This window comes from Pelobates fuscus, chromosome 1, assembly GCF_036172605.1.
Source record: "Pelobates fuscus isolate aPelFus1 chromosome 1, aPelFus1.pri, whole genome shotgun sequence".
In the NCBI taxonomy this organism is placed as follows: domain Eukaryota; kingdom Metazoa; phylum Chordata; class Amphibia; order Anura; family Pelobatidae; genus Pelobates; species Pelobates fuscus.
Window position 1 is genome coordinate 436,948,658 of NC_086317.1, and position 72,089 is coordinate 437,020,746.

Here is a 72,089-nt window from a genome sequence, read left to right on the forward strand (position 1 = left end):
TTGTCCAGGGATGGTAAGATAGATTTTAACCGTAATGCGATCAGTTTATCGAACAGCTTTGCATCTGTGTAAGTAACAGGGAGATGGGATGGAAATTTTGGCACTGCGTAAGTGGTTTCCCTGATTTGGGTAGGGTAATGTAGGGGAAAAAAAACACTGTTAACACTAGTGTAAATATGCAGGAGCTAGAAACCTAATACATGATAAATAGAATGCAAATAAAAGTAATGAAAAAGTATCAAATATTTGTTCAGCAAGTCCAATTGAACCTCTAAAAGTTCGAAAATACACTGCTCAAAAAAATAAAGGGAACACAAAAATAACGCATCCTAGATCTGAATTAATTAAATAGTCTTCTGAAATACTTTGTTCTTTACATAGTTGAATGTGCTGACAACAAAATCACACAAAAATAAAAAAAATGGAAATCAAATTTTTGAGGTCTGGATTTGGAGTCACACTCAAAATTAAAGTGGAAAAACACACTACAGGCTGATCCAACTTTGATGTAATGTCCTTAAAACAAGTCAAAATGAGGCTCAGTAGAGTGTGTGGCCTCCACGTGCCTGTATGACCTCCCTACAACGCCTGTGCATGCTCCTGATGAGGTTGCGGATGGTCTCCTGATGGATCTCCTCCCAGACCTGGACTAAAGCATCTGCCAACTCCTGGACAGTCTGTGGTGCAACGTGACGTTGGTGGATGGAGCGAGACATGATGTCCCAGATGTGCTCAATTGGATTCAGGTCTGGGGAATGGGCAGGCCAGTCCATAGCATCAATGCCTTTGTCTTGCAGGAACTGCTGACACACTCCAGCCACATGAGGTCTAGCATTGTCTTGCATTAGGAGGAATCCAGTGCCAACCGCACCAGCATATGGTCTCACAAGGGGTCTGAGGATTTCATCTCGGTACCTAATGGCAGTCAGGCTACCTCTGGCGAGCACATGGAGGGCTGTGCGGCCCCCCAAAGAAATGCCACCCCACACCATTACTGACCCACTGCCAAACCGGAAATGCTGGAGGATGTTGCAGGCAGCAAAACGTTCTCCATGGCGTCTCCAGACGCTGTCACGTCTGTCACATGTGCTCAGTGTGAACCTGCTTTCATCTGTGAAGAGCACAGGGCGCCAGTGGCGAATTTGCCAATCTTGGTGTTCTCTGGTAAATGCCAAATGTCCTGCACGGTGTTGGGCTGTAAGCACAACCCCCACCTGTGGATGTTGGGCCCTCATACCACCCTCATTGAGTCTGTTTCAGACCGTTTGAGCAGACACATGCACATTTGTGGCCTGCTGGAGGTCATTTTGCAGGGCTCTGGCAGTGCTCCTCCTGTTCCTCCTTGCAGAAAGCTGGAGGTAGCGGTCCTGCTGCTGGGTTGTTGCCCTCCTACAGCCTCCTCCACGTCTCCTGATATACTGGCCTGTCTCCTGGTAGCGCCTCCATGCTCTGGACACCATGCTGACAGACACAGCAAATCTTCTTGCCACAGCTCGCATTGATGTGCTATCCTGGATGAGCTGCACTACCCAAGCCCGTCGCTACCGGGCAGGCAAACCAAGCAATTGCTTGGGGCCCCGAGCTGGCCTGGGGCCACAAGCAGAGCCAGTGCTTCCTATAAGGCTGCAGCTGCCTGAGCGCTCTATAGAGAGCCTTAGGTGGCTGCAGTACTCCTCTCTCGTCACCTCCGTCCTCCCCTTCCCTGTAGCGTGGCCGAGCTCCTCTTCCTCCTGGCTGTCAGTCCGGCCAGGTACTGCGCGATACAGGAGATTGAGTTTCCTGTTCCCGGCCGGACTGACAGGAAGTGCACACTGAGTGCTCACTTCCTTTAAGTCCGGACGGGTACTGCGCGATAACAGGAGATTCCCGGACTGACAGCCTGGAGGAAGAGGAGCTTGGCCATGCTACAGGGAAGGGGAGGTGAGAACTAAGAAGAACATAGGGAGGGGGAGTAAAAAGAACAGAGGGAGGGAGGGAGGGTGGGAGTAAAAAAAAAACATAGGGAGGGGGAGGTGGGGAAGTGTTCCCTTTATTTTTTTGAGCAGTGTATATATCATAGGTATCCCTAATCCTGCTTGCAAAAACAACTCAGGGCTGGTGGTACCAATGACAGATAGTATACTTTTATATCAAATATAAATAGAACAAAGCAAGTTAGTATACGGAACTGGTTGCTAAATAACATATGAAGTATGAAGAGTGCGCTTATTAAAAAATAACAGCTTAAAAATATAAATCCAAATGGTATATTTATTAAAAACCCTTCAAATAATATAAAATATAAAAATAAAAGTGAAAATCGAGGTAGTTAAGTAGCCAGTCTATAGGTAATGGATAAAGCAAAGTAACCTTAAGTCCAGACCCTGTTGGGTCACGGGTGGCGGTGCAGAGACCGGGACCCTTGAGTGCCTGAGGATGATGGGAGTCTCAGCGTTGAAATGGACCATCAGGGATTGGTGCAGGGTAACCACATGCCCCCTGGTGTTGAGCACCAGCGTTTGTGCAGCCACATACCACGGCCCTGATGCAGTTACTGCGGATCCCAAGAGCTAGGAGCTAGATGATATGCAGACCTCCCAGGAACTGGATCATAAGGAGGCAACACAGGGGTGTAGTGTTGGTACTGATTCCCCCTGTTTCTGGAAAACTTGGGATCTTCTGGGACGTGGTGCAGGCTTTGGCACAGCAGTCTTGCTAGAGGTCTTGCACTGTGAGTCCATAGCGGTCATAAAGCATTCCCAACTGTCAAGGACAGGACTTTAATACTGCAGCATTTGGTGTGGCCATGTTTTAATCTTTCCAGACAGCAGGTTGATAGCTGCTCGGACCCTTACGAAGTCATTAGCATAGGTCCGAGGTTTCAGGGCAAATAATAATTCACAATCTACCTTAAAGTACAGGAAGGATGTACGGCTACCATCAAATTTCTCAGGCATAACAACGTAAGGCTCAAAATATGCAGGTTCCGGGGCTGGGCGTACTGTGCCTTTAAGAATCCGAACATCTCGCTGCAGCTCCGAAACAGTCTGGGCCAGGCTGGATACTTGTTGGGTAAGCAATGTGAATATCTCTGTGGACTCCATGATGGTTAGTTCATTCTGTCACGGGTTACCTTAGTTGGGAGTCCGGTAGGCAGAGATATATGCTCACCCTTGCAATTCAACACAGGCCAAGGTGGTCAGGTAAGAATTCACCTGGCCTGTGAGTCTGTGCACAAGGGCAGTGTCAGTTCATTGACTCTTGTTCCTGTGTTTGTATTCGTGATCCAGTGTTCTCCAGTTGGCTCTTGACCTTGGCTTTTGTATCGTGTATCCTGACTTCTGGCATCCTCTCACTTTGGCCTACCTTAGTTTATCCTGACTTCTGGCACCCTCTGACTTTTGGTTTACCCTCTACGATTCTCCTGTTTGTGTCCTTACCTGTACTGCGACTTGGAGCAATATACTGCACAGGCCCCCGTGCACAGACTCACAGGCGAATTCTGACCACCTTGGCCTGTGTTTATTTGCAAGGGTGAGCATATATCTCTGCCTACTGGACTCCCAACTAAGGTAAGTCATGACACAAGGATTGTAGGAGTAGAGTTATTATCTGTTTCCTAACCACCGAATGGGACAGCGTGCGTGTCACAGTGCATTCCACCTCAGACCTCACATCGAGGTGTTCACTCTGGTCTCATGGGGTGATGTTCCAAGTAGGTCCTGTTGTGTAATCTCCTCTTGATTTTCTTTTTCTTCTTCTATGTCTTTTAGTGTTCTTTTCTTCCATGTATTTGGTGATCTGAAGTCTTCCATCGTGAACTTTCTAGGGGGTATTCTCCCCCCTTTCTCTAAAAAATCGTTCTCTATGTTTCCCCTAGGGATATGTGGGTGGGGTATCTTAGAAGGTATGATCGGATCCTGTTCCGAATGATTTCTTCTTCTATTTGATGATGAAGTAGCTGAGGTAGATGGCTGATGACTATGATGTCTAGAGTCATTTGATTGTTCCCAAACTGGAACATGACTCGAATGGAGAGCTAGTTCTGGGTGGTTGGTAAGTCTTCTTTAATGTGTGTTCCTGAAGTACTCTTGAGTTCTATGTTTAGGAACACCTCGTTGATGGTTTTGATCATATATAACTGAGTTTTTATCTCTCTTGTAGTATGCTTGTCTATCTGCAGTTTCCTTATAGTATCGATTAGGTTGAAAATATTTGTTTGGAGATTTATGGGTCATGAGAGCATCTCTATATGATTTGTGGGGTTTTGATGTTTACTGATCCCTGTATTGGAAGGAAGAGTTATGACGGAATCTATTATCTTTCTTCCAATTTCTGTGTTGTTGTGATTTGTAGTCTGCCTGATCTCTCAATATTTTCTTTCTTTTCATTTCCCTAATTTTCTCTTTTAGATCTTTTATTCTTCTTTCCATATTTTCTAAGAGTTCCGTGAATTCCCTACTTTCCACTAGGGGATGAATAGATGCTTTTAGTTCCAGAATTTCATGATCTAATTGTTCAAAATCCTTCTTTTTTGATTAATAAGAAATACCATCAATAATAGTGAACCTTTGTCTAATAGTTGGTCCCATTTTTTAAGCATGAGAGGATCGTTACGTTTGTACGCCAACCTTTTGAAAAGCCTTAAACCTCTAGGTATGATGTTATTATTAACATAAAAAATCCAGGGCAGCTATATCCCACCACACATAGACTTCTCTTTCCATGATCTTACTTAATGAATAAATCATAGTTCTGACATCATTAGATTGCTTATGTGGGTGTGTAAATGGTACTTCCTTTAAATGATCATCCCCCTTGGAGGACCAGGTGTCTAAAAATGATTTCCTGCCTAGTCTAATGGAATCGATATTTCTACTTAATGCCATAGTCTTACTCTTAAACCTCTATTGGTGATAGAGATAAATATAAAATACAGATAGTCTGGTATTCAAAAGAATATCCAGACTAAAGAGAGGGAATAAGATGAGTAAGGATAGATAGCTCTTATACTGGAAAAAGGGAATCACCAAACCTTAAAGAAACATAGGGAAAAAAAAACACTGGCGAAGATACATCGACAACTGTTTTTTTTAATATGGCGAGGCGATATAGAATCATTGGAACAATACAAAATCTACCTCAATCACAACCCTTACAACTTGAAATTCACCTTTTCACATTCAAAAAGCCAAATTGAATTTTTAGATCTGGGTATCTATATTAAAGAAGGAAAACTACAAACCAAAACTTTCAAGAGGAGTGTAGAATGCATAAGTTTTATCCCTTTCAACAGCCACCACAAACAGACGTGGCTAAAGAATATCCCCTATAGCCAATTCAGGAGAATCAGAAGAAATTGTTCACAACTAGATATCTGTCAAGAACAAATGGAAGAAATTAAACAAAGGTTTGTCGAAAAAGGATATCCATCAATGCTCCTGGAAGAAGCAATGAAAAAAGCATTAACTATCCCACTCTATGTAATAAAATCCAAGAGCGTGGAGTTTGTTGGAGGCTTCAATGTAAGTAGTGAGTCCGGGGGGAAACCCAGTTGCCCCAGGATTCCATCTGCCTCCTGCATGTTGCGTACGGTATGCCTGGCGTACGCATGGCGACTTCTCGCTTCAGTAGTTAGGACACGCCCCCCTAGCCCGCCAGCTTTTACCATACAAGCTGGTGGAGTCTGAGGCGTTCCAAAAATTTTTAGCTATTGGGACACCGCAGTGGAAGGTACCCGGCCGAAATTTATTTTCAAAAAAGGCAATCCCCAACCTGTACTCGATTGTGCAAAAGGAAGTAATAGCATGTCTGGCACACAGTGTTGGGGCAAGGGTCCATCTGACCACTGATACCTGGTCTGCAAAGCATGGTCAGGGCAGGTATATCACCTACACTGCTCATTGGGTAAACCTGCTGACGGCTGCCAAGCATGGAATGCGTGGCTCTGCAGAGGAGTTGGTGACACCGCCACGACTTGCAGGCAGGCCTGCTGCCACCTCCTCTACTCCTCCTACTCCATCCTCTTCCATAACCTCCTCGGCTGAGTCCTCTTCTACTGCTGCGTCTTGCTCCACATCAACGGCACCCCCCCAGCTCCCCAGGTGCTATTCCACATCCCTATTCAGTGTGTATCATGGTCTCTGAGGACAGGTGTGAATCCATATCTGCCAAGTGACCCTATGTAGGGGTAACAGTCTCTATTCTGCTCTGTGTCAGTGTGTATCATGGTCTCTGAGGACAGGTGTCAATCCATATCTGCCAAGTGACCCTATGTAGGGGGAACTGTCCCTATTCTGCTCTGTGTCAGTGTTTATCATGGTCTCTGAGGACGGGGAACAGTCTCTATTCTGCTCTGTGTCAGTGTGTATCAGGGGCTTTGAGGACAGGTGTCAATCCATACCTGCCAAGTGACCCTATGTAGGGGGAACAGTCTCTATTCTGCTCTTTGTCAGTGTGTATCAGGGGCTTTGAGGACAGGTGTCAATCCATAGCTGCCAAGTGACCCTATGTAGGGGGAACAGTCCCTATTCTGCTCTGTGTCAGTGTGTATCAGGGGCTTTGAGGACAGGTGTCAATCCATATCTGCCAAGTTACCCTATGTCGGGGGAACAGTCCCTATTCTGCTCTGTGTCAGTGTGTATCAGGGGCTTTGAGGACAGGTGTCAATCCATACCTGCCAAGTGACCCTATGTAGGGGGAACAGTCTCTATTCTGCTCTTTGTCAGTGTGTATCAGGGGCTTTGAGGACAGGTGTCAATCCATAGCTGCCAAGTGACCCTATGTAGGGGGAACAGTCCCTATTCTGCTCTGTGTCAGTGTGTATCAGGGGCTTTGAGGACAGGTGTCAATCCATATCTGCCAAGTTACCCTATGTCGGGGGAACAGTCCCTATTCTGCTCTGTGTCAGTGTGTATCAGGGGCTTTGAGGACAGGTGTCAATCCATCTCTGCCAAGTGACCCTATGTAGGGGGAACAGTCCCTATTCTGCTCTGTGTCAGTGTGTATCATGGTCTCTGAGGACGGGGAACAGTCTCTATTCTGCTCTTTGTCAGTGTGTATCAGGGGCTTTGAGGACAGGTGTCAATCCATATCTGCCAAGTGACCCTATGTAGGGGGAACAGTCTCTATTCTGCTCTTTGTCAGTGTGTATCAGGGGCTTTGAGGACAGGTGTCAATCCATATCTGCCAAGTGACCCAATGCAGGGGGAACAGTCCCTATTCTGCTCTGTGTCAGTGTGTATCAGGGGCTTTGAGGACAGGTGTCAATCCATATCTGCCAAGTGACCCTATGTAGGGGGAACAGTCCCTATTCTGCTCTGTGTCAGTGTGTATCAAGGTCTCTGAGGACGGGGAACAGTCTCTAGTCTGCTCTTTGTCAGTGTGTATCAGGGGCTTTGAGGACAGGTGTCAATCCATACCTGCCAAGTGACCCATATGTAGGGGGAACAGTCTCTATTCTGCTCTTTGTCAGTGTGTATCAGGGGCTTTGAGGACAGGTGTCAATCCATATCTGCGAAGTGACCCTATGTAGGGTGAACAGTCCCTATTCTGCTCTGTGTCAGTGTGTATCAGGGGCTTTGAGGACAGGTGTCAATCCATACCTGCCAAGTGACCCATATGTAGGGGGAACAGTCTCTATTCTGCTCTTTGTCAGTGTGTATCAGGGGCTTTGAGGACAGGTGTCAATCCATATCTGCGAAGTGACCCTATGTAGGGTGAACAGTCCCTATTCTGCTCTGTGTCAGTGTGTATCAGGGGCTTTGAGGACGGGTGTAAATCCATATCTGCCAAGTGATCCTATGTAGGGGGAACAGTCCCTATTCTGCTCTGTGTCAGTGTGTATCATGGTCTCTGAGGACGGGGAACAGTCTCTATTCTGCTATTTGTCAGTGTATCAGGGGCTTTGAGGACAGGTGTCAATCTATATCTGCCAAGTGACCCTATGTAGGGGGAACAATCCCTATTCTGCTCTGTGTCAGTGTGTATCACGGTCTCATAGTCAGTGTATATCAGGGGCTTTGAGGACAGGTGTCAATCCATACCTGCCAAGTGGCCCTATGTAGGAGGAACAGTCCCTATTCTGCTCTGTGTCAGTGTGTATCAGGGGCTTTGAGGACAGGTGTCAATCCATATCTGCCAAGTGACCCTATGTAGGGGGAACAGTCCCTATTCTGCTCTGTGTGAGGAGGAGGAACGGGAAATGAGTAGCTTGGCATCCAACCTTGTGCAAATGGGGTCTTTAATGCTGTCGTGCCTGTTGAGGGACCCTTGTATAAAAAGGCTGAAGGAGAACCACCTGTGCTGGGTGTCCATGCTACTAGACCCCTGGTATAAGCAGACAGTGGCGGAAATGTTACTGAATTACAAGTCGGAAAGGATGCAGCATTTGCAAAATAAATTAAAAAGTATGCTTTACACAGCGTATAAGAGTGATGTCACAGCACAACGGGAATCTAACAGGGGAAGAGGTGAAAGTCATCCTCCTCCTCCCACGACCACGCCATATCTGCCAAGTGACCCTATGTAGGGGTAACAGTCTCTATTCTGCTCTGTGTCAGTGTGTATCATGGTCTCTGAGGACGGGGAACAGTCTCTATTATGCTCTGTGTCAGTGTGTATCATGGTCTCTGAGGACAGGTGTCAATCCATACCTGCCAAGTGACCCTATGTAGGGGGAACAGTCTCTATTCTGCTCTGTGTCAGTGTGTATCATGGTCTCTGAGGACGGGGAACAGTCTCTATTCTGCTCTGTGTCAGTGTGTATCAGGGGCTTTAAGGACAGGTGTCAATCCATATCTGCCAAGTGACCCTATGTAGGGGGAACAGTCTCTATTCTGCTCTGTGTCAGTGTGTATCATGGGCTCTGAGGACGGGGAACAGTCTTTATTCTGCTCTGTGTCAGTGTGTATCATGGGCTTTGAGGACAGGTGTCAATCCATACCTGCTAAGTGACCCTATGTAGGGGGAACAGTCTCTATTTTGCTCTGTGTCAGTGTGTATCATGGTCTCTGAGGATGGGGAACAGTCTCTATTCTGCTCTGTGTCAGTGTGTATCAGGGGCTATGAGGACAGGTGTCAATCCATACCTGCCAAGTGACCCTATGTAAGGGGAACAGTCCCTATTCTGCTCTGTGTCAGTGTGTATCAGGGTCTCTGAGGACAGGTGTCAATCCATATGTCAAGGTGTCAATCCATATGTCAAGGTGTCAATATGTCATATGCCAGGTGTCAATCAATATCCATTGCGATTTAGGAATGTTAGGTGATTTATGCCCTTTATGGATTAAAACCAGACTCTGCATCAACTGTGTAATTTTCCATTGGAGTTTTGCCATGGATCCCCCTCCGGCATGCCACAGTCAAGGTGTTAGTCCTCTTGAAACAACTTTTCCATCACTTTTGTGGCCAGAAACAGTCCCTGTGGGTTTTAAAATGCACCTGCCCATTGAAGTCAATGGCGTTTTGCCCAGTTCGCGAACGTTTGCGGAAGTTCCCGTTCTCCGTTCGCGAACCGAAAATTTCGTGTTCGCGACATCACTACTACTCAATGACCTACAAACGACACTGAAAAAGGACATCACAGCAGTGCGGGGAGACCTGAAGGGCCTGACGACCCGCATGGGCGCCCTCAAAAAGACATCCACAACCAACACCAGGAATATTGGGGAACTTCAGCGGGCTGTAAGCGACCTGCAAACAAAACAGCGCAGCCAAGAACTCCGCTTTGCGAATATGAGGACGCTAGGCGGAGAACCAACATGAAGGTACGAGAGTCTCGGAAGCAATACTCGATGCAGAGCTCCCACAGCTAGTTGAGCAATTGTTCGCTAACATATTGGCACCTTCACACGTCCACAGCATTAGACCTGAATGCATCTTCAGGATCCCCAAGCCACCTAGAGCGCCGACCACGGCCACCAGAGACTTAATTATTACCTTTCGCAACACCCAGGACAAAACGACAATCCTCAAAGCCCTTAGGGGTAAAACACCCCTTCAATTCAACAACATGACACTAAACTTCTTCACTGACCTCTCGAACGAGACCCTGGCATGGCGACGCTCCTTCCGGCCGCTCACCGCAGTACTCCACAGACATGACCTTCAATATCGTTGGCGGCCTTCCCACACGCTCGCAGTACAGCAGGAAACGGAAACCCACAAGATACAGGACCCAGCCGACTCGGCGCAGCTACTACAGGCCTTGGGCCTACCTCCGGACTCCCTCAACCAGATAGCCCAACAAGGCATCAACTCGCCACCACACTCCTGGGACCCGACGAGAACAGTCCCATTCATACCTCAGGGACTAACACCCGACCCATACGTAGCGGTCACTACATAAACGGAGACCGGCGACTATAAAACCAGGCGCACATGTAAGAATTGGATACCTGATGCCGGTACAAAACCAGAGGTCCTCATATTACCCTTAGTTTATCCCAACCCGGCAGGAAAGCCCCCACTAGCCACCGTCTCACTATGATTTCATGTGGTATTAATGCCTTCAAATGTTTTAACTCGTTTTAAGACGTTTCAGTTCCCGAAGGGAGACCTCGTTTTTCTTCACCATGGAGAATGACCTCACAGAGACATTTACAACTTGCATATACTGCCGATCCTCTAGTGTTATATCGTAATTTGCTTTCTGTAAATTTTCGCTCAGCCTGAACACATAGAGTTTTGCCTTACAAGTCATATAGCGTAGTAGCGGCTAAACCAAAAGTAAGCCTAATCTACCACTCATGCCAATCTCGTTTCCTCTGTGCACAGTATACTCATATCCCCTATCGCAATTTGTACGACCTACTACCATAGCATGGTATGCTTACCTATAAATCAGATAGCGTGGACGATACCCACTCTTGCATAATAGCTAAAAATAACATATGTCCACCAGACATCTTTTCAAAGTCCCATATTGCTTTAGACTGTGTACTAATATTACCCCATTTTATAGGCAAGACATAGCATTGTTGACTACCTTTTACTGCATCATAACCTATATGAGATTAGCGCACCCGGTCTACACATCACATGCGAACCAACCTTTGTTTTAACCACTGTTAACTGTAACCCGTGCTTGGAGCTAGACATGAATGTCCCTACCTAAGCTGAGACCAGATACCTAGGTTAATGGCATTACACATAGCTGAAAAGTCTCACCTCACTAGTCTAGCTATTACCTTTGATAGAATGATGCAATGATAACCAGTAATACGCTATGGGATCGCAGCAACCTAGGGTGAATGTTTCACTAGTTAACACTCAATTTATTTCTTGTAAAGGTTCAGTGTATATTCCACCTCCCAGCCTCTGTACCCCGAGGTACATTTAAGCACCTCAGCATGTCATTTAAAACCGCTAACAACACGCTAATTGCCTTTTCTGACCAACCCCTGATTTAGCGATTGAACGGTCTCATTGGCGAAGTTTAAGCCCTATATACAAATCGGTATACCTAACATAAATGCCGTTATACTCAACGACAAGCATTAATTAATATGTTTTTAGTTTTACATCTTGTTCTACTTTACGTTACTTAACAATTTTTTGACAACGCAACCGTTTCGTTAAGCATGATATACGTTATATAATATAACAAATGTGCAATTTTTATGCCACTGCATAATTACTGTAACCTTGAAAAACGCTGTTGTGGCGTCCGTTAATAATCTGTAACCACCTGCACAACCAAAATAAGAATTTAATTTTTTTTTTTTTTTTTTAAATATGAAAGATTAGCATATTCCTAGAGATTAAAGAAGAAGTTAATTTGGGAGAAGTTAATTTGGCTGCTACTTGGTATGTATATAAATTTGTAACCAGGGGTCGCCTTATTAAGTTGAAAGCACATCTAAATAAAGATAAAAAAATAATAAACTCTCTGATATATATATCCAATTATACAACCTAAAAAGATCTGCTGTGAGACCTTTGGACTTTTCAACTCTCGATGAGTTAGAGAAACTAAAAAAAAAAAGCTCACAGAACAACAAAAAAATTAAGCAAATGACATACTGAAGAAAATTAAACAAGATGGTGCTATATAGGTAATAGGGCAGATAAACTAATATCAAATCAGCTTAAAAAACATAATTTAAAATAAAGAATCTTTAAATTTACCTGTAACAATAAATATTGCATCAGCTCAATGAAGAAAAAAAAAATAACAAAAAAAAAACACTTTATAATATTCAGACGAGTAATAGAGATGTCTTCAAGAAATATTTGGACAATCTAGAGCTTAATAGACTAACGTCAGTTCAAGTGGAATAGTTAGAAAAACCATTTACTAATAATGAAACGTATGATACCATCAAGAGAATACAATCAAATAAATCTACAGAACCAGATGGTTTTTCTGATTGGTTTTACAAAACCAATCAGACAGATGTATTCAATGAAATTAGAGAATGTAAAAAAATTCCAGCAGAAATGCTAAAAGCTTTAATAGTACCTATACCTAAATCAGAAACAAAAATTGACTTTGGTTAGAAATTATAAGTCAATGTTGCTCATTAATGTTGCTCCCAAGATCTACTTTGCTATTTTAGCAGAGTGCATTGAAATTGTTATCCCCTATCTTATTAACTCTGATCATGACAGGCATTCAGGCAAATAGTAACTCCAGAAAAATAATTGAGCTAATTGAATATTGAAATTTCCATCAAATTACAATGTTAGTTCTTTCTTTAATGCCAAGAAGGCCCTTGACAGTTAGTTAGACATATTTAGAAGAGACCATAAATGCATTTGGTTTTCGGTAAAAAAAAATAACTGACACTATCATGGTCAATTAAGGTTTTCTTACTACTAAAATCATGGGACAAGGTTTGGAATTTGAATGGTTTGATTTAAACAATGGAACTAGGCAGGGATGCCCTTTAGTTTCACTGCTCTATATTGTGACTCTTGAACCATTAGTTGAGATAATATACCTAGGAATAAATTGATAAAAGGTGTTCTGGAGAGCAAATTGTTTTTTTATGGAGATGATTTATTGATAACTATGTGTGAACCTGAAATATATTTGAAAGAAACATTGTGCCTTATAGATGAATATAGTTCAATTTAAATGATAAATTCAACAAAACTCAAGCAATGGGAATCTCTATATTTGGATGCAGATATGCAGAAATAATAACAATTCATTTCCTTCTCAATGGATGACTGAAGGCCTTAGTTATTTGGGTTTCATAATTCCTAACGAAATTGAACTGTTATTTTTTTTCATATTTGAATTTTTATTTTGCTTTTCAAAGTTACAAAGAAATTTAACAAAAAACCCCCACAAAATTTGTTGTAGTAATCATTTCTTCTATGTATGTAAATTTCCAATTTAATTCATGACATTCCCAACCAAACGTCTATATTAATCATCTTCCGCTACTAGGATCTCTATCAATTTGAAAGGCTTATATCGTTTTGTTTTGTTCCACCTCCTTTAGTTTATATTAGCTTTCTATATTTATCAATATGTCTGTTTTATTAATTTCCTGTCATTTCCTCCAGATTCCCCTCATTTCCACCTCACCCAGATTTTATCAAAGAAGTCTTGTTTGCCTTTTATCCTATGTGCCATCTCCTCATAGGTTTGTTCTCTGGGTATATTCGTGCCAGTCTTTGAGTTGTCATGTACCAACGTAGCCATATTTTATATGTTGCTTCTATGTGTTGTATGTTGTGTGTGGCTACCTTGGTCGATCTCATAGCCCTTTACCACTGTGAAGGCTCCCATTCTTTATTAAGTGGTCTTGCATAGCAAGACCACTTAATGTTATCTCACATATATATTATTATTATTCTTATTATAGCCAAATTTACCACCCTAACTCCTCCCACAGTTTTTACACTACATAGACAGTAATATACTGAAATGTGCGGATTGTTCCCGATTGGATTGCTATTACTTTGTGGAACGTTTCGCCGAATGGTTCACGGAATATCGTCGTTCTTGTGGCGAAATTGGTCCCATAGGAATGAATGGCAAAATGTTCAAAACTAGAGTGGGAAATGACAAAAGCTGAAAAATCAGGAAATGATTTCTAAACTGCCACCACTCCCTCATTTTCAAGCCCACCTACACAAATCTTATATGAAAACGTTCAGCTATCCCTGCTGCCACTAAACATATCCACGGATAAGCCATAGTCCTGATAGTTTTCACAATATGACCATTTGTTTGCAACTCTCGTCGTCCATTGACATTCATTGAAACTCCACTCTAGCCAGCTCAAATTTGAAGGGCAATTTCTAAACTGCGACTGTACCTTCATTTTTAATAGTTCAGATACATACTGCATCAAAATGTAGCTCTGGGTCTTGTGATTCTCACAATATAAAGCTCTTCGCTGTAGGATTTATAGTTTGTAAAATACGACCGTTTGAAGATGGCAACCGCCAAAATACTCTGACCTGTGCCAAGCTGGAGCAGCAAGTGATGTCATAGACAGGGCCTTTTGTACACCATCTAATGTTTTTATAAATGTATGTTTTAATGTAACTGTGAAGCACTTTGGGCAACAACGTAAATGTGCTATATAAATAAATAAAAGTTGAAATGCATTTCTCACTCTATCAATATCGGCAATATCGGTATCTTTAGTGGCCGATACCGATATTGCCAAAAATGCCGAATATTGGCCGATAATATCGGTAAAACCGATAATCGCTCGATCCCTAGTTGTAGACTACTGGTGGAGGCAAGAACACTTCACACAATTTCCCCAGAAATTGTAGCTTTTATAGTTTAGTTCCTTCTCCCATTTTAACATAAAGGGAAGATTCTCGGGTTTTGCTGAGTTTAATATTCCTCTGTAGCTTATTGAAAGAGGCTTAACTTGGGGTCATCTCTCCAAGCATAGCTTCCCAAAATCGTTCACTTTAGAATTTTCCACCTCTTTCACTTGAAGTTTCATTAAAATATATTTCACTGTAATATTTTAGAATATGCGGTACTCCCATCCCACCCTCTGTCATTTTGCAGCTCATTGTGTTCAATGATATCCTTGGGGGTTTACGTTTCCATATATGAGCATTTATTGTTGTCTGAAAATTTGTTATAATTGATTTAGGAATTATTATTGGAATGGATCTAAAAGGAAATAAGATCTGTGGTACTATGCACATTTTAACAAAATTAATCCGTCCCGCCCATGATGTGGTGCTCTTATCCCGTTACCTTGGGTTATTTGAATGGCTTGGAAGGCTAAGAAGCTTTTCAGGATACCAATCTTTTTTTTTTTTGGTAGTTTTTCTGCCTTGTTTGCCGATACGGGGTGGATATCTACATGCAGCGTCTACATGCCTGCAGCAGCCACACACGTCCACTCCGTGGCGCCGGAAGTCCCGTCCCCCTGAAATTGAACTGTTAAATAGAAATTATGTAATCTTGTTAAAAGATCTAGTTAAGAAACTTGTGAATAGAAAACTATTTATATTATATATAAAATATATTAAAATAAAATCTTATATTTTTCCAAAATGGTTACGAATGCTTCCTTTAAAAGTTCCAAAGACTATAGTCAAGAAGTTTCGAACGTTGATTTAAATCTTTATATGGCAAAATAAAATAGCCGAGAGTTTCTAGAATGTTGATCTATTCAGTTTGAGCACAAAGAGGGTTAAAAAGCTCCTAACTTGGGGGGACGTGGCCTGGACACCGAAGAGAGCAGATGCATGGCGGCTGAGCTCCCGCTGTATATCCCACAGAAATAGGCAGAGAGGCATTTATTACTCCAACATCGGCGACCGCCGACCCCAACAACTCCACCCGAGATGGGGAAAAAAGCTAAAAAACTGAAAACCCTGAACGGGGAAGGCTCCCGCAACATTGGAGACCTCCTGCAGCAGAGGCCTAAACCTAAGATGGCGGCGCCACTCGACTCTCCCTACATCTCCTCCTCCGAGGAAGGCATGGATGCCCTGGATAAAATTCCACACACAACAGGCCACATATCCACATCACTAGCGGGGGACCTGTCGGCTCCAGCTACAAAAGGAGACATACAGACCCTCCTGAATAACATACAGGCCTTCTTCAACACGGACCTCGACATTATCCGCGAGGACATCGCTGCGGTCACGGCCCGAGTAGGGGCAACAGAAGAACACCTCTCCACAGTAACTCACCAACAAGACAACAACAATGAGAAAATTTGCACTCTACAAGCTGCCCACAGGGCCCTACAGATTAAACTGGACAACATGGAGGACGCTCGAAGACGCAACAACCTCAAAATAAGAAGTATTCCTGAAACGGTCGATGACCAAGAGCTGCCACACTTCCTAAGGCGCCTCTTCACCTCCCTTATGCCACAACGTTCAGCGAAAAATCTACAACTGGACGGCTGTTTTTCGCTTAGCACAGTCCAACAGGGCTCCGGCTGGAGCTTCCCGCGATGTCCTAGTGCGCTTCGTACTGACCCGAGACAGAGCGGCGGTCCAAGAGGCAGTAAGAAACAAGACGCCTTATGGCTTCGAGGACATGCAACTAATATTTCTGCAGGATTTATGCCGCTCAACACTACAATGGAGGGGATCCTTCAAAGAAGTCTCACAGACCCTGCGCACTACGGGCATCGCCTATAAATGGGGCCCCTCTCGAACTCTCCAAGCTACCAAAGACGGCCGCACCTACCCACTCACCTCTGCGGACAACACCGAGGAGTTTCTCAAGAAACTGGGCATACCCCCATCCACAGGAAGCGGGCCACGTAGCACATGGGACATTGCCAAGGTGGTACCCTTCACCCCAAGAGCCGCTGCTGACACCGGCTGAGGGCGGACAGAAATCCCAGACGTGGGCTCTGATCGGGCCGTAAATAACACTCCAGCTACCTGTTTAATTTTTATTGTGTATGATATGTTGGTCTACCTATAACATATAGAGCAAAGTAAAGACACTATTTAAGTGTCTACCCCCCCTCCCCCAGGGCATTACACAATATTGTTAGAGACCCACTGCCCCTCATATCTGATCAACAACCGGATTGTGAAGAAAAGAGACTTATTTTCTCCTTTAATTCACGGCTTTCTGCTATATTTAGTTTATTTTGGATTTATCGGTTCGGTAGATTAAATTACCCAACACCCTCATTATCTTCATAGGGAACCGTCTACTAAGCGCTCTCTGGGCGGCCGCCGTTCGTATAGTCGAATGCCACATGGAAGAGAAAATGGCGGCCATCTTGTTTGTACGAAAGGAGGCAGCAGGACTTGGTCGGCGAGTGTCTGGAACTAAAATCGGACACTCGATTTCCCGAACACCGCTGAAACATATGAACGCCTGCTTCCTTTTGTTGCCGAGCAGCTAGGAGAGCGCCGCTCGGTAGTTTGATTCATACGAACACGGGGAACAATCGCTCCTATGAGCCAGGGGGCTTCATTCGTGATTTTATTCACTTTTATGCTGTTTTCTGAATTGACCGACCACACACACTGAATTCATGGAACTGTTTTGGGCAGGAGCCTTGTGTGCGGTCGGTGAACTAAGACTTCCACACTTTTTGTAGGGAAACCTTGTGTATAAAGGGGTGTTCCAAGTTTTGGGGAAATTGTGTGCCCTTTGCCTTGAGATAATTGGGTTATTCCTTAACTTATCTCATTATCTCCCAGGCAGAAGAAGGCAGGGTTTTACTGGAAATCTGTATTATGATTGGTTGTTCCTTTTGCTTATTGTGGTCCTCTTGCAGGAGGAATTCTATAAAAGCCAGTGTGGCATCAATAAAACAGTATTCCTGTTGTCCGCTTCATGAAGTCTAGGCTCATGCTTGGGTAACCTTTCATTTGCTGGGGAGAATAGTCTTGGAAGCTGCATTCATCTACACTATTCCTCTACACCCTAAATGTAACTATAATCACTTATGCTCAGCGATTAAGAAAGGAATAGAAGAACTCAGTACCATAACCATTGAGGTTCTTAACACGGATTAAAACCACTGACTTGCTAGACGGGGGTCACTTCTTCCCCATTACAGTCTCTCAAATATAGTCAGCTGGCCAGCTACATCTGCACACTACCTAAATGCCTGGTGCTCACCTTTTTCGAAAACACATGGCGAGAAAAACACGTGAGAAAGGGGCCCACGTCTGGATTGACCTTTAATCTTGAGTGGAAAAAAAGTAGCAAGTGAGGTGAGAACAGACCCCACCTCAATTAGCCTGCCCTTCGGTGGGTCCCCGCTCAGATCTCAAGCTGGTTTTGCTCATTTAGTGCCATTACAGAGAGAACATATCTGAAGCATATGAGACTAGTCCCAACCGTACGGGCAGTCCAGATCCGAAATGCCAGCAACCCCAGACGATCGGTTCAACCTTGTAAGGTATCAGTGAAGTATAGCCAATCCTCTAGACACCGTGAGCATCTTTGCTGGTGATGAGGGAATGGGACAGGCACAATATACCACATATAGAGGGAGTGCAGATTCATCCAGTCCTTTTGGGACGGGATACACAAAATGTTGGAGATGTTTTCTGACGTCTCTCCTCCCTTCGAGCAGGCTCTGATGCGCTTACATTACAATAAAACCCCAAGAGCTAGATCGATAGATACAAGAAGTCACTCTCCATACGCATTCTGAATGCAAAACAGGTGACTCCCCCTTAAGAACTTGGTTCTCACAATTGGAAGATCTTCAGGCAGTGGAAGAGTTAAAAACATGAGCGTTGCAAACACCATGCATATGTACACTGAGAGTTAGTCTCACTGGCTACTGATCCAAACTTTAAAGCCCGGTTGGGGTAGTCTTTTTGACTGACTACCCTCTCCATGACTGTTACCTTCTCATCCCCTTTATTTTTCCCCATTCCCAAACAAGCCAAAAATGAGTATCCCACCTTTCAAACCAAGCCTCACTACACCATGGGGATATGGTATAAACCCCTGACTACTATTGGATAAATGGCCCTCTAAACAGCAGACACGCTGGAGATAGAACCACATATATGACCACATGGGTTGGGGAGATACAATATATACTGTGGGTGTCACCTAACGGTTTTTAACCTTTGAGCAACACTTAAGATATGTCCTGCACGTCCCAATCGGGCTGGGTAGGAAAGGAACATTTGTCCAGGTTTCTATACAGTATTAATCCATTGTACTTCTTATTTTTATTGTATTAAAATCTTACTTGTGATCCAGTCTGCTGTTGCTTGGCTATCATCAGAAGTGTTCTCATAGGAAAGCATTGGATTGGCTGAGTTTATCAAAGAGGCAGAGCCAGCACAAGCTAACCACAGCCCTGGCCAATGAGCATCTCCTCATAGATCAATTCATCTCTAGGAGGAAAGTTCAGTGTCTCCATGAAGAGGGTTAAGGCACTGAATGACAGTCACACTGTGCAGCACTACCCCAGAAAGCACCTCTAGTAGCCATCTGAGGAGTGGAGGTATCCCTAGGCTGTAATAAAAACACTGCATTTTCTCTAAAAAGACAGGGTTTACTTTTTAAAAAACCCTGAAGGGAATAAATCACCATAACAAATACAATAAGCTGTAGTTGTTCTGGTGACTATAATGTCCCTTTAATATCAAGTATGAAATGACATTTAATAGAAAATTAAAATATACTTCAGATTTGTGGACAAGGTATGGCTATACTTTACGGGGTCTTGGCCTTTTGTGACGGCAATATGACATGGCAATGGAGGTTTGTGTCGGTGATTTGATTATTATAATGTATGTCTTTATCTGTATAATTCTGTACTGATATAATACGGATTTAAAGTATCTCTGGTCTGATTTGAAGTTCTAGTCTCATTAAACAGAAGCGGTCACCCATAATTGAAATTATAAAATATAGCGGTTTTGAAAAGTTTTGTGATAAAACAATTAAAGTGTTCATACATTCCTTGTTAATTACCTAGAGGCACTACTTACTACATGATAAATGATATACTCAAAATAAAAAATACACGCCTTGCAATATTGTTCCTACAATATCCAAAAATATATTTTAAATCCTAGCCATGTGGCATAAAGCATTTTAACAATTTGGACTAATAGGTTAATCTATTTGATTTATTCTTATTTAAGTGGTGGTAGAAATTATTACAAGCAAAAAATTATTTTTTTTCCCTTTCACTCACCCACTCCCTCCCTCCCTCCATTTCATATTGTATGCATACTTAATGCTGTGTTATATACATATGGAGTATACGATAAAAGTTCCATCTGACCTCCAAAAACACATGGCAAAGTAACAAAAAGGCCTTTGCCACAAATGCACGGATCTCTAAAAACATGCTTTTGGTCATAAATGAAACTACATAGTTAACACTAGTTATATGTTGTTACCAATGTTTTATTCAATTAAGTAATTTCCATAGAAGTGGCGGTTCCATTTTGAAGTATTGAACAGCTGTCCACGAAAGGGTTTACACTGCCACTTACTGGATGTATCTTGAATAGTTAACCCTGCACACACCTGTGTTACAAGTGGAAGAGACCAAGGCAGATTTGCAATCTCAGTTTAAACCCCAAATGGCTAATGCTGGAGCAATAAACCCTGAAACAGTTAACAAATAACAGTATTCCTTATAAATGCATACTGCTGCTCTTCTGAGTGCAACATAGAAGTAGTCACCAATAGCCTTAATAAAATTCCTTTTAATCCACACCTGAATTAATCCATCTGGGATTTACCTGTGGAGTCTCATGCGGTGCATAAAACAGCACAGGTAAATCAGAGATGGATAGATTCGTTCAGGTGTGGATTAAAAAGCATCGCTCCAAACTAATTTTTGCACAAGTCTAATCATCAATGCAGGTTCTCTGTGTGTTGTTACTTACAAATAATTAGAAACCATATAGAGAAGAAAAAGAAAACCTTTCAACACTCCAATCGCATTATACAACATCTATCAATTAAACTTCGAAATAACTTTCTAAATGAGACTCAAACTGTGATTATACTACAAAGGAGAAATAACCAAAGTTGTTGTTCAATAAGGTGTGGGAACAGGTAGTAACCGTTTCACTTCCAAATATTTGAAACCCATTGGAAAAGAATGGGTGCAAGTAATCCTGGAAGAGAAACACTAAAGAAATTCAACAGTCAGAGCCAAGGGGGAAAAAAAATAAAAAAAATATCAACTTATTACTGATAAAATGTTTTTGTATTGGTAGCATTCTACATATTCCAAACAGTACATTTAACAGTTCGTGCCTATTACACAGAGTATCCAAGGCTATCTTGAATTTGGGTCACTGTGGTCTTTATGCTCATTTCTCTTCCTGTGCTCAGAAGAAGAGTGGCTTTTATCCCTCTGCGACTGACCACTTCTTTCATAGGGATGTGTTTTGTGTGTTCTTGAATGTCTCTTCTCCTTTCTGTCGTCCTCTGTTTCATCTTGGTCTCTTTTGCTTCTCTGATCTTCATCCTTTGATGGTGGTAATGCATTCTTGATAGTATTGATTAGAAATCGTTTATTGGTGCTTGCAAGTGGACATTTCATCCTGAAATAAGTTGACAGAGGCGGGAAACAATTACAATTGGAAACAGATTACAATAAGAAAAAACTCCCAAGACTTCTTATTGAGTTTTCCTTGCATGCCACCTAGTGTATAATCAGAGAAAAGTATTTCCAAGACGAAACATCAAATAAAGCTGCAATTTGAAGTTCCTAAAGTTACTAAAATGAGCAAAGCCGGGACAATGAGAGGAAAAAGGATAATAAGTAATGGAAGGTGGCAGGGAAAAGATGGCAGGGAGACATACAGGAATGGGACAGAAAAAGTAAAGGGGACGGGGACAATGCAAGGAAATGGGAAAATGACAAATAGATAAAGTGGGCAATGAAATGTTATGGACATCATTCCATCAGATGTAATTTTCTATGCTGGATGGGTACCAGTGACATGAGAAGAGAGTGTAAATGCACTACACACTTGCACATTCATGCACTTACACTGATCCTTCATTCACATCTGCACGACACTTACATATATACCCATTTTTACACACTTTCCTTCCACACAAAAAACATACCTGAAATCATGCACACATAAAAGTGACAGTATAAGCATTAAAACAATTTTAGCTTAAGTGATTTTTTTTTGGTGTATAGATCATGCACCTGCAGTCTCACGTATGAAGTACAAAAGATACCTACAACACATGCATAGGCACAGTAATATCAAACAATGAGAAATACATATGTGGCATAAGAAACAATAGCACAATTTTTTAATTATAGTAATCAGGCTAAGTATGCCCAGATAGGGAGGGAAATATATGCTTGCTAGCAAATGAAACTTCTAGACAGTCTAGATTCAAGAACATAGTTAGGTAAGAACGCAAAGCATGGTATAGGGTAGGTCTAAAAGTAAGTTTAATTAGAAAGATTATGGTAGGATATGCTATTAACAGATTGGCTGTAATGCCACTGGGTACTGGTCACTAATCAAAGAAAAGCAAAGACAGATTTAGGAATCTCTTTGCTGTGCATATGCAGAGTCTCTGCCACCTGAAACCACATGCATGCCATTCGGAGTACCGGTACAGAACAAGTAACTAACTCACACCTATAAAGCACTGAACAACTCTAGCCCCTCTTATATCTCCTCACAGATCCATAGGCATGTCCCTTCTCAGTCTCTCCGCTCTGCCAGTGACCACCTCCTGTCCGTTGTCCGCACCCGTACGGCCAACTCGCGCTTGCAGGACTTCTCGCGGGCGGCTCCCTTCCTATGGAATAGCCTGCCTACCACCATCAGACTCTCCCCTAGTCTTGCATCTTTTAAGAAGTGCCTTAAAACCCATCTCTTTAGGAAAGCTTATGGCCTCCAAGACTAACCCCTACCTCACATACCTGTCTCTTGCCCTCTCCTAAAGGGCAGCCCACCTTATTTGATGGCAAATTCCTGTCCTAATGTGTTTTACACCCCACCTCCTATAGAATGTAAGCGCGATTGAGCAGGGCCCTCTTCAACCTATTGTTCCTGTAAGTTTATTTGTAATTGTCCTATTTATAGTTAAATCCCCTCTCATAATATTGTAAAGCGCTACGGAATCGGTTGGCGCTATATAAATGGCAATAATAATAATAATAATAATAATAATAATAAGTATCCTTGTGTTCCTGATTAGTTCAAGGCAGTGCACAAGTCAAGATGCGCTGTGTCCAATGCGGTTTTAAGCAGTAAAAGCTTGATTTGTGCTCAGGTGTGTCAGACCTTTTAAGGAACATGTCTGACCATCATGCCTGTTAGGCCCAGTCTCACGGCTCAATTCTCTGCCATTTCAGAGTTAAATCACTTATGTTTCTGCATCGCTAGCCACACCTACCCTGGCTGTGACATGAACAGCCTGCATGAGCAAAATGGTTTCATTCTGCTCTATAAACTGAACTTTAAGCACACACAGGAGACTCTTGCAGGCAGTAGCGGATTATTAACAGAGCAGGAGACAAGAAAGAAAATTCTAGTTTAAACATTAGATGCCTCTTCACATTATTTGTTTAAGAGGGCTGTGCAGGTCACATACAGGTAGGTGTGACTAGAGCTGCATAAACAAAGTGATTAGTAATTAATATTGAGCAGCAAGACTGAAGGGAATGATCTATACACCAAAGCTGCTCTATTAAGCTGAAGTTGTTGTTTTTTGCCTATGGTGTCCCTTTAAAGTGATACTCCAATGTTATAAAATAAATACATCCACGCCCCTTCTTCAATAAAAAGGTTAACTTGCCTCTTACACATACCAATAATCTTCCAGCTAATTGAAGCATTTTGGGGGCTGTATGAGAAGCCCACTCGGGTATATCTTTCAAGGGAGGCAAGCCACCTAAATAGTGGTTTTAACACTATAGGGTCAGGAATACACATTTGTGTTACTCTCTCTATATTGTTGGCTTAACTGAGATCATGAAGACTGATGATCAAGGCCATGGAGGTGGAATCAGCCACAGTGAAACTGGTACAGTTTGGGGAAAAAAGGTGAGAAAAAAAAATAAATCCTCTCATCGGAGCGATCGGAGGGGATCCAGTCACCTAAACAAAAAAAAAATTCTCACACAGTCACAAGTTGCTATTTATTTTAAATTGATATCCACCCAGCCTGCCTACCTTTGGTAGAGTGGATCCTTTCCCTGGGGTCCAGTGTGGCTGCTCTCTAATCATCCTGCAGTTCCTCTCTGCATCTCATGCGCGCTCTCTGTAGTGATGCTGGAGCCACAGTGATGTCATATTCTGGCTTTCAGCTTCACTAAAAAGCATGTGCCGGAGCAGAGAGGAACTGCAGGAATATTACTGCTCCATCGCTTGCCGTCTCAGCCGGCCGCCTTTGCTAAAATGCTGTCAAATCCAGGTACGAGGACAAAAGACGCCATGGCATCTGGAATTTGTTGACCCATGTCTTAAATGAACACTCCAAGCACCAAAATCACTACAGCGCACTGAAGAAGGGAATGGGTGGGTTATGAGTATCATTTCACTTTTAAACTCCTGCCCACTCATCCCTAACTCCCCCTACCCACTCTAATGCTACTGATCTTAAACAAACACTCCAAGCACCAAAATCAATAGAGAACACTGTAGTGGTTATGAGGCCAGGAGTGCTCAGCTACCCCCCTTTGTAAGAAGTCAAACCATTTTAGAACTTGACTTCTCACTTTGGTTCCACTGGGCTACACACCCTGCTTTCACAGCAACCTACATGGGAGCCAGAAGCCAAGAGCTTCAGTTTGTTATCCTGATAAGAATATTAGTGCAGTGCCAGCTCATTGGCTGAGTGTATCAACTGATTGCTCTCAGAAAATGAGCAGAGCTTTGCACCATTTGGCTTAGCCTGAGAGATGGAGGCAAGAAGAAGTGCCCAGCGGACCACAGGTTAGAAGTCAAACCACACTAAAACGGTTTGACTAGAAACATAGAATATGACGGCAGATAAGAACTATTCGGCCCATCTAGTCTGCCCAATTTTCTAAATACTTTCATTAGTCATTGGCCTTATCTTACAGTTAGGATAGGCTTATGCCTATCCCACGCATGCTTAAACTCCTTTACAGTGTTAATCTCTACCACTTCAGCTGGAAGGCTACTCCATGCATCCACTACCCTCTCAGTAAAGTAATACTTCCTGATATTTTTAAACCTTTGCCCCTCTAATTTAATGTCCTCTTGTGGTAGTTTTTCTTCTTTTAAATATATAGTCTCCTCTTTTACGGTGTTTATTCCCTTTTTGTATTTAAAGGGAATCTTTAGTGCCAGGAAAACAATCCGTTTTCCTGGCACTGGAGGTTCCCTCTCCCTCCCACCCCCCAATCCCCGGTTACTGAAAGGGTGAAAAGCCCTTCAGTCACTTACCTGAGGCAGCGACGATGTCCCTCGTCGCTGCCTCCTCCTCCACGCCGCTCCTCCTACTGGCTCCGTCAGCCGGTTGGCGAGACTGATCTCGCCCACCGGCCGAGGAGACCTACTGCGCATGCAATCTGTGCTATAGAGCCGGAAGTTCCCTCTAGTGGCTGTCTAGTAGACAGCCACTAGAGGTGGAGTTAACCCTGCAAGGTAATTATTGCAGTTTATAAAAAACTGCAATAATTACACTTGCAGGGTTAAGAGTAGTGGGAGTTGGCACCCAGACCACTCCAATGGGCAGAAGTGGTCTGGGTGCCTGAAGTGTCCCTTTAAATGTTTCTATCACATTCCCCTGCCTCATCTTTCCTCAAAGCTATACATGTTAAGACCCTTTAATCTTTCCTTGTAAGTTTTAACCTGCAATCCATGAACCAGTTTAGTAGCCCTTCTCTGAACTCTCTAAAGTATCAATATCCTTCTGGAGATATGGTCTCCAGTACTGTGTACAATACTCCAAGTGAGGTCTCACCAGTGTTCTGTACAATGGCATGAGTAGTGCACTTTTCTCTTTCTACTGCTAATACCTCTCCTATACAACCAAGAAATGCTCCATAGGGGATAAGCTAATACCTGTCCCTATAGAGCATTTCCTGCTGCTCTTTATTACATTGTCTGCCTACCTTTAAATCATCTGAAATATTCACCCCGAAATCCCTTTCTTCAGATGTTGAGGTTAGGACTATCAAATATTCTGTGCTCTGCCCATGGATTTTTACGTCCAATATGCATTATCTTGCACTTATCCACATAAAATGTCAGTTGCCACAACTCATTTTTCTAGTTTACCCAAATCATTTGCCATTTGGCTTACATCTCCTGGAACATCAACCCTGTTACATATCTTAGTATCATCAGCAAACAAGACATACCTTATCATCAAGACTTTCTGCAAGATCACTTATAAAAAATATTAAAGAGAATGGGTCCAAGTACAGATGCCCGAGCTACCCCACTGGTGACAAGCCAATGCTTCAAACATACTCCATTGACTACAACCCTCTGTTGCCTGTCGCTCAGCCACTGCCTTACCCATTCAACAATATTGGAATCCAAACTTAAAGATTGCAGTTTATTGATAAGTGCAACTATGTGCACCTTCTATGCGCAACAGTGTCAAAAGCCTTACTGAAATTTAGGTAAGCAATGTCTACTGCACCACCCTGATCTATTATTTTAGTTACCCAATCAAAAAAAAAAATCAATAAGATTAGTTTGGCATGATCTCCCTAAAGTAAACCCATGTTGCCTCTGATCTTGAAATCCATGTGATTTTAGATGTTCAACAATTCTATCCTTTAACATGGTTTCCATCACTTTCCCCACTACTGAAGTAAGGCTTACTGGCATATAGATGCCCGACTCCTCCCTACTACCTTTCTTGTGACATTCGCTAACTTCCAATCTTCTGGGACTACTCCTGTTAACAATGATTGGTTAAATAAATCAGTTAATCGTTCTGCTTGTACACCACTAAGACTACTTAAATGTGGGAGTGCCAGGGCCCTTCTGGCACAGACCGAGAATTAGACATATTTTAATGTTATTTCCCCTACTCTCAAGCAATGTACAGCATGCTGCTGATGCTCTCCCGGGTCTCAAAAAAAAAACAGCAGGAAACAAGCAAATGCTGCATAGCCAGGTATTCTATAAAATCCTGCCATAAAACCCACCTAATTGAGGGGTGTGCAGTAATGTTCTGGCCCCAGCACCCAATTCCTGAGAGTCAACTGGAGAATATCATCAAGCCCCCCTAGGTAGCCTGGTATGGCACTATACTACTAACTACTACAATGAAATATAAAATAAAAAACATCAATATCCGCCATCCCCATCCAATAACCGTGGAGATCCAGGACTAAAGATACCAACGTTGGGAATAAAATATTTCAGAAAGTATGGTTTTAGAGAAGTATGGTTTAATTTGTGTGCTTTTCCACCCATTGCTAATCCTATAATTTAAGGTTACTTATAAATAAAATGAATAAGAAGTGTTATGCTAACAGATGCAATGTGGCTTACCCTCTCTCCTGTGTGCGTCTTCTGGAGTTTAGAGAATATTTCTGATTACGGAAGTGTGCAACAGTCATAACGGCTCGAAGCATTCGCCACTAGAGAAAGCTTCATCGAGCATATGACCGTTTTACAAATGGACTAGCACTGAATTAAATATTATTGTATTAAGAGTATATCCTCCGAGGAGGTACTGTAATATACAGGATGAAGCCAAGTCAGCTAAAACTCAGTGATGGGCTACAGAACTTACCCAATCATGCAATGAAAAGTATTTTGGAGAATGGATCCATAACCACTAAAAGATCTACTTCACACAGCTATATTACACAGCAGGATCACACACTTTTAATTCCTTAAGGGGAAAGTGATTTGGCATATTCCTTTAAACCGATTCAGCATGTTTTGAAAAATTCTGAGGAAAGAACTAAAAATGGAGGAATCAGCAGAAAAAAAAAAAAAAATTACTTTCCATGGAAATAAAAAACAAAGGAAGTTAGCTTACTAAGCATTTATATATACTAGCATTAAAATACTGTAAATCAGCATACTTGTGCATAAATGAGGACGTTGGCTCACTGAAACAAAATATTTTCAAGATATTTAAAAGAAAATTGCACAACCTACAAACTACCCTGCTTTTTGCTGTCAGTCCTGATATTTACCCTAAACAAGACAGGAGACAGGATAAATGATAGCGTGTCCTGCAGAGTGGTAGTTGCCTCGTTATAGAGGGGTGACCTTAGGATAGGTTGGGCTTGGGGAGATCACAAAAGAGGAAAGATAATTAAAACTTCACTTTTAATGTAAAAATAGCTTGTGGGTTATTAAGCCAGTTCCTGCAGAATCTACCAGGCAACATTTTGCTGTTTGCACCTCCTAGTTACCATACTGTAGATACTCCTGCCAGCACATACCTCTACGTGTTATTTCTCACGGTCTTTAACACAGGACCGTGTCATCATTTCTAGAGCTTTCTATCAGCATCGGCTCAGCCGTTACCCAGCAGCACCTGAAGCAGCATACAAAGTCTAGGCATTTCCAGCCCACTTCTTTCATTGTAGCAGTTTTGGTGGGTAATTTTCTATTTGTATTTCCATAGGAGATTGTAGGCTTTTGGCTTAGGGGGGTGCCCTCGAAGGCACAAGTATTTAGGGACCACAAGCATAGGAGGATTCCTAGTGTTTTTGTAGTTAACCGCTCTGTACCCATAGCTTGTTGGTTATTAAGCCGGTTCCTGCAGAATATACCAGGCAACATCTTTGCAGTTTGCACCTCCTAGTTACCATACTGAAGATACTCCCACCAGCACATACCGCTACGTGTTGACACTACTAATTTGTAGCTGTTGTTCCCACAGTGGCATTTCACTCTGTTAACAGGCAGTGTAACTATCAATTGAGGATTTCTTACAACAGTCATTTGAATGAAGTGTAACTATCACTGGAGGATTTCTTACAATAGTTATTTGAACTAAAATTTGTTTGTAAACCCCCCTTTTAACTATTTACATTAAAAGTGAAGTTTTAATTGTGATCTCCCCGAGCCCAACCTATCCTAAGGTCACCCCTCTAGAACGAGGCAACTACCACTCTGCAGGACACTATCATTTATCCTGTTCCTTGTCCTGTCTCCCTTCCTTATTGTTTAGTTTTATAGTGCATTTCATTACACTGGGGGTTAACTCCCGCTCAGGAGTAAGATTATTGTACTATCTTCCTTCTCCATGTTTTCTGATATTTACCCTATTTCATCACCGAGTTTTGGTTCTCAGGGGACCCCAGAAAGTGCAGCAGAAATGTGTTTAATGACATGCTTATAATGTGCTATACTAACTCAAAATATTTCCCTTGCAAGAGCACTTCATCAGCATTCTGTGAATAGGCAGCTGTGGGTGGCACTTGCTAGCAAATACGATCAGATATGCATTGGACTGGCACTGCCCAGTCCACTTCTAATCGTGTCAACTCTTGTTCTTTCACTTTTTAAGTTTATTTTAATAAAAAATTAAAAATGTTTGCTGGGATGAGAAGGAAGTTTCCAAACTACCTGATTTTAAAGCTGCTCTATCACTGTATAATGTCTTAATTAATGCATAATTTGCAAAGATCCCCGGGCCTGTGACTGCTCTGCTGGTAGTGAGGTGGCCAAGTGGTACAGGAAATAAGTTATACTAACCTAAACCTGTCCCTCGCAGTCAACTTTTTCCTGACAGTCCTATTCAGCTGCCAGGAGCCGACATCAGCATTTTACTTTCGCGCATGCACTAGAGTACAGCACTGATGTCTATGGTGGATCCTGCAGGACGGTCTATAGACCGAGCCTTTTTTCCCCCACTCAGCCGTCATCAGTGAGCTTGTGCCTTTTATCAAGCATAGGAAAAATACTAAGACAAAATATCAAAGTGTCTTAATATAACTTTTGACTGTGGTGGAATTTCAGTGAAATTCAAAGAGTTAATGCCAGTATTTCATAAGATTTCATTTTTATGAATCATTGTGGATGGGAGCGGGTTGACAGGTCAGAGGATTTATTGGACACGTACGTGAGGTCCCTAGATGAAGTTTGACTTATCACAGTGATACTGCAGTTGCCATCAGTCTATGCACAGCTTTATTTACACTAAAAGGGACCACGGCTGTCAGCATCGATACAATAGGCTGCCAACAGTACATGTGTGCTCTTTTAATATCATACAATACAGACTTTAGTAAATAACCCTATAAGTATTTTATACAGGACTCTGTTTTGGAGCCAGGAAAATGAAACAGTTATTGAAAGTACAAAATAAAACTGGAGCATCAATGGGTTTTAATTACTAGAAGAATTGTAAGCCACTACTCAGAATATTTTTATTGTTGATATGATTTACTCATTATTTCTCCTTTACCTTATTGTTGTCTATACTCTTCAGAAATTAAATATCACTAAGTACCATCACAGCTTTGCACAATTGCAGTGGTGACAGATATCAAAATTTGTTCAGCTTGTTTGTTGCTCATTCCATTAAAGAAATCCAAGTAAGCTACCTGTCACAGCTCTGCTGAATGGTGAACATACCAGAGTTCACTAAGCAATCTGGTATGGTTGCCATCAATTTACAGAACAGTTTTAGTCATCAGAAGTGATGAGCAGAACTGCTCTTGAGGGGTAAGCCACTTATCCGATAAGCTTCTGCTGGACAGGAGTTTATAGGATAAAAAAAAAAAAAAAAAAAAAAGACACGCTCTTGATTCTACTCGAGTCTACCTGCAGTGAACTTTAAAAGGTATATTTTTTTTTTAGTCAAGAGGAACACTACAGCATTACGCCGCTTTAGTGTTCAACTAAATATTTAAGTAAACCCAAACCCCATTAGTAAAAAGAGACTTTCCTCTTATCCCCGCTACTGGTATCATCAATAATGATTATCTCAGCCAATCCAATAGGGAAGCACTGGGAGGCTAGTGCGCGTACACAGCGTTCAGCATTTCCACGCTGAGGGAAAAAAACAACAACAGATTGCAGGACCTCGTCCAGAAAATTCATCTAGCTGATGTCCAAGAATAAATCACTAAAGGTAGTTCTCAGAAAATGTAGCGTTTACACTGTTGGCCCTGCAGAGACTGGCTATATGTCCCAAAACCACTAGAGATGTAGTGGTTCTAGTGACTATAGAACCACAGGTTTGCTTACTATGATCTACTCTAGTTTTCACGTAAAGTTTATCTTACTGGAGAAAACTGTTTTGTAAAACACTAAACATTACACATATAGTATTTGAATGTTTCCACAAAATTATGATGCTTAAAGGGACTTTCCAATGCCAGGAAAACAAAACGTTTTCCTGGCACTGCAGGTCCCCTCTCCCTCCCACCCCCCATCCCAAGTTGCTGAAGGAGTTCAAACCCCTTCAGTGACTTACCTGTATCCAGCGCCGATGTCCCTCGGTGCTGGTTTAGGGTCCGCCCACACTTCTCCCCCACCGGGGAAGACCCAATGCGTATTAAACCACTCCAATGGGCAGAAGTGGTCTGGGTGCCTGTTTCCAGTGTGTACCCCTTTTACCGTTTTGTAATTATAAGAAGTTAAAAGCACTAGTTAACCTATTAAAAAAGTGTTATTGTCTTACTAACAATGGTATTTGTCCTGAACGCTCAATGTTTGTTTCAGTTTCACAAGGATATTGAGGTCAATATGTAATTACTGTTTTGCTGTCCAAAAGTATAAAAACATGTCTACATACCATCCCATTGCTCCCATAGTCTCAGATCGAATCTTTCCACGTTTTGCTTCCTTAAGAAGCTCATCTACAGCTTCCCTGTGACAAAAGAAAAACAATGTTCAAATATAATGCTCCTACAGAGACAACTTAAGAGTCAGTAAAATCTTAATGAAACATATTTTAAAGTGAACCTATAGTCCTGAAAATTATTGCTCTTTTCAGGAGTATAGGTTTACTTCTATAACTGGGCCAACTGAATACCACCTTTGCTGGTACAAAGTAGAGTTGGGAATAAAATAACTTACCTTGCTTCCAGTGCCGAGACTCTTTTACTATAGCTGCCCGCTCTGCCACCGTCAGCATGCCTGCTGGCAAGATATGCATGCACGGCAAAATCATATGCTTCTCCAACCAAATGATGCAATGACCGGCATTTGGTATAAGGAACAAGTATGAGTTGGTACTGGAATTGGGTGGAGTGAGAGGGGCTTCTAGTGGCTGTCAGGAAGACAGCCACTAGAAGTATCCTTAACTCTTCAATATAAACATTACGGTTTCTACAAAACAGAAATGTTTTACATCAAATGGTTAAACAGGACAACTACACCCAGACCACTTTATAGAGATAAGGTAGCCTTGGGGACTTTAGTGGTAGTTTAAATAAAATACATGCACCCAAATTATGCACATATGGTCCATGGTATCTGCTCATACAGTTGCAAAGGTCCATCTTCTTAGCAAAAGCTGGCACCAAAGTTCACAGGGAAGAATGGAAAAAAAAAAAAAAAAAAACATTGGCTCATTTTAAATCAAAAATTCATTTTTTTTATGTGGTGTTTTAAGCCTTTCAAAATTCATATAGAGATTAAAGAAATGCTACCAGGCAAAACATAAATAAAAAAAATATATGACAATGGCAGTCAAATTTCCACAACAGGGAAAGAGGAGGCTATGCAGTGGGAGCCTTGGAGACCCCGTTTTTTTGTCAAACCAATTGAAAAATGTGATACATAACTTGTGGGTCGGCTATACAGCTCTTTTAAAATCAGGAAGAATGGCTTTTATCAACATTTTGTTGGCCACAAGAGCGTTCAGTGTACAACTAATCCTAAAATAATCAAGCTAACCAAAATTCCAACGAAACATCGTAACTTCACCCTGCCCTAAATCTAAAATACACTAAAATGGTCATTAATACTTGAAGGAAGATTTTTACAAACGAATGCATAGGCCTATGGTAGCAAAATGACTGCAATCAGCAGCTGGAGCTCCCACTACACTCAGGCAGCCAGCAGCTGGAGCTCCCACTACACTCAGGCAGCCAACAGCTGTCCAGCACTCCTGTATGAGGAGATAATGAGTGGCTACATGTGTTGTAATAGCATTATGTGGCAGGCACACGGCACTGATAAGGCCAATGGCTGCATAGGCCCAGGGTGGAGGGACGGGGGGGTGATGTTCGGTCCTGGCTGTGACTCGGTAACCCCTGCCCTGGCTGCTTGGACTGTATGAACATCCATTCAAATAATAAATGAGGTTAAACTGCGACATGCGAACTCATTACCGCTCCAGGTCGTCCTCCTTCATGGTACCGCTCGGTTCGTCAGTAAACCCGGAAGAAGCAGCGGACATGCCAGCCATATGCAAACTGCGCACTGCCAGCCAATGCGAAGACCACTTCCGGCGACGCACGTGCGTGTGACGTCACTCGCGAGCCCTTGCCTGGTATTTGTGGATGAACATTTGTTGTTGTTGTTGTTGTTGTTGTTGTTGTTGTTGTTGTTATTAAAGTTTTTTATGTTGAGCATTGATTGAGGAACTGGGTGTAACTGCCCCTGATGTGTAAAGTGTTCTATTCCTTGATTTTTATTGCCTCTGTGAGTGAGTGAGTGAGTGAGTGAGTGTACACTATATCTGCCTGAAAATCCTAGTTAAATGGACACTTAAAGGAACACTCCAGCTAACAGGCACTGTAGTGGTTATGGTGGCATGGCTGCCCTCTCTCAGAGTAAGCAGTCTAACCATTTGAAAATGGTTTGAGGACTTAAAGTATTATGTTAAAAAACATATATATAAATATTTTCATAGATAGTTCACCCTGCAACTTAATCTTCCTTCTCTGACGCCATTCCTCCTCGCTTGAGGGATGTCAGGGAAAAGGTGGGCAGAGTTAGTTGGGGGGGCGTGCCGCCATTGGTTGTCTGGTGCTAAATTTGCAAATAATTCACATTAGCCAACCCAGAACTTTTAAAGGGACACCCCAGGCACCCAGACCACTTCTGCCCATTGGAGTGGTCTGGGTGCCAACTCCCACTACTCTTAACCCTGCAAGTGTATTTTATAAAATATCTATCTTTTCTCTGCATAGAAGCTGGGAAGACCATAGAGAACAACTGTTGGTTTTCAAACACTGACTGACCCAAGGTGTATGTATATGGATGAAGGACCCTTTCATACTAAGGGTAAGGATTAGTTTTTTTTTCCTGTGTTTTTTTTACATGTACTGTACAGAAAAATATATTCTGAAATATATCTGTACTGAAATATAATTATTATATTAAAAAAAACTGTTGTTTTCAATAATAGATTTTGATTACACATTAAAGGGAAACTATAATGCTAGGAATACAAATTTATTTCCCTTTTATCACTTACCTGAATCCAACTCCCGACGTCAGGGACCTAATGCGCATTTGCGACGATGGCATTAGGACAACCCTAGAAGAAAGCATTGAATCAATTCTTTCCTATAGGGTTTTAGCTGATGCTGGATACATAGTATGAGGACGTCCACCATCAGTTAGGCAAAAAAATGTTGCCTAACAACCCGGAAGCACCTCTTGTGACTGTCTGGTAGAGGTGGAGTTAACCCTGCAATGTAATTATTGTAGTTTCTCGAATAACTGCAATAATTACAATTGCAGAGTTAAACTGACAGGGACAGTGCACCCAGACCAATTCAAGAGCTGAAGTGGTCTGGGTGCCTATAGTGCCCTTTTAGTGGACTCATCTAAGACTTGCTTTGACCTGCTAACCTCAAGGCAAACCTCTCAGATGAGTCCTAGACTAACAATTCACCTTGCTGCTTTCAGCTTACAGGTAAAACATGTAATGAGACAGAAGAAGGTATTTTTTTATGAATTCACTACAATCCCTTACAGGGTTCCCATGGGATGAGTCGGGGGAAGTGTAACAAGGCTGTGTGATACAAACGCATTATAAAAACACAAAACATAGATCTGTGCACAAACTTCCATTACTCTTGGGCAGCAGCAATGGATATAACGTAGTAATCTAGGAAAAAAGAATAAAGTTGATCAAGTTCAACCTTGAAAAGTTTTCATCTGCCAAAATCTATAAACTAAACCAATGCCTATTTTTCTTCCATGTCACTTCTCTTCTTTAATTAGTTACTTGCCATTAAACTACTTCCACTTACCAAGTCATTGTCATTTACCCTCCCCATTCTACTTCCTCTCCCTGTCAAAATGGTAAAAATGCGTACTTTAACCCCTTAACACCGCAGCCAAATGTACAAGTTGTGAACGAAACAAAATGTAAACAAAACCTGGCATTTGCGCTATATGTCTGTCAAACCGTAATTCACCTCTTTCATATTAAATGCACCCCCCTTATTATATATCATTTTATTCAGGGGAAACAGGGCTTTCATTTAATATCAAATATTTAGCTATGAAACATAATTTAATATGAAAAAAATGGGAGAAAATACGATTTTTTTTTTATTTTTTTCGTTCTACATGACATTTTAACTGTCAATGTCATAATACTGTTTGATTTTACTGCAATAAAATACACATATTTGTATTCAGCAAAGTCTCACGTGTAAAACAGTACCCCCTATGTACAGGTTTTATGGTGTTTTGGGAAGTTACAGGGTCAAATATAGCATGTTACATTTCAAATTGAAATTCGCCAGATTGGTTACGTTGCCTTTGACACTGTATAGTAGCCCAGGAAATAAATTTACACTCATAATGGCATGCCATTTGCAATAGTAGACGACCCAAGGTATTGCAAATAAGCGATGTCCAGTCTTTTTTTAGTAGCCATTTGGTCACAAACACTGGCCAAAGTTAGCGTTCGTATTTGTTTGTGTGTGAAAAATGCAAAAAACGCCAATTTTGGCCAGTGTTTGTGACTAAGTGGCTACTAAAAAAGACTGGACATACCCCATTTGCAATACCTTTGGTTGTCTACTATTGCAAATGGTATGCCATCATAGGGGTAATTTTCATTCTTGGGCTACCATAGGGTCATAAAGGCAACGTAAGCAATCTGGCGAATTTTAATGTGAAAAAAATTAAACACAAGCCTTATATTTGACGCTGTAATTTTTGAAAACACCATAAAACCTGTACATGAGGGGTACTGTTGTACTCAGGAGACTTCGCTGAACACAAATATTTGTGTTTCAAAACAGTAAAAAGTATTGCAGCAATAATATCGTCCCTGTAAGTGCTGTTTGTGCGTGAAAAATGCAAAAAACGTCACTTTTACTGGCGATATCATCGTTGTAATACATTTTACTGTTTTGAAACACTAATATTTGTGTTCAGCGAAGTCTCCCGAGTAAAACAGTACCCCCCATGTACAGGTTTTATGGTGTCTTGGAAAGTTATAGGGTTAAATATAGTGCTAGCAAATTAAATTCCCTATACTTTCGGCATGGGTGGTCAGGCAGGTCCCGCTAATTGTAATTAATTAGGATACCTAATTATGTAAAATTATTACATAAATATATATGTAGAATTAATATATGTATATATATACATATGTGTATATATACGTATATATATATATATATTTTTTTTTAATATTTGTATTTATATATAGGTATATATATAGTGATATATACGTATATATTTATGTATATAGATATATATATTATTTCGTTCTACGTGTATTTTGATATAAATATATATATATTAATATCACAATACAGTTAGAACGAAATAAAACACATCTATATATTTTTTAATATTTTATTTTTAATTATTTTTTTATTTTATTTTTTTACGTATTTACATATTTTTTTTTTATATTATTTATAAATATATATATAACAATAATTATATATATATTTAATCAGTATCAGTCTACGTGTAATTTGATATTAATATATATATATAATTATATATATATTAATATTAAAATACACCTAGACGGTGTATGTGTGTGTATGTTTATGTGTATATATATACTTAGATCATATATATATAATATATATATATATGATCTAAGTATAAAAAAAATTTTTTACACTTATTTAACATTATTTTATTTTATTTTCAGCCAGCAGGGGGACTAACTGTCATTACAGTTGGTCCCCCTGCTGGCAATACAGAAGCCAGCTATACCGGCCATGTGATTGTGAGGTCCTCGCAAGGACCTCACTCTCACATGACCGGGAGGGACCGGAGGAGGCAGATCTGCCTCGGGGGGGCTCCCTGGGAGTCCCCCCAACCGCGATCGCCGGCGTGGGACCACCGACGACCGGGTAAGTTAAAAAAAAACGGCGGGCGTATATTTACGTCCTGCGGCGTTTAGAGCCGCTTTTAAAAGGACGTAAATATACGTCCGCCGGACTTAAGGGGTTAAATGAATATCATTTTTAACAAAAATAAATAAAACATAAAAATAAATAACTTAGAATTGTTTATTATACAGTATTAACATATATAACATTGTGACAAAGAAGTAAGTAGAAGTATAGATCAGGATGTTGCAGTGGATGTGATCTACTTGGATTTTGCCAAGGCATTTGTTACGGTTATTCACGATAGGTTAGTCTTCAAACTAAAAGAAATTGGTCTAGATGATTATTCTTGTTCTTGGGTAGAACATTAGCATAAGGATAGAGTACATTGAGTTTTCATTAATGGTAAATTTTCAGGCTGGACAAAAGTGGTAAGTGGTGTCCATCAAAGTTCTGTTTTAGGACCGCTTCTATTTAACATATTTATAAATTATCTTGAAATAGGCATTGAAAGCCATGTTTCAGTGTTTCCACATGACACAAAACTTTGTAAAGTAATAAAATGTGAGCAGTATATTGCTTTGCTGCAGATGGATATAGATAGATTGGGGGATTGGGCACTAAAAATGCAGATGAAATTTAATGTAGAGAAATGCAAAGTCGTGCACTTTGGGGTCAAGAATGCACAAGCAACTTACACCCTAAATGGTAGTGAATTAGGGATAACCACACACAAGAAGGATTTGGGAATTGTTATAGACAACAAATTAGGCAGCAATATGCAATGTCAATCTGCAGTTGCTAAGCCCAGTAAGGTTTTGTCATGTATAAATAGGGGCATATATTCTCGGGATGAAAATATAATTTTGCCTCTTTATAAATCGCTAGTAAGACCACACCTTGATTATGCTGTGCAATGTTGCCCACCTGTTCTAAAGAAGGATATCAGTGCAGAGACGAGCTACAAAATTTATAAAAGGATTGGAGCATTTTAGTTACGAAGAAAGGTTAAAAAATTTAAATCTCACCTGACTAGTAGTATAACATGCAAGTAGAGAGGCGGATAGCCTGGAATTCCGGAGGTGGATAATCTGTAGGAATGATATATAATTGGAGCTCTGGAAGAGGTTATTTATTATTGTATACTACTGCACGGGATCTATAATAACGCTATTTTTAGATATGCCTCTCCTATATATTAATAAGGAACTTAACTGATGTTACTATAAAAACGAAAAACCCTCGAAGGGGGGCAAGTGATACAGAATGCATAACGTGAATTGCTGTATTTGCTAGAGAAGTTATATTTGTATTTAAATGTATGTTCCTGTATATTTTGGCTTCTGCGCAAGCCTACAAGTTTGTGTTACTCTTGCCTTCCCTATCGAGTGCAAAAATAAAGAATTTAAAAAAAAAAAAAAAATTTAAATCTCTTTATTTTGGAAAAATGGCACCTCAGAGGGAATATGATAACATTATACAAATATATTCGGGGCCATTACAAACCATTATCTGGAAATCTATTCATAAACAGGGCTATACATAGGACACAAGGTCATGCATTTAGGCTGGAAGAAACAAGATTTCATCAAAGGCAAAGAAAAGTTTTTTTTACAGTAAGAGCAATAAGGATATGGAATTATCTGCGTGAAGAGGTGGTGTAGCGGAGAGCCGATCTTTCGCAGCTATTCTCCACTAGAGATCCCAGTGAGGCTCAGGAACAAGGTGATGATAAGTCCACAGGCAAGGTTTCTAGCAGGTAGAGTAATACAGCAATATCCCCATCGCAATCCCAATAACTGGACGACACACAGTTTCAGGAGTAGAACTGACAAGCTTTATTCCACGGTTCCTTATAAAGCCCTCTCCCATGCAAGGGAGGAGGTTCTATCACTTAAGACATTATCCAATCTGTGAACAGTAACCTCCCACACATCTCCTCCCCTCCTCTAGCATCATAATCCCCTTATCATGTACATAGTTTTACCCAAGTTTTGGATGTACCCTAAATACTTGGGGTACATCCACAAATCCAATATCTCCAGATAGCCCTAGTCTGGAGGAACAACATATTTTAAAATCAGCCCATTCGGATAAAGCGTTCGGGAGTTATGGGACTTTAAAGTATTGACCGACCGCAGGGGTAAAGTATCCGAAAACAGTTCCATGCATTTTGGCCCTGCGGTCGGTCACAAACAGGCGAATACAAACGGGTGAAGTATTGCTGTTAAGTGGCCTGACGGGGATTCGGATGAATCCCCTAGTTCGTGGGGTTCTTTCTACCGAACGGCGGGCCGTTCGGTAGTTTCCCCACGAAGTATTAGGAGTCTGGAGGTCTCAGCGGTGGTTGCCTAGTCAAGTGTCCGATTTCGGTTCCAGACACTCGACGGCAAAACACCGCTGTTCGGCAGTTTAAGATGGCCGCCGCCACGTGTTCGTATCCCGAATGGCGGCCACCCAGAGGACAAAGACCACACTGCACGAATAGGTAATTACCCGTTTGCAACATTGTTGCAAACGGTAATTGAAGGCACACTTTACACAGGGTGGTCTGGTTGTTCGGTAGTTTCATTCCCTTGTTTCATTCGAATGATTCTACCGAAAAACCAGAGGAATACAGTACTTTACACACATTCAACTGCCACTATAACCGGATACAATGATTTATATGCATGTTCACACACATTAAACTAGCAATATGACCAAATACAATTATTCCCATACATGTTGTAGGACAGCCCGATACCAATCCGCTACAGGTGGTTTTACCAGAGTCCATACAGATGTTTAAACTGCAATTGGATAAATACTTGCAAAAACGTAACATACAGGGATATCATTTCTAATTAGTGGGGTAATAGCTGTTTGATCCAAGGAGACATTTGACTGCTATTTTGGGGTCACAAAGGAATTTTTCCCCTAGTTTGTTGCAAAATCGGAAGCGCTAAAGACTAGGTTATTTTGCCTTCTTTTGGATCAACAGCAATAACATATGTGAGAAAGGCTGAACTTGATTATTATAATTTTTTTATTTATATAGGGCCATCAGATCCCGTAGCGCTGTACAAAGGGTAGACTAACAGACATTTAATTGTAACCAGACAACTCAACGTACAGGAACAGAGAGGTGGCGGGCCCTGCTCAATGAGCTTACATTCTAGAGAGAGTGGGGTATAGTGACACAAAGGGTAAAAGTGGGGGGGCAAAGAAGTTGTTAGAAAAGTATTCATTGAGGGCTTAGTAGGTGAGGTGTCATGGAGGGTGGGGGATAAAAACCTGCTAACAGTTTAATTGGTATGCTTTCTTGAAAAAGTGAGTTTTCAATGATTTTTTGAATGAGTGGAGACTGGGTGTAATTCTTATGGAGATGGTAAGGGAGTTCCACAGAAGAGGTGCAGCCCTGGAAAAGTCTTGGAGGCGAGCGTTAGAGGTGGGAGTACGAACAGAGGATATACGTAGGTCTTTGACAGAGCGTAGGGGCCTCGACGGGACATACTTGTGTATTAGGGAGGATAGGAAGGTTGGAGCAGCATTATGTAGGAACTTGTAAGCAAGCACCAAAATTTTGTTTTGTTTTTCATCCGCATAGAAATGATAGTGGAAGCCAAGCGAGTTGATGAGTTTACCAAGGGAGGGAGTGTAGATAGAGAACAGTAGGGTCCAAGGACAGAACCTTGGGGGACGCCGACAGAGAGTGGTTGGGGGGAATAGGCAGAGTCAGAGAAAGAAACACTGAAAGAGCGCTGGGAGAGGTAGGAGGAGCACCAGGAGAGCAGATCAAAATTACGGAGAATGCAAACAAGCTGATCAACAGTGTCAAAGGCAGCAGAAAGATCAAGGAGAATTAGGAAAGAGTAATGACCATAAGATTTAGCAGCAATTAAATCGTTGGTCACAGCCTTTTCGACAGAATGACCAGCGCGGAATCCAGATTGAAGGGGGTCAAGCAGAGAGTTGGTTTCGAGAAAGTCAGTCAGTCTGGTGTACACAACTCTCTCGAGGATCTTGCAGGCAAATGGCAGTAGCAAAATAGGGCGGTAGTTGGATGGGGAGTTGGGGTCAAGGCTGGGCTTTTTCAGAATTGGGGTTACAGTTGCATGTTTGAAGGGTGAGGGAAATGTGCCAGAGGAAAGGGAGACATTTAAAATTGTAGTGAAGGGAAGAGCAAGAGAGGGAGACATAGTGCGGATGAGATATGAAGGAATAGGATCGAGGGAACAGGTGGTGGGGCGGGAGGACCGGAGCAGAGAAGAAACCTCTTCTGCTGTAGCAGGTGCAAATGAGTGTAGAGTGGTGGAGGGAGTGGGGTTGGGTGATGTAATGGTAGGGGAAGGAGAGAAATTAGCGATCTCTTCTCTGATTGTAGAGATCTTCACAGTGAAGTGAGAAGCAAAGTTTGTGGCGGACAAGTTGGTAGAAAGAGGGGGAGTAAAAGGGCAAAGAAGAGCATCAAAAGTGTGAAATAGGTGTTTGGGTTGATGGGACAGTGTACTTATGAGGGTATTAAAGTAGTGTACTTTTGCAGCGGAAAGAGCCAAGCTGTAGGAGCGCAGCATGAATTTATAGTGGAGGAAGTCAGATGCAAAGTGAGACTTTCTCCAGCAGCGTTCAGCAGTTCTACAACATTTTTGGAGGTAACGGGTCAACTTTGTGTGCCAAGGTTGTAATTGGGGGCGCTTGCTGAATTTAATTGTAGGAGGTGCCATGATGTCGAGTTGAGAGGAGAGAGTTGAGTTGCCGATTTAGGGCAAGTTAGAATTAAGATGGGTAAAAGGAGAGTTTTGAGTTTGGTGAAGAAAAGTCGGAGATCAAGGCAGTTGAGGTTTCTGCGAGATTGGAGAGTTGAGGGTGGTGAAATCTTGGTACGGGGTATGCTGATGTCAAATGTTAGTAGATGGTGGTCAGACAAAGGAAATTGAACAGTGGAGAGATTAGAGGTGGTACAGAGATTGGTGAAAATGAGGTCAAGAGTGTTTCCTGCCGTATGAGTTGCTGAAGTAGACAACTGCGTGAGGCCAAAGGAGGAGGTTACAGAGAGCAGACGGGAGGCATCAGGGCAGTTGAGGTTGTTGATTGGGATGTTAAAATCCCCAAGTATGAGGGAGGGAGTGCTAGAGGAGAGAAAGTTGGGTAGCCATGAAGAAAAGTGTTTGATGAATAGCCTAGGATGACTGGGGGGGGGGGGGGGGGGCGATAGATAATGGCAATTCTTAAAGGAGTGGGCTTAAAAAGGCAGATAGTGTGAACTTCAAAGGAATTAAAGTAGAGGGCAGGGAGTCTCTAAAAAAGTCTCTAGCTGGTATCCAACGCGTTTCGTCTTGCAGACTTCTTCAGGGATATGCCATAACGTTCAAAAAATCCTTTCCTTATATAGGGCTCAACTCGTTGGATACCAGCTAGAGACTTTTTATGTTTTTGGCTTTTTCCTGTTCTTATTGTTCATTTTACCACAGAGGGACTCCATGGTCCTGGGTACCACTTGTTAGTGGAGACAAGCTGTTTTAACCTTTCATTGATGTAAGTGCATTTTGTATCAATACATTCTCTTTTTGCTACAATACTGCTCTATATATCTCTTTCCTTTTGAGGATTGGATGTCCTAATATATGCTGCTGCACCACATCGCATATCTACTCTGAAGGAGACGTTTCTCTACATATATATACCCTTTGGAAGGGAGATAGGCGCAGATCTCCAGTATTATCTTGTAAGTTCTCTACCTCCGGGATTGAATCACTCATCCCTGTACATACTTCACTATTGTGTGATTTCTTTATATATTTTAGATTTCCTGAAGAAATTGTGTTATTTTATACACAGGTTGTATTTTATATATTTTTTAATATTTTCATGATATTTGCTTTGCTACCCCTTTAATCTGTACTGTCACTTGTTGGTGTAGTACCGATTTCCCCCTGTTGCCTACTACCATGTTTCACATGAGCACGATAAAATAAAGAATATATATAAAAAATAAAATAAAAAAAAAGCAGTATTGTCCTTATACCCACCACCATATGCCTGTGCAGGATACGAATCAAATTGTAAAATCAGGCAAATATTAAAACCATGCTTACAAAGCTTATATTGTAGGTACTGGCTGAAAATGGAATACACATAATAGTGCAGCACTGCATCTAAATATAAACATATCATATGTACAAATGTGGTTATCACTAAAGCTAAAATGTTAAAGTGCTAAACCTGCGCTTAAAAAGTGCTATAGCAATTGCTAATAAGTGCTAATAGCAATTTATAAAGTGCAAATATTTTCTTAAAGTGGTACTAATGTGCATTCTAAAGTGAATAGACCTTTTAAAATGTAAAGTGCTATATCTTTTATAAGGTGCTTCACATTATAAAGTGATACTAGAGTATAATAAATGTGATAGAAAAATAAGAAAAGGGTCAGCGCTAATAAAATTGAAGTAAGGTAGGCAGCGGCCCAACAGAAGGTAACCCTCTAAGGATAGAACATGTAACACAAAAAAATACAGGAAAAGGGCTGCGCCAATAGTTAAAAGGTACAATAGTTTGTCTGAATAGGTAGGGCAATATAACGTAGTTGATCTCACTGATATGGTGGGACTAAAGTTCTAATGGAGTTACTGACGGTAAAGTCCGATAATATTGAGGTCTAACTCAGAAGTAAGTATCTTTATAAGGTGCCTGTTTTGGGTGTAGAGTCCTCAATGTTCCTAGTGGTCCAACCGTCCCACTTATATGCAAGACAAAAACGAGGAGACCCAGTATATAAACGAGGAGTCCAGTATATAAAAGCCAATGTAGGTAAAATAAACAAATATGTGCAATCAACTCACATTTAAAAGAGCGATAGCCAGCTCTGGTGTGAAGGGCGTGCAGCGGTATAATCCCTGCTTTAAAGGATATGTGATGGGAGTGCTCCAGAGGGATGGTATCCAACACTCAAGAGAAGGATATATAAAAGACAGCCAATAGTGCTCTCAGTAGAATAAAATATGCAGTAAACATGAATAAAAATGTACTCACAAGTGAAGTGCAGGAAAACTGCACTTTGATGTCAGCGTTGCTGGTATGATCCCCACCTCGGATATGCTTGGAGTCACACAAAGATAAAAGGAGGCTTAAAAATTCCAAATAAAAAAGTGTATTAAAAATATGATTGGCACAAAAATTGTAACCAAAAAGCCTTTTATTTTAAAAAATACACAATCAAAATACTCTCACCTCTAGGGCTTTATCAAATGGGTTAGAGAGTATAATAAAAGTGCTAGAGTAGGAAGTAAAGTGCTGATATATTTAAAAGGTGCTGAAACAGTGATAAATAAAGTGAAACTCGTGCCGCTGAATTAATGCTTGTGATATAAGTATTAATGTTGTAACCTATTAAGACATTTAGCCAGTACTCCTAAATAGGCTTATTCAGAATCTTTAAAAACACAATATAAATTGCTGAGGGGTCGTAGTTTCTTTACAGGAATGAATGGTAGGAGATCATCTCATTGAGTCCTTTAGGAGCAATAGTATTTAGTTGGAAGATCCAAAAAGTCACTCTATTAAGTAGCAGTTTACCCCGATCACCTCCTCGTCTAGGTTCAGGGATGTGGTCTATAGCAATGAATTTGAGAGACGTAAGAGGATGTTTCAAATTCAAGAAATGTTGTGCCACAGGTTGTTCTGAGTGACCATCTCGGTATGTCACCCGTATTGCCGCTCTGTGACCACGTATCCTTTCACATAGGGGGGTTTCAGTTTTACCCACATAAAATAATCCACATGAGCATATTTATTTGTAAACTACAAAAGATGTTTTGCATGTGATGGTATGTTGAATTTTGTAGATTTTATTTTTATGAGGGTGTTGGAAGGTACGAGCCGATGTCATATGACTACACGTCACACATCCTAAGCAACGGACACTGCCTCGGTGCTGAATTCCTGGATTTTTATTGTAGCTATGCACTGGGTCTGTATGGACCAGGATGTCCTTCAATGTTCTATTTCTTTTGAAGCTAATTAAAGGCTTTTCCTTGAACACCTTAGGCAGAGTGTCATCACTCGCCAACATTTTCCAATTTTGTCTAATGATTTTGGCAATCTTTGGAGAGGTGTCATTATAGGCCATTGGAAACACTATTTCTGGTGTTTTTCTGGCCACCTTGTTGGCGTTGGCATTCTTTGCATCCTGTTGCGCTCTCAACAGGTCCTGACGTTTGTAGCCTCTTTGGAGAAATTTCTCTGTCATCTCCTCAATTTGTTGCTCCATTCTCAATTCATCAGAATTGTTGCGTGCCACCCTAAGAAATTGTGCTTTAGGTAGTGATCTCTTTAACATTTTTGGGTGTGCACTGTTGCTGTGTAACAAGGTGTTGCGATCTGTGTCTTTTTTATATAGTCAATTGTATTGCTGAAGCACTGATGTGTGATGAGAAACGGATTGGTGTATCCAGATTATTTAGATACCGGACTATTTCTGCCGATTCTAGTTCATTGCCCATCCAGAAGATCAACAGATCGTTGATATAACGAAAGTAAGACATTATTTGATGTTGAAATTTGGAAAAGATGTAATTTTTTTCATAGATGTGCATGTAGAAGTAGGCATACATGGGGGCCATGGCCACTCCTATGGACGTAACTGCGATCTGTAGGAACAAGTCCTCCTCAAATCTAAAGTAATTATGTTTCAACGTAAGTGACAGTAACTCCAACACATATTCAATTGACCAACCACCAAAAGTGATGGCAGACCAAAGGGTTTCTCTCATAGCTTCAATCCCTTGCTCATGTGGGATTACTGTTTAGAGATTCCTCACATCCATCGTAATCAAGATCACTGGGTCACTGCCGAGATTTAAATGATTTATTTTAGAGATGAGTGTTGGTGTATCTTTAATGCAGGTTTCAATTTCTGCTATGGGCACTTGAAAGAGGGGAGAATTTTAAACAGCTGGAGTATCATGCTATATATTTAGGGGGAAACTGGGTGGGCGGGTGGGAAGTGGTGAGGGTTGTTGGATTTGCTGCAGGATGTTAAATGCAGAGCTCCACTGAGTATGAGTGTGAGATGACGCCTGAAGGACAGAGATAAAACAGTTATATGAAGGTATTTACATTTGGGAGGAGAATAGGAAAAAGGGGCAGACGGGAGGGTGGAGTGTAGAGTAGCCATGTGTTATATACTATTGAAAAGTTTAGCAACCATATTCTAACACCCAAAATATTAATAACTGTCTACATGAAATATTGGTCAGAAACATTAAATGACAATAATACAAACTGCATGCACATAAAATTACAGTGGCAAACTACAGGTATAAATGGTAACAATTCTACAGTAACACACGATAATATGGTAGCAATGCAAGAATAAATGAGGTGGAGTATCTTCCAAGCTTCAGTCAATACTTGAGGGTTGTTGGATTTGCTGCAGGATGTTGCTATAAAGCTGTATATATGGCATGGGAGGAAAAAGGCACACAATGGGCCCAAGTGGAACACAAAATAGGCTTAGGGGAGAGAGACATACAAAGGGGCTGGGGGAAGAAAGTGACACACAAAGGGGCTTGGGGAAAGAAAGAGATACACAAGGGGGTGTAAGACACACTAAAGGGGGTACAAAAATAGTAAATACACTAGAGGGGGTAAGAAATTCAAAAGGAGTTACAAGATACACAGTTGAAGATGCATTTTTATTATTTTTGGTGGGGTGGGGGAGCTGTCAAAATGCACTGTCGCCTGTGTGGCCTTGCACCAGCCTGAACCAGGATATATTTTATCATTACAATACATTGTCCTTCACTCACCCCATATATACTTCACATTGAACACTCACTTTTTCCAACATTTCTAAATGTATTCATCTCAATAAAATGCAGATTTTAGTTGTAAAAAATGCAATAAATAATATTTTCCAAAGATCTACAAGTTAAGTAAATATATTTAAGATTTCCTAGGATTTTCATCCATATTTGGTTTTTATGTCCTATGTTGTTCACGGAAACGTTCTAATGTCTTGTTTTGCTGGGTCTACGTTTGACAACTATTCTGGTCATATTTTTTTTTTGCTGGATGTACCGTATATACTCGAGTATAAGACAAGTTTTTCAGCACATTTTTTGTGCTGAAAAACCCCCACTCGTCTTATACTCGAGTCAGTTGTCTGTATTATGGCAATTTTCATTGCCATAATACAGACATGGACCGGGGGCTGTCAGGAAGCTGTAACTTACCTTCACAGCAGCTCCTGTCAGCTCCCTTCTCTCTTCTCCGGTGCGTGCAGCTCCCAGGTCAGCTCCCTCTGCAAGTCTCGCGAGAGCCGCGGGGTCAGAGCGTTGCCACGGGTTACCGTGGCAACGCTCCGCGCGGCCGCGAGAGTTGCAGAGGGAGCTGACCTGGGAGCTGCACGCACCGGAGGAGAGAGAAGGGAGCTGACAGGAGCTGCTGTGAAGGTAAGTTACAGCTTCCTGACAGCCCCCCTCCTACAGCCCATCCACTGGACCACCAGGGAGTGAGAGCCCCCCTCCCTGGCCAGCTAACAAGCAGGGAGGGGGACGAAAAAATAAAAATATTAATAATAAAACAAATAATAAGAAGAAAAAAATATTAAAATAATAACATAAAAAAAAATACAATTAATAATAAGAGAAAAAAAAATAGTTACCTAAAAAAAATAATAACATTAAAAAAAATATTAAAATAATAATTAATAACACTCTTAGCATTCTTACACACACACACTGCATTCATACACACACACTACACACACTGCATTCATACACACACACACAATGCACTCACACACTGCACTCACACACACTGCGCTCACACACACTGCACTCATACACACACACTGCACTCATACACACACACTGCACTCATACACACACACTGCACTCATACACACACTGCACTGCATTCATTATATACACACTGCATTCATACTCACACACACTGCACTCACACACACTGCACTCACACACACACTGCACTCACACACACACTGCACTCATACACACACTGCACTGCATTCATTATACACACACTGCACTCATACACACACACTGCACTCATACACACACTGCATACACACACACACTGCATACACACACACTGCATTCATATACACACTGCATTCATTATATACACACACTGTAAATAAATATTCAGTTAATATAATTTTTTTAGGATCTAATTTTATTTAGAAATGTACCAGTAGCTGCTGCATTTCCCACCCTAGTCTTATACTCGAGTCAATAAGTTTTCCCAGTTTTTTGGGGTAAAATTAGGGGCCTCGGCTTATATTCGGGTCGGCTTATACTCGAGTATATACGGTATGTACCATTTGGCATCATTTGAAACTGGTATATCATGCAACCGTTGTTAAGAACCATTTGGGTTTTCTACTCTTATGTTTATTAAAAATATATTTTTGGCCCTAATCCTCTCTCTATGTTATAGTGTTACCATAAAAAATGACCACTAATATTATTCAGGCAATGACAACGTCGATTTGTTTCTAATGCTAATTTTACATATTTTTTTAGATTTGTGCTATATATGTGTACAATGGTTTAGATTTGTTGACTTTTTTCTCACTTCCCTCTTTAGTTTTTTTTTATTTACTTTTTACTATGTAACACCATTGTTCTGTCTTTATAATATTTTGTTTACCCTCAATACAAAATAGTTGAAACAAAAGTTTTCTTTATAAACTGTCAGTTTTTTTTTTATATCATTAGGGGAGCGTAGGACAGAGACTAGATCACCTGTTAGATACTTTTTGTCTTACTCCTTAGCTCCTTAGATACGTCCCTGTAGTTCACCCACTATCTCTGTTTTTAATTAGATGCTGCTCTCCACTGCACAGAAACACAGCATGATGTAGCATGGCCAAGCTGCTGACCGGGGTAGAGGAGCTCCTGTAACCTCTCCCTGGTCTGAAAGGAAGTTCTCACTGAGAGCACAGAACTGCTTCCTGTCAGACCAGGGAGAGGTTACAGGAGCTCCTCTACCCCTGTCCTTGACTCAACCACGCTACAATAGAGAGGTTAGCACAGAGGGGCTGGTGGGGGAGGGGGAGACAGACAGGCACAGAGGGGATTGGGGGGGGGCATAAACCTATATGGAGGGCATGGGGGGGGGGGCATAAGCAGGTACAGGGGGTCTGTGGGGGGCATAAACAGATACAGAGGGGCTAGGGGACATAACAGACACAGATGGGCTGGGGTCAAACCGACAGGCACAGAAGGGCTTGGGGGAACATAAACAGATGCAGTGGGGCCTGAGGAGACATAAACCAATACAGAGGGGCTTGAAGGGACATAAACAGATACAGAGGGGCATGGGGGGACATAAACAGATACAGAGGGGCTGTAGAGCAGGCAGGCACATAGGGACTTGGGCTAACATAAACAGATGCAGAGGAGCATGGGGAGACATAAATAAATAAAGAGAGGCTTGGGGAACATAAACAGATGCAGAGGGGCATTTGGGGGACATAAATAGATAAAGAGAGGCTTCGGGAACATAAACAGATACAGAGAGGCATGGGGAAACAGGCACAGAGGGGCTGGGGAAGGGGCAAAAGATACAGACAGGGTCTTGGGATAAACAAAGAGACACAGAGGGGTTAGGGAAGGGGCAGAAGAGACAGACAGGGACTAGGAAAGGGGCAAAAGAGACAGACAGGGGCTGAGGGGGATGCCCAGAGGGTCTGGAGAGACACAGAGAGGCTAAGGGAGAAAAAGACAAGATGCAGTGGGGAAGAGACACACAGAGGGGCTCAGGAGGGAAGAGAGACTCACTAAAGGGGCTGATGGGAGAAAGGGGCTGTGGGGCAAAGACACAGAGGGGTCGGGGAAGGGGGAAAAGAGATCGATAGGGGCTATAGAAGGGTCAAACGAGACACAATGGCTAAAGAGGAGACACCCGGAGGGGCTGTGGGGAAGAGGAAGACAAAGAGACACAGAGGGGCAGAGGGGAGAAAGGGACAATGGGAAGGGGCAGAGGAGACACAGGGGCTAGGTGTCAGGATCGGGACAGGGATCCAACACGCAGAGTACGAACAGGAGAGATGCACGTATACCGGACCTTAGAATGGCCGGACTAACGTAAGGAGAAAGCAGAGAATAGTCAGAGACAAGCCGGGGTCGAGGGAACGAGAGGACAGGTAAGCGAGAGACAAGCCGAGGTCAAAGGACACGAGAGGTAAACAGGAACGATAGTACAAGCCGAGTCAAAACCAGATAGAACGATAAACATAAGAGCACTGAGGGACCAGACAAGCTAGAACCACGACAGGGCAATGAACCATTACCCACATCCCTCTTTTATACCCTGGTTCTCTAAATCATGGCTCCGCCCTTGCCGAGCCCTGATTCGTTGTTCCGAACCAGATTGACAGGTCGGGATGTGATTGCCGTCATGACGTCGGCTCCTGAGCGTCGTGTCATAAAAGGGAGTGGGGTTCTCGCGGCCGGCGTGGGAATGACTATGAGAGCTGTGAGGATTAGATGAATCAGCCCCGCTGAGAGAACGGACGTCGGAAAGTCTAACCTCCTCCGAGGTAGAGACTTCAGGTACCCTGACAGTACCCCCCCTTCAGAAACGCCCACCGGGCGGAAGGAACCGGGGCGAGACGGAAAGCGAGCATGAAAAGCCCTGAGAAGGCGAGGAGCATGCACATCCTCCTGGGCCACCCAAGACCTCTCTTCAGGACCATATCCTTTCCAGTCCACAAGATATTGCACCTTCCCCCGAGAAATCCGAGAATTGAGAATGGAATTGATCTCATACTCCTCCTGGCCCTCAACCTGGACAGGACGAGGGGACGGCACAGTGGAGGAAAATCTGTTACATACCAAAGGCTTCAATAAAGAAACATGAAAGGAGTTCGGGATGCGTAAAGCAGGCGGAAGAGCCAGACGATATGCAACAGGATTTATCCGAGACAGAACCCTGTAAGGGCCTATGAAACGAGGAGCAAATTTCATGGAAGGAACTTTCAAGCGGATGTTTCTGGTACTCAACCATACCCTATCGCCCGGAGAGAATACAGGAGCCACCCTTCTGCGTTTGTCAGCGTGTTGTTTGGACAACATGGAATTATGAACAAGGATTTGTCGAGTCTGATCCCACAACTTTCTCAGATTGGCAACATGAATATCAACCGACGGTATCCCCTGGGAGGGGGAGGCCGACGGAAGAACGGAAGGATGGAAGCCATAATTCATGAAAAAGGGGCTAGAACGAGTAGAATCGCAAACACTGTTGTTGTGCGCAAACTCCGCCCAAGGAATCAGACCGACCCAATCGTCCTGGTGTTCAGAAACAAAACAACGCAAGAACTGTTCAACCTTTTGGTTGGTGCGCTCGGCAGCCCCATTGGACTGGGGATGATAGGCAGAGGAAAAATTTAATTTGATACCAAGCTGGGAACAGAAGGATCTCCAAAACCGGGAAACAAATTGGGAACCTCTATCAGAAACGATTTCAGAAGGAATCCCATGTAAACGAAAAATCTCCCTCGCGAAAATTTCAGCCAATTCGGGAGAAGAGGGCAATTTGAGCAGAGGTACAAAATGAGCCATTTTGGTAAACCTGTCAATTACTGTGAGGATAACCGTATGTCTTTTAGAAACCGGTAAATCAACGATGAAGTCCATAGCCAGACAGGACCATGGTTTCACAGGAATTTCTAGGGGTTGCAAAAGTCCTTTAACAAATGTTCCACCTGTGAGGAAGGTCCAGACGAATATGGACCAATTCACTGGTGGAGGAGCACCTATTGGGACACTCCAGGGGTGTCCTGGGGCTTAACCCCTATAGCTTAGAATAGTCAAAAAAACCTCAACTGCTGGAGTGAACCAGACTAGTTAAGTGTACAACTGGATATGATGAACGAAATAATATTGGTAATGTGACAAATACCGTCTAGTGAAACACCAATAAATAGTAGTGAGAATCTAGCCAAAATGGCTTACCTCTATGTACAAAAAATAATAATAATAATAAATAAAAGAATGATGCCTATGGACCTACAAGGCTCCCAAATAGCTAACTGGCTGGAGACTTTAATCAGTACAAAGAAATGGTCAAACCCAGAGCTAGGGGCCCATACAGTAGGTATGAGTCAAATGACAAGCATAGGTATCAGGGGTGCTGTCACGTTCAGCTAAACACGGTGCTTGGATCGTGCAGCTTTAAGAGGGGCTATGAACTTGGTAACCAGTGTAGTATAAAATCTGATCGGCGGTATACCAAGCAATAGTCCCACTGAAAAGGGGGGTGTCAAAGATGAGTTAATAAATACTTCTCATAGATGACATAGGGAAGAGGCATATAGATAGGACCTCCCCCTCTATAACTCGATAGCTGTAACACTAAACAGATAATGGTTACAGTATATAACCGAGAAGCCCCAGTTAGTACTACTGAGGTATACTTCAGCAGATACAAAACGTGACCCAAACCCTAGTACAAATAGGAGGTAAAAAACACACAAAAGGGTGACTACATGTGCATAACCATACTTAGTATGTTGGTTGCCTACACATGGTGATAGAGATCCCTAAGTGAAAAAACGTGAGTAGAACAGAGAGCCCTTAGAGCCCGACGCGCGTTTCGGTGCTCGCTCTGGATGCACCTTCGTCAGGGGCTAATTTGAGACTGGTCAAAAGTCTCCTTTTAAATGTATTCAAGTCCCAGCCACTTGCTAATTGTCCAATGAAACCGCCGGAATTCAGCGCCAAGCCAACCACGTGGGCGTATGTAAATGCCCTGGGTGGATGGACCAATCACTAATCTTCTCGTCAGACGTCATCTGACGTTTTCTTTCGTATGCACTTTTTCTTATTAACACCAGTTTGTTAACCCAATGTGTGCCAAGTGGATTTTGTCCTTGTGGCTACTATCATACCGATACATGTGTAGAGTTGTAGCATTTTGCTACATAGCCGTGTTATTAATCTAATCTTTAGATATTGTTACGGGTTTCAGATACACTTAGATCGAGAGTTCGTCTAAAGTGTTAACATAAAGTATTTTGCTTAGCTCTTCCAGCCTCGGAAAAAACTGAACACTTCCCCATCGTTTTGTCCGATTTGTCCCTTTGGGGACTAAGATCGGATGGAGTGGCTACTGACTTGTAGCGATTGCTGAGAGCCTCCACTGTATTTGGAGTGCCAGTCTTGTGCTGACAGCTAGAATAGCATGATAGAGAGATCCTTTCGTCTTAGGACTAGATTAAATTAATAAGATTAATAACACGGCTATGTAGCAAAATGCTACAACTCTACACATGTATCGGTATGATAGTAGCCACAAGGACAAAATCCACTTGGCACACATTGGGTTAACAAACTGGTGTTAATAAGAAAAAGTGCATACGAAAGAAAACGTCAGATGACGTCTGACGAGAAGATTAGTGATTGGTCCATCCACCCAGGGCATTTACATACGCCCACGTGGTTGGCTTGGCGCTGAATTCCGGCGGTTTCATTGGACAATTAGCAAGTGGCTGGGACTTGAATACATTTAAAAGGAGACTTTTGACCAGTCTCAAATTAGCCCCTGACGAAGGTGCATCCAGAGCGAGCACCGAAACGCGCGTCGGGCTCTAAGGGCTCTCTGTTCTACTCACGTTTTTTCACTTAGGGATCTCTATCACCATGTGTAGGCAACCAACATACTAAGTATGGTTATGCACATGTAGTCACCCTTTTGTGTGTTTTTTACCTCCTATTTGTACTAGGGTTTGGGTCACGTTTTGTATCTGCTGAAGTATACCTCAGTAGTACTAACTGGGGCTTCTCGGTTATATACTGTAACCATTATCTGTTTAGTGTTACAGCTATCGAGTTATAGAGGGGGAGGTCCTATCTATATGCCTCTTCCCTATGTCATCTATGAGAAGTATTTATTAACTCATCTTTGACACCCCCCTTTTCAGTGGGACTATTGCTTGGTATACCGCCGATCAGATTTTATACTACACTGGTTACCAAGTTCATAGCCCCTCTTAAAGCTGCACGATCCAAGCACCGTGTTTAGCTGAACGTGACAGCACCCCTGATACCTATGCTTGTCATTTGACTCATACCTACTGTATGGGCCCCTAGCTCTGGGTTTGACCATTTCTTTGTACTGATTAAAGTCTCCAGCCAGTTAGCTATTTGGGAGCCTTGTAGGTCCATAGGCATCATTCTTTTATTTATTATTATTATTATTTTTTGTACATAGAGGTAAGCCATTTTGGCTAGATTCTCACTACTATTTATTGGTGTTTCACTAGACGGTATTTGTCACATTACCAATATTATTTCGTTCATCATATCCAGTTGTACACTTAACTAGTCTGGTTCACTCCAGCAGTTGAGGTTTTTTTGACTGTTGCAAAAGTCCACATGGAAGCGTATGAGGTTGTTTGGTCCTCATACAGACATCACATGCCCCGACGAATTCCTTAAGATCCTTACGTAATGAAGGCCACCAGAAATCTTTAGAAATCAGAGAACATGACTTGCGTATGCCAGGATGTCCGGCAAATTTACTGTTATGAAAACACTGCATAAGTTCCAGTTGGAGTTTAGGAGGCACGAAGTAACGGTCCCCCGGAATAGGTCCAAGTGCCAGATGTTGTAACTTCTTGATCTCCTCCAGCAACGGAGAGTGAATCTTAATGCTAGTGCAGGCAATAATATTACGCTTAGGAACTATAGAAGAAAAAAACATTTCAGGCATAGTAGAAGGTTCATGTTGGCGGGACAATGCATCGGCCTTAGAATTCTTAGAACCAGGTCTATAAGTGAGAACATAGTTGAAATGAGTAAGGAACAAAGACCAACGAGCCTGCCTGGCAGATAATCGCTTGGCTTCCCCTATATATGACAAATTCTTGTGATCCGTCAAAATAGTAACCGGGAGTAAAGTCCCTTCCAACAAGTGTCTCCACTCCTTTAAAGCCAAAATTACCGCTAACAGTTCCCTGTCACCAATATCATACCTGCTCTCAGGCCCAGACAATTTCCTAGAAAAAAAACCACATGGATGCAGTGGTTTATTCAAACTTAACCTTTGGGACAGAATAGCGCCTACACCTGTCTCTGAGGCGTCTACCTCGAGTAAGAAAGGCAAAGATGTGTCTGGATGAACTAATATCGGTGCTGAGGCAAACTGTTCCTTGAGAGTACTGAAAGCAACAAGCGCTTCTGGAGACCATGTCTTAGTATCAGCACCTTGTTTAGTCATGTTAGTAATAGGAGAGATAATAGACGAGTATCCCTTAATGAAGCGCCTATAGTAATTCGAGAAACCGATGAATCTCTGAATGGCTTTGAGTCCCTTGGGCAATGGCCAATCCAAGATAGATTGGAGTTTAACAGGGTCCATCTTAAAGCCCTCTCCAGAAATAACGTAACCAAGAAAATTTACCTGAGATTGGTCAAAGCTACACTTCTCCAATTTGCAGTACAACCCATGCTGTAGAAGTTTATGTAATACCCTTCTGACTTGTTTGTGATGAGTTTCAGGCTCTTTAGAATGTATTAGTATATCATCCAAATAAACTATAACACATTCCTGTTGAAATTCCCTAAGAACCTCATTAATCAAGTCCTGGAATACAGCAGGAGCATTGCAAAGCCCAAAGGGCATTACCGTGTATTCATAGTGGCCATACCGGGTATTGAAAGCCGTTTTCCATTCATCACCCTGCTGAATTCTCACCAAGTTATAAGCTCCCCTCAGGTCTAACTTGGTAAAAATCTTAGAACCTTTCAGGCGATCAAATAGCTCAGTAATCAGGGGAATCGGATAAGCATTTCTGATTGTTATCTTGTTCAAGCCCCGATAATCGATGCAAGGCCGCAGTGTGCCGTCTTTTTTATCTACGAAAAAGAAACCGGCTCCGGCTGGAGAAGAGGACCTCCTAATAAAGCCTTTGTCTAGATTCTCCTGAATGTACTCCTCTAAGACTAAGTTCTCCTTAGCGGATAGAGGATATACATTACCCCTCGGGGGCATAGTACCAGGCAGGAGATTAATCTTACAATCAAAGGACCTGTGTGGAGGTAAAGTATCAGCCTTCCTCTTATCAAAGACTGCCTTTAAATCCTGATACTGGGAAGGTATCTGTAAATCTGTGGGCTTGTTTGAGTTGCTAGGTGTGTCCACTAGGCACAACGGTGAGACTTTCTGTACACAACCTTTCTGGCAACCCTGACCCCAAGAGACTATTTCACCTTGTTCCCAATCAATAGTAGGGTTATGCTTTTTAAGCCAGGGATACCCCAAAACTGTAGGAACTGAAGGGGATGAGATAAGCATGAAAGAAATCTCCTCCTCGTGTAAAATACCAATGGTTAGTTTAACTGGTAAAGTTTCACGAGAAATAACTGGATCTAACAATGGTCTACCATCTATGGCCTCAACGGCCAGGGGAGTCTCCTTTAACTGAGATGGGATAGCATGTTTCTTGACAAAAGTTTGATCAATAAAGCTTTCAGCTGCTCCGGAATCTATTAATGCCATAGCTTTAAGTGCTCCCTTTTCCCAAGTTAAAGAAACCTGTACTAGTAGCCTATGATCCCTGTAATCATATGTAGAGGACAAAATAGAAACACCCAAGGCCTGTCCTCTGGAGAAACTTAGGTGCGAGCGTTTCCCGGACGGTTAGGGCAATTAAGGCTTAGGTGACCTCCTACTCCACAATACATACACCGACCCTCCCTTTTCCTATTTTGTCTTTCATTCTCTGAAAGGTGAGTGTTACCAATCTGCATAGGTTCTGGGAGAGCTAGAATAGTAGATTCAGAATTCTGAAATGTGGGAGTTAGTCTTAAGGAAGGTCTATACCCAAAATCACGAGTGTGCTGCCTCTGTCTCATGCGTTCATCTATACGAGAAATAAATGAAATTAATTCCTCTAAATTTTCAGGAAGATCCCTAGTGGCAACCTCGTCTAGGATCGCATTTGACAATCCGTTCAGAAATACGTCCATATAGGCTTGTTCATTCCACTTGACCTCTGCCGCCAAGGATCTGAACTCTAGCGCATAATCCACAAGGGTTAGACTATGCTGTCTAAGACGTAATAGTGATCTAGCAGCACTGGCCTTTCTCCCTGGAGGATCAAAAGTCCTCCTAAACGTAGTAAGGAACGCATTATAGTTATAGACTACTGGATTATCATTTTCCCACAGAGGGTTAGCCCATCTAAGAGCTTTGTCAATGAGTAGCGATATTATGAATCCAACCTTCGCCCTGTCAGTAGGATAGGCGCGGGGTTGTAATTCAAAATGAATTCCTATCTGGTTTAGGAAACCACGACAAGTATCTGGAGCACCGCCATACCGTAAAGGGGAAGTAACACGGGAAGAAATTCCCCCTGTGTCTACCTCTAGGCCTGTGTTAGCAAGAGAGATAGGTGGAGTACGAATCTCCTCTGCTTGATTACTCGGATGGGATAGTAATGCTTGCAGCGCCAGAGCCATTTGGTCCATTCTATGGTCCATGGCTTCAAACCTTGAGTCAGGTGAACCAAACTGAGCGTTAGTACCTGCAGGATCCATGGCCCTGTCGTAATGTCAGGATCGGGACAGGGATCCAACACGCAGAGTACGAACAGGAGAGATGCACGTATACCGGACCTTAGAATGGCCGGACTAACGTAAGGAGAAAGCAGAGAATAGTCAGAGACAAGCCGGGGTCGAGGGAACGAGAGGACAGGTAAGCGAGAGACAAGCCGAGGTCAAAGGACACGAGAGGTAAACAGGAACGATAGTACAAGCCGAGTCAAAACCAGATAGAACGATAAACATAAGAGCACTGAGGGACCAGACAAGCTAGAACCACGACAGGGCAATGAACCATTACCCACATCCCTCTTTTATACCCTGGTTCTCTAAATCATGGCTCCGCCCTTGCCGAGCCCTGATTCGTTGTTCCGAACCAGATTGACAGGTCGGGATGTGATTGCCGTCATGACGTCGGCTCCTGAGCGTCGTGTCATAAAAGGGAGTGGGGTTCTCGCGGCCGGCGTGGGAATGACTATGAGAGCTGTGAGGATTAGATGAATCAGCCCCGCTGAGAGAACGGACGTCGGAAAGTCTAACCTCCTCCGAGGTAGAGACTTCAGGTACCCTGACACTAGGGGAGAAAGGGACAAGGAGTTTGGGAAGGGTCAAAAAAGACAGACAGGGTCTAGGGAAGGGGCAAAAGAGACAGGGGCTGAGGGAAGACACCCAGAGGGGCTGTAATGACACACAGAGGGGCTGGGGGGAAGAGATACACAGAGGTGTTGGAAATAGAAGAAAGAGACACACAAAAGGGGATGGGGAGAAAGAGATACACAGAGGGGCTTGGGAGGGAGAAAGAGATACACAGAGGGACTGAGGGGGGCAAGGAGACACAGAGGGGCTGGGGAAGAGACAGACATAGGCTGGAAGAGGAAACACAAAGGGAAAGCTATTTTAAAGTCATCGATTTCAAACATGATTCCGGTGTACAAAAACCTGCTGTAATACGTCCCAATAACAGTACGAAAACCTGAAAATTGCTTAGCAAATTAATTTTCATAATATGTTTTTTGCAAAATAGTTTCATCTTTAATTATACCTTTATTTGGAAAGTGAGGCACTAAAAACCTATCTGAGGCCCAAAGAAGTTTCATTTATATACATTTTGGCTCCCACCAACTGCCAAGTTGTCAAACGTGGTGCTAGATTAAGTGAATAAGGATGGAAAGGATGACTTACTCGCTTACCAATACTGTTCTGTCATTTAATTCCAGAATGCTCTGCCTGATATGTCCAAAAGTAGTAACTCTTGATTTTGCTGTATGTGCAGCCTTAGCCACCCTTTATGTTTTGTGGATTTATTTTTTTACAGGATCTGCTGTCCCTTCCCCCCGATCATAGTTACTTTCACTATAGTGTTCTATTTTTTTTTTTTTTTTTTTTTATTGTTGTCTTTTTGCATTTGTTGTTTCATGTCTGCAGGCTTGCCACTTTTAGAACTACTTTATTTTGTATCTGTATACTTATCTTTGATTAAATACTGGTGTTAAGTAGTAAAATAGTAGCTTTGAAGTTTTATTTCAATAAGATGCTCGTTTGCATCTGTAAATTTGAAGAATTCAATAAACATTTCTAATTCAATGTGTCTTGTTGTTTATGTCCTTTGTCTTTTGTAATCTAATTTTATTATTTCTTCCAATAGCTACAAAATATAAATTATATGCAGTGTAAGTGACAAAAACATTTGAGCTTAGTGCAAGAAATGTTGTACTCCTTATCCAAACTTTTCACTATGATTAGTACACAGTGGTATTAAAGCTATGTTATATGTTTGTTCAGCATGTTTCACCATGTATATATTTAGTTTATTTCTTTCGTGTCCAAATGGCTATTTGTAGTTTTATCAGTTTAACTCTAGATATTTTGTTTAGACGATCATAACTATCCTGACCTACTCAGCTTTATTCACTTACTCTTAACGCTTAGACAATAATATTGCATCTATTGTGGATTACACTTCTGGTCATGTCTGCTTAGCATGGGGCTACCTTTAAAAATAGTGCAGTTGTATCACATACAATGTCATTGTTTTACCACGTTTGCTTTTGAATTGCTTGTAAATGCTGTTGTGGTGTTGCGAGTCTATGTGCTATCACATGTCCTGAAAAATAAAGATTGACATTACTAAGTACACATAGTTTCATACAAAAACCAGACACAGGATTACAAGAAATAGATAATACTAAAAGTAATTAATTTTACTTTTTAAATGTAATGGATTGCTACAAAGTTTGATTGTATTAGAGAAGGTAAAAGTGAGGGCAAATGTGTCAAAATCTACTTCATGGCCCAAAACCCAGATGGTAAGTCTGCTGAAAAGAATCAAAAATCCTTTGAAGAATGACAAATCTGTGATGGACAGGGGTCCATAAAGATAAGACTTATGACGTATAATGCCTCATGGAATTCAATTAACCCCTTATACAAAGTGATAGTTGTACTTCCTGATGAGAATTTCTTGTGATGTTACAATGACATCTTTTGACCAAAGTCTAGATGATAACTTGTAGGGAAGACACACCCCCCTGACTCTATTGATCACTTAGTGACGTAAACAAAGTTTATGGAAGCTTTTTCTTTAAAAATTGAGCATAGCCAAGAACAAGGTGAAGTCGGAGATCTGGAGCAATAAGCAAGGAGACAAGAGGTATTTGATCACTAACCAAAAGCTGGACACATCTAACTCTCTGTATCTTTTCCAACTAATTCGGAAACTCTGAAAAAGCTTACACTCCAACTGAAACTTTGGAATTCTTAATACTCCGTACTTTAGCATGTCAAGCTATTATCCAGACATATTGACTTATCTGAAATTAGGGATAGTTAATCTTTAATCAGTAAAGCTAATCTTCTGCAAATGTAAAATCTGGTTAGAAGTTTACTTATTGGTTATTGGATGGGAAAGGAATATTACATTGATCTGGTATGAGAAATATTGTATTTGTTAATTGCAATATTAAAGATATTTTCCTGTGAGAATTGCGGCCAGCAGTGAGTGAGTTAACTTCTGTGTTGAAGAATGTCTAGCTAATTTCAAAGCTGACGTTTTCTGTAATAAATCTTGCTGAAATTTGCATCTATATGGATATGTTGCTATGGGCTATCTGTAATTGTGTCATAACTGTTGCCATATTGTATACTTATGTTATACCCAAATATTCATTGATTATTGTCACGCATGTTTCATATTATTATTATTAATTATTGTCACAATAAATTACATTTTTATAATTAGTTTGTGATTAATGTGGTAAATACAAATTTTCTAATAAAACGTTCTCCAGGGTCAGTAAGAGTTAAAATAGTGGGTAACTCTTTTCTTTAAATCAATCAAGGGGAACAGTGCCAATATGTACATTTTTGATATAATAAAAAGTGTTAAATTAATTAAATTGTTTTGAAATTAATATAATTTTTATGAAATATTATTTTTAAAATTTATCACCCCATAAATATCCTGCTGATTTCATTAATTCTAAGTTATTATTTTTTACAATGTGAAATGAAAAGTATTTATTTGCTGAATGGCATTTGGTTGGGAATATTTGGTTGTTTTAGCCAAAATATAGCTAAGCATTACCCCACAGCTGATGTTGCCTAGCAACAGGCCAAACAAACAGTTTCAAAGTGGGATTATGATGTAAAGTTATGATGTATCTGGGGTTCATTATCTGTTATATCCAGTGCTGAGTAAGCAGCGATTAACAGTTATTCCAGTGATAACCACATTGGATCAATTTGAAAGACAAGCAGCATATAAAATGGAGGAAAACTCCAAAATGTCTGAACCTGAGGAGCAACACAATGACTTGCAGTAGGTTTATATAAAAATAGTTTATTTTATATATATTTATTACTAATGTAATCAGTGTGTTAGAAGGTAAATCCCTTGGTAACTATTTGTAAAGCAGTTCAACTAAAAATAATTTAATAGATTAGGATTACTTGATGATATATTGTAAAGTTCTTCATCATTTCAATTTCCAATATTTAACTTGTAATGCACATTATAACATCAACTTTTCTGGATACTACCAGAGCTATAATAATAATTTTAGTGCTAATTTCATTAATTCAAATGATTATTTTTTACAATGTGAAATGAAAAGTATTTATTTGCTGAATGGCATTTGGTTGGGAATATTTGGTTGTTTTAGCCAAAATATAGCTAAGCATTACCTCACAGCTGATGTTGCCTAGCAACAGGCCAAACAAACAGTTGCAAAGTGGGATTATGATGTAAAGTTATGATGTATCTGGGGTTCATTATCTGTTATATCCAGTGCTGAGTAAGCAGCGATTAACAGTTATTCCAGTGATAACCACATTGGATCAATTTGAAAAACAAGCAGTATTTAAGAAACCTTCAAAATGTCTGAACTTGAGGAGCAACACAATGTCTTGCTGTACGTTTATAGAAAAATATATTTTTTTAATGTATAACTAATGTAATAATATTGTTCAAAAGGAAATCTTTTGATAACTAGATACAATGAATTAAAGGACAGCCTGTAACAAAAGGAGTGATACTTTGCAAAGTTACTTTTAATTCAATGTCCACTACTTATATTATAACCCTGGACATTATAACCTAGGCTCTTGTTGGTCGCTATCAGAGCTTTCCTCAGTATAGTAATGCTAATTTTCTTGCTGAAAAACTACTCTCCATTCAGTTTACCTCTACTTTGGTGGAATTTTATTAGCATAGCTACAATAGATTGTAGTTTATCATTCAGGTTTTAGCCCAGAGATTACTGATCTAAACAGAGCTGAGGTAAAATGGCCTCTATTTGATATATTTTGATAAAAGCTTTCAATTACCCTAAAAGATATTTAGGTGAAACGTCCTTTAAACCTTTAAATGTAAATAGCATGTTAATTTGCATACTTACCCCTTTAGGGACCATGAGGATATTGAAATTAACAGACAAAACAAATTTAACTTCACAGAGATGTTGCACAAATTTTAATAATATGCTTTAAGAACATATCATGACATTGTTAACCTGATTAAAGTATCAAACAAGTTTGATTTCATTGGTTTTATGTTGTGACTGAAACTGTGACTAGCATTGGGTTACAATTAACCTGTTTCCTGTTTTTTCCTCAGTAAATTAGAGGAACATGAAGTCCTGTATTCCGAGACTAACGATTATGAAGTACAAGAGCTCTTGGGCAGTGGCACCTTTGGGCAGGTTGTAAAATGTGTGAAAAAAGGAACCAGCGAGAAAGTGGCCATCAAAATGTTAAAGAACCACCAGTATGTCGCTGAAGATGCACAAGCTGAGATAAACATCCTGACCCAGCTGAACAAGGAACGCCCAGACGAATTCAATGTCGTCAAAGCCTTTGAGTTTTTCCTGTACAACAATATCATCTGCCTTGTGTTTGAGATGCTAGATATGAGTCTCTTTGACTACATGGTATCAAATGGTGGCTCGTTTCCTGTGAAAACGATCCGCCCTATCGTGGCACAGGTGGGCATTGCATTGGCAAAGCTCAAGAGTCTTGGAATAATCCATTCAGACTTAAAGCCAGACAACATCATGCTGGTGGACAATATCACACACCCATTAAAGGTCAAGGTGATTGACTTTGGGTGTGCTATCCATGTGTCCGAGGCTCAATGTTCGAGTTATTTACAAGCAAGATGTTATAGGTAAGAGACATTCATTACGTATAATTTACACTTCAATTGAGCTTGTCAGTACACACATACCCTCTACTTTTATGAAATGAGTTTAAAGAATAATGTTAATCAGATCGAGTTAATTTTTCTGTCCAACAGTTTTTACGTTATATTTAGCAACATTAGTGAACCAGTTTATGGCTTCTGGAGGAGTTTATCTCTACACATTCACACAGTGCTCTTACAGTGGGTATGTTTATTACAGATTTCCCGTGGCCTAACGTTCTTATATCTCCCCTTATTGTAACTTGCAGGTCTCCAGAAGTTATATTGGGATATCCATTCTGTGAGGCTATTGACATGTGGTCTTTGGGATGCATCATGGCGGAGTTGTTCATAGGATGTCATTTATATCCTGGAGCATCTGAGTATGATCAGGTGAGTGAAAATTTAACAGATATTTATGTCTAATTATATATTAAGGTGTCAGTCAGAAATCCAGAATGAATTCAGATAGAAAGGTATCATATAACTGTATTATTTGATTGTACAGACAGTAGTCAAAGTGCAATGTAAAACAAAATGGTAAATTTTCATTTAAAATTAAAGAGGTGTATTCACTAAACAAGGAATTGTAGTGAATTAAAGATACAAAATTGCAAAATTTTGGCAAATGTGCAAATTTAGATTAGTTCTCGGTCCCCACTGAGGTCAGCTTGTATGTTGGGATAAGGTTATTAATTATGCTCCAGATTTAAAAGTTGATGATATTTGTATTTTATCAGAGCTGGAAACAAATTGCCAAATGATTATGCCTCTGGCAAAGAAAAGGCTAAAGTTTCAGATTTAAAAAAAAACAAAACTCCAGACTTCAGACAGCATATAAGCTGGTGATTATGTGTATGTTACAGTTTTTTGTTTTTTTTTATGCTTTATTTTTGTTGTGCATTTAATAAGTCACAGATATTGATGCAGTGGCACACATGATTGTCAAAATGGTAACACACATAGTTATGACAAAGATACTAAGAAAGAAAGAGGCATCAGTTAGTAGCTTGGCACACAGTGAGTTGCACATTTCTAGGTGCCAACGGTGCGTGAGAAGGAGCCTATATCATCTGAGCTGATACCACCTGCTCTACATTAATCCGTTTGGTGTCATGTAATGGACTGCACTTTCACTTTAAATAACAAAAAACAACAACAATTGTATAGGTAATTAACCACCAAGTGAACTATATGCTGGTCCCAAGATGCCTGCCCTGATCAGCTCTAAAACTGAAGGTACGAGAAGAGGTAAAACATAAAGAAAGAAAACATAAGGGAGATATCAAGCTTTAACTATATGGTAGCATGTATAGTGGAACTAAGTAAATAGCCTGACAACACGGTCTGAATATGCAACCACACAAACTCAGTCCGTTCACCCTATGCCTGTCCTTGTGATCGATTTAAGAGAGTGTCCAGACAGGTGTGGAGCACAGTCAGACCCTCCTGTGGTGCCCTGTTGTTCTTGAGCACCGCCACACCTCCCCCAGATGACAAGAGGAGTCCCCACACCGCATCTAGTGCCTCGAAGATGTACTGGGCTGTGCAGAATCAGTGTGGATGGTGCTTGGTCGTCTGAACCTTCTTGGTTTCCCTCCTAATTTGGGGGCTCTGGGCTGAAGCCCTGCTTTTAATCAAGAGTTTAGGAGTAGGTGAGTTAGGCAGCTTCCTCCATTCCTCCAATCTTCTCCAGAACTGCTGACACATGGCCTCGAACGCTGCTCGAAAGCCCTCTTCCCATCGCTGGGCAGATATATTCTTTATAGGCTTTGTAACACCAGCACAGTCGTCAGCCATCTTGGAGAGACTGTGTGGGAGCTTTCTTCACCAATTTTGTCCAGGAGCAATTGGAAGGTAAGATTTTGCCTGGTGGGGACCGGGATAACCCCCAACGGTCCAGAGGGCTCAAATGAGGAAGCAGAATAGCCAGTGCAGACCCCGTTAGAGAGATTGGCTGCTTCTCTTGTCAAGGGAGCACACTGGGCCACTATGTGCTGGGGCCGCAACTTCACAAAAACATATAAACGAGTCCTAGAGCTCTGCACAAGAATGCCAAATAAGTGGACGACTCAGGAACCAGTAGATTGAGGTCGACTAGCAGGGTATTTTTGGCTCTTAAATTACTTTTATGTTGCAGATATCCAGGAGCTTGAGCCAGCTGCGACTATCCAGCACAGCGGTCAAGCCCCGCCCCCATATTTTACAGTTTTCATGTCTGGACATGAAACATTATGGCCTCTTGCTTCCTTCCTGCAGATCCGCTACATCACCGAGACCCAGGGTTTACCCGATGAAAACATGCTCAACAGGGCAACAAAGACCCATCTTTTCTTTAGAAGACACAGATATTACCAGCATTCTTTATGGAGATTGAAGGTGAGACCTTATCCTTATCATGCCCAATCTTGTTTATATAAAATAAAATTCAGGACAATGGGTTAAACAAATCCTATAATATGTCCCAGCTCATGAAGCGACATTTCAGGATTTTTAAGTCATTTATTTTATTAAACCAAATGAAGGTTTACACACTAACATTCAGTAATTTGAAAGTTTAAATGAGATAAAGTTTAGTTAACTGTTCCTCAGTGAAGAGTTAACTACTATTCCCCTTTTCTCAGTCAGCTTTGTAGCTAATTAAAAAATAAACTTTTACAACATGGTAATAAAAAAATAAAAAAACTGTTTAGACTCTGTGAACGCTACTGGGTAAGTTAATGGCAAGACATGTTTATTGGTTTAGTACTCACATTATCTGGAAACCCATTGGCACGTTGGAGTATGCCACATCTTCTTCTAGAAACTAATCAAGAATCTTTTTGTCCTCTTCTCTAGTCTAAAAAACGCTATGAGTGGGAGACTGGTATTAAACCAATCGAAAGAAGGAACTATACCGTCAGTTGTTTTGATGAGTTGTCAAAGGTACTGTATTCCTTGGGCCCTCCCATAAAATTGAATGTTACACTGCATCTTTTTTTACTCACCCATGTAATATTAGCAATTTTGTTACATGAGTCTAATGATCTGTCTTGAACCCGAAGCAGTGTTGCCATTGGCATGATGGTTATTTGCCACTGAGACTACCAGACACTATATATACATATACAGTTATGATTACAAAACCTTACTAAAAAGATAATCTTTTCATACACGTTTTCTTTCCCTTCAGCTACATCTACTGTCAGAGCCAGAGACCATTGGCATAATGGTGGAGGTGGGAGACATGTGGCAGTGTCTCGACCTCATGAAGAAGATGCTTGCTTTAGAACCAGAGAAGAGAATAACTCCCATAGATCTTCTCAGCCATCCTTTCATCACCATGGCTCATCTCGAGCACTTCTCAAAGAGTCCATAGTAAGTCATTTTCTTCATTGACTGGAAATGTTGCTTGGAAATGGTGGGAAAGTTGGTATCAATGTGGGAGTAGGGTGATTAATTGTATTCATAAATAGTATAGAAAGCTTTTTTCTGTCTCTTGCAAGCTATGATACTTCAAAAGAGAGAGAGAAAAAAAATCTAGTATGGACCAGTAGTGGACTAGAGGTGGCCGAATTTACTATGGTCAAAAGACATAGTATCTATGGTCTGCCAATAAATACAAAAAAACAAAACCTTAAAAAAAAAAATACAAATAAATATATATATATATATAAATATTAAAATTGTGTATATATATATATGACAGAGAGCTGCAGTGGAAGATGTGAAATCACTCTAAAACAGCATGTCTACTTACATTGGGGGCACCAGGGCATCCACTGGTACTTGGAGTGTTTTTTTAACGAATATTGTTAAAGTTGGGTTTACTTTAAAGGATCACTATAGGGTCAGGAACACAAACATATATTCCTGACCCTATAGTGTTTAACCCACCATTTAGGTGGCTTGGCCCTCTTTAGCCCCCCAATAAAAGTATAAAACTCACCTTCTTTCCAGCTCTCCACGGGTCCTCCGGTGCTGGCTGTGCCCCCTTGGTGACATCATCAAAATGGCCGATTTCTAGCCAATCCAATGCTTTCCCGTAGGGCTAAAATCGGCAAGGGGCAGGGCCAAACACTGTTTTGGCATATCAGCACCTTCTCATAGAGATGCATTGAATCATAGAGAATCAATGCATTTCTATGAGGAAAATTCAGGGTCCCCGTGCAGAGCGTGGGGACGCTGAACGGCAGTGCTGTCTACTGTGCTGCACTACCCTAGGAAGCATCTCCAGTGGCCATCTGAGGAGTGGCCACTTGGAGGTGTCCCTAGGGGCAACAAATGCCTGAAGGGAGCTATTATACTCACCAGAACAACTACATTAAGCTGTAGTTGTTCTGGTGACTATAGTGTCCCTTTAAATTGCAGCACAAATTTTTTACTCATCTGTCCTTGGTGGAAGGTTTTCTTCAATAAATCTTCATTTAGGTATTCTTATTGATATAATTCCCTGCCTGTTCAATATTTTTATTACTTTTAAGTATTTTTTTCTTCTCCTTGTCATTTGTTCCCATCCTTCGCAACTTTTCAATCTTTGATATCATTGAATGTTTTTCACTTCATTTTTCAAAAATGTTCCTTTCCATATAGTTACATCCCACTGTGCTTCTCTTTTTTTACAGTGTTGAATCCTGCCTCCAGGTCATGGAGACCTGCAGTTTTCAGGTGAGTAAATATTACATTGTAAATCATAGTAAAACATTTTTATTAAACATTTGGTCCTAAAACAATTTTTAAGTTTAGCATGACCTTAACTCTGTTACTTTGTGCATATCTGTGAAGGTACGAAGGCTTTTTATTTGAATATGTTTAATAGAGATACTCTGGCCAATGATCCCTCAATGCCCCTTAACCATTAGCATATGAGAGAGCTATGGTTTGTAGCAAAGCCATCTTTATCCGTTCCCCCATTCCCTGTGCTGAACGTTAGTGTAATGAGGGGTTCTTCCATGACTGTTCCCTTTTATAAACCCCAACAAACCTGTAAAATACTTTTTCCTTATATATTCCTTTATTTTCATGAGCCCACACAAGTATTTTAGTGTAGGGGGATTTATTTAATACAATTATCATGGGTGACCAGTTGCATATCCCTGGCTGTTACAGACATGTAACTGGCATGAAGATTATTCTGGCTAAGCATTATAGGAGTTGCACGCCTGCAGCAGCTGATGATGTAATGTTCCCCTCCAACATGTAGGATGGGGATCACTATTCATAATCAGAATTATAACATGAACATAGATATAAAGCAGGAAAGGTATAATATTCTATTTTACTAAATACATTCTTAGCAGTTTTCTATTTTATATTCCTCTGTATATAGAGATATCATTATATATACAATGTAACACTAATACTATAGTTTCCCTTTAAAGGAACACTATAGTCACCTAAATTACTTTAGCTAAATAAAGCAGCTTTAGTGTATAGATCATTCCCCTGCACTTTCACTGGTCAATTCACTGTAATTTAGGAGTTAAATCCCTTTGTTTCTGTTTATGCAGCCCTAGCCACACCTCCCCTGGCTATGATTGACAGAGCCTGCATGAAAAAAAACTGGTTTCACTTTCAAACAGATGTAATTTACCTTAAATAATTGTATCTCAATCTCTAAATCGAACTTTAATCACATACAGGAGGCTCTTGCAGGGTCTAGCAAGCTATTAACATAGCAGGGGATAAGAAAATCTTAATTAAACAGAACTTGCAATAAAGAAAGCCTAAATAGGGCTCTCTTTACAGGAAGTGTTTATGGAAGGCTGTGCAAATCACATGCAGGGAGGTGTGACTAGGGTTCAAAAACAAAGGGATTTAACTCTTAAATGGCAGAGGATTAAGCAGTGAGGATGCAGGGGCATGTTCTATACACCAAAACTGCTTCATTAAGCTAAAGTTGTTCAGGTGACTATAGTGTCCCTTTAAATGAATACATTCTGACATTTTGTTTTTGTTTCATGGTTAGCTGGCTCAAGATGAAACAATCAAAGTTGAAGAAACCTGCGAGGATAGTATGGAGGATGTAGAACCTGACACTCCAGCTCAGAGTGAGAAGGAAGCATCCAATGAGAACATAGTAGAACACCTGAGTGACTTAAACGACAGCAACAAATTTGAAAATGAGGGAAACAAACAGAGACAGAGGGGATCCCGTCTGAGACAGACGTTACGAGCTTTGCGCTGCCGGTTCTCCAAAATTGACAGCAGCACAGAGAGAGAAGCAGCAGCTTCCATCAACTCCTCGCGGCCATCGGATGGCAGGGCAGGATTGCTGCAGAGCTGTGTCAGCGGCCTGTCTAAAATAAGAAGGAAGTGGAAACAAAGAACCGCAACTGTCCATCCATTACCATAAATTTCATTGAAATATTGACTATATCATCTGCCCAAATCTATAAACTAAACCAAAAAAAAAGGTCACCTGCGTATTATCCCAAATCAGAGATATTTTTGTACGACAGCATTCCTGTTAATTAAAGTTCACCGACTAGTGGGAAAGGGATCTGGGAACCCCAGAGGACCCCACAGACTAGGCCGACATCTGGGCGACCACCAAATCAATCTCAATCTGCGTTACCCACAAGGAACAGGCCTACAAAATGCTTTTCCGGTGGTATCTCACACCCCAACGCTTAATGGCCATGAAAAGAACTCCCTCCAACCTCTGCTGGAAATTGTGCGGTGGCACCGGCACTTTTCTCCACCGCTGGTGGAACTGCCCCAAACTCATCCCCCTATGGAAATCCATCACAAACCTTTTAACTAAAATACTCAGCAGACCAGTACCCCTAGACCCCTGGGCACTTCTATTCTCAAAACCCATCGGCCCTTTTACCCGCAACGAAAATAAACTTATAGCCAGAATAGCTTTAGCCACCCGCAGAGCAATAGCGGAAGTATGGTCAACCCCACACATACCCACTCAAAATCAAATCCACCATAAAATAACAGACAGCATAGACATGGACAAACTAACGGCACAAATACATGATAACCCAAACTCCTTTCATAAAATTTGGGACCCATGGCTAGAGAATCATGTCATCACTCCATGGTGAAACCACAATAACCCAAGAATCACGCCTCCACCGCCAATCAGCACTCGCCACAACAATGACCAACACGCACCCCATCCCCCACTCAAACCACCCAAACAGGGCCCAGGGGGACACCAGGAGGGCAGCAACACCCCCTCACCCCTTACAAACCCTTACCCTCCCACCCTGCTCCACCTACTATGAACAACTAACAACCAATCACCCCCAAGCCTTCCCCCTGGCACAAGGAACCCGCCAACTATACCATAGTCTTACGCCAACGAATAAGCAAAGCCGACTGAGTACACAACCCGGGGCACAGAGCTCCAGCTAGACCCAACCTCCCCGTGTGGGACCCGACCAAAATGCAACTTTAACATATATCTGGCCCACAAGACCTCAACCCAAGCCGGCCCATAAATCAGTGGTATAGCCAAAAGAACAACTCTAGAATGTAACGTGCCAAACTCTCTCAAGACCAAACCAATGTTTTATCACAATGTTATTACCTTACTATTAACCTTTTCTTTCTGTAAAACTGTTTTTACCTTGAAAAACGAAAATAAAGAATCTTTAAAAAAAAAAAAAGTTCACTGACCAGCAATATTTCTATTTTCTTTTGTCCTCAGACCTGAAGCTTAAATCATCCATCTTCATTTTACAATTCACCCTTGGCCATCTCTATTATAGGCAAAACTTACCGTATATACTCGAGTATAAGCCGACCCGAATATAAGTCGAGGCCCCTAATTTTACCACAAAAAACTGGGAAAACTTATTGACTCGAGTATAAGCCTAGGGTGGGAAATGCAGCAGCTATTGGTAAATTTCTAAATAAAATTAGATCCCAATAAAATTACACTAATTGAATATTTATTTACAGTTTGTGTAGTGTGTGTATATTATTATTATGATATTTATAGAGCGCCGTCAAATTCCGCAGCGCTTTACAATGGGTGGACGAACAGACATGTAGTTGTAACCAGACAAATTGGACACAGGAACAGAGGGGTTGAGGACCCTGCTCAATGAGCTTACATGCTAGAGGGAGTGGGGTAAAATGACACAAAAAGGTAAGGATAGTTTAAGACTAGTGACAGTTGCAGAAGAGGAATCAGTTGGGAGCTATTAACAGTTTAATTAATACGCTTTTATGAAGAAGTGGGTTTTTAACGATTTTTTGAAGGAGTGGAGACTGGGTGAGCATCTAACGGAGGAAGGAAGCGAGCTCCACAGGAACGGTGCAGCCCTCGAGAAATCTTGAAGGCGAGCTTTAGAGGTAGGAGTACGGACAGAAGATAGACGTAAGTCTTCAGCAGATCGTAAGGTCCAGACGGGACATACTTGTGTATAAGGGAGGATAGATAGGTGGGAGCAGCATTATGTAGAGATTTGAAAGCAAGAACCAGAATTTTAAATTGAGCTCTAAATTTTATAGGAAGCCAAAGTAGGGACTGACAGAAGGGTGAGGCATGGGAGGTGCGGGCAGACAGGAAGATGAGCCTCGCCGCCGCATTCATTATGGACTGTAATGGCGCAAGTTGAGAGCACGTAAGACCACTGAGAAGCGGATTACAGTAGTCAAGGCGAGAAAGGACAGTGGAATGGACCAACACCTTAGTCGCATCTGGCGTTAAGTAGGGGCGGATGCGCGCAATGTTTTTGAGATGGAAATTACAGGATTTGGCGATAGATTGAACATGAGGCTTGAAGAAGAGGTCAGAGTCAAAGAGAACACCTAGGCAGCGAGCCTGCGTGGTGGAGCTGATGGTAGCACCATTGA

The 72,089-nt window shown here is 41.4% G+C and overlaps 2 protein-coding genes across 2 annotated transcripts; one reads left to right on the forward strand and one right to left on the reverse strand.

Annotated features, from left to right (window-relative positions):
- Positions 1-20,259: 20,259 nt before the first annotated feature.
- On the reverse strand, positions 20,260-33,233 carry POLR1D (RNA polymerase I and III subunit D). The gene is made up of 3 exons (XM_063429541.1): positions 33,123-33,233; positions 31,580-31,654; positions 20,260-21,444 (listed from the first exon to the last, which is right to left on the reverse strand). Exons 1-3 carry the CDS (start codon positions 33,197-33,199, stop codon positions 21,177-21,179), a joined length of 420 nt encoding a protein of 139 aa, XP_063285611.1. The 5' UTR covers positions 33,200-33,233; the 3' UTR covers positions 20,260-21,176.
- A 26,667-nt stretch (positions 33,234-59,900) lies between these two features.
- On the forward strand, positions 59,901-69,624 carry LOC134582686 (homeodomain-interacting protein kinase 2-like). Its single transcript, XM_063439366.1, has 9 exons — positions 59,901-59,919; positions 61,301-61,430; positions 62,727-63,275; positions 63,560-63,683; positions 65,550-65,669; positions 66,129-66,215; positions 66,463-66,647; positions 67,895-67,937; positions 69,238-69,624. The coding sequence occupies exons 1-9, from the start codon at positions 59,901-59,903 to the stop codon at positions 69,622-69,624; spliced, it is 1,644 nt and encodes a 547-aa protein (XP_063295436.1).
- Positions 69,625-72,089: the final 2,465 nt, after the last annotated feature.

Excerpts from the sequence above, each read along its gene's own strand:
- POLR1D (XM_063429541.1), bottom strand. The coding sequence starts at position 33,199 with ATGGCTGGCATGTCCGCTGCTTCTTCCGGGTTTACTGACGAACCGAGC. Across the intron at positions 31,655-33,122 it reads AAGGAGGACGACCTGGAGCG|GGAAGCTGTAGATGAGCTTC; the intron begins GTAATGAGTTCG and ends CTTTTGTCACAG. Across the intron at positions 21,445-31,579 it reads ACTATGGGAGCAATGGGATG|GATGAAATGTCCACTTGCAA; the intron begins GTATGTAGACAT and ends AACTTATTTCAG.
- LOC134582686 (XM_063439366.1), top strand. Across the intron at positions 65,670-66,128 it reads ATTCTTTATGGAGATTGAAG|TCTAAAAAACGCTATGAGTG; the intron begins GTGAGACCTTAT and ends CCTCTTCTCTAG. Across the intron at positions 66,216-66,462 it reads GTTTTGATGAGTTGTCAAAG|CTACATCTACTGTCAGAGCC; the intron begins GTACTGTATTCC and ends CTTTCCCTTCAG.